Raw genomic sequence first — 72,089 nt, forward strand, 5'->3', positions numbered from 1 at the left:
ACTGAATTACTTTTTTATAGAAATCTTTTGGTTGCTAATTTTTGCATTTGCAGCAATAGTTAGCTGTATGCAATTATAAAGAATTTGGATCGCCAACCTGTACTAGCTGTGCCCTGCTACTTTCTAATTTACTCCTATTATCAATTTTTTTTTGTAGCTATGATACAGAATTTTTTTTTTTTTTTTTAAATTAGCTTTATTTAGTAAAGTATAAAAGAAAAATTACAAGTGTTGGAGACACAGCTCCATATGCAATACATAAAGAAAACCAAAAATGGCATCGTAAAATAAGGCTTTTGAGCTAATTTGTTTTAAATAAATCAACTAAACTTTGGAGTGGTACAACCAACAGCGACTCGAGCAAAACCTCCTCAGGTCTTTTATGTGTGACGTCTATAAACTGAGAGGTCTTCCATAGTGTCTCACACATATATTTATATGTAAATAGTACATAATTCTACAATACACTCTCTCCTCATGTCTAACTTCAAGAGCCCTAGATCCCTGTCAAAATGATCTCTTTTTGAGGTATGACTCCCATGTTGTCAGTATGTCTGAATATGTATCCATTCTGTCTTGCTTTTTTTGTTTTTTTTAAATGCCTAATTTGCAACAAAGTGGGTACTGGTAGACAGGGGATACTACCCTGCAGAAAATATATTTACAAAATATATATATTAAAAAAAAGCCTTTTATTTTAGTACTGGCAGTTTTTCTGCCAGTACTTAAGATGAGGTGACAACTGTGGGGTGGGGGATGGAAGAGAGCTGTTTGAGAGGGGTCAGGGAGGGATCAAGGGGTGGGATGTGTCAGGTGGGAGACTGATCTCTACACAAAAGCTAAAATTAACCCTACAAGCTACCTAATTAACCCCTTTACTGCTGAGCATAATACAAGTGTGGTGCGCAGCAGCATTTAGCGGCCTTCTAATTACCAAAAAGTAATGCCAAATCCATATATGTCTGCTATTTCTGAACAAAGGGGATACCAGAGAAGCATTTACAACCATGTGTGCCATGATTGCACAAGCTGTTTGTAAATAATTTCAGTGAGAAACCTAAAATTGTGAAAAAGTTAACAATTTTTTTTATTTGATCGCATTTGGCGGTGAAATGGTGGCATGAAATATACCAAAATGGGCCTAGATCAATACTTTAGGTTGTCTACTAAAAAAAATATATAGTTTTGATAGGTAAAAATAAAAAAGGCTCTATTTCTGTTTAAATGGAGTGATGGCAAAAATGCTAAAAATGCTCTGGTCTTTTGGGGAAGTTTTTGTCTGAATTGCCCAGTCCTTAAGGGGTTAAAAATGCTGTCACTTTATTGCCCATTTAAGCTTTCACGCTTGTGTTTACAACCGGCCTAAGATATACACACAGAATTCTAGGCTTCTCCACAGCAATCCAAATTGTCTTTCAAAGTCCCGTAAAAAGGTCAGTTCCGAGTATTGCTCTTTATCTCTTGTCACAAAACGTCTTAGGACATTCAGAAAGACTTACAGTTTAGGAGACAAATATTCTGTAATCCATTTAACAAAATCCAGTATACGCTTCAAAACAACCGCTAATAGCGTGAGGAAGCCACCAATCAACAAGCGCTATCCAGGGTCTGAACCAAAAATGGTTCGGCTCCTAAGCTTTCATTCCTGCTTTTTCAAATAAAGATACCAAGAGAACGAAGACAATTTGATAATAGGAGTAAATTCGCAATTTGCTTAAAATTGCATGCTCTATCTGAATTATGAAAGGAAAAAATTGGGGTTAGTATCCCTTTCTAAGAGGTATCTAAGTAAGTATCTATTTGATTGATTCATTGAGTTCTTGTTTCTTTGTGAAAAATATTGACCTAAAATTCTTCTAAATGAGTAGTATTGGTTAAAAACACTTATGCAATATAAAGTGTTTGTTAAGGTCCAAGAAATCTAAACTAAAAGCAATGGCTGCACAGCTGTCTTTCTTGGAGCTACTCACTGCGCTACAGTCCGTCACACTAAATCATCCGTTAAATTACAGTTGACAGGATACGGTCAGAATTTGTTTGCCTTCCAGTTCTGGTAGAAAGCATCTTTTGATACGCTTTAAAATGTAATTGGCTGCTACTGTAATCAAAGCAGTACTTTTTGGGCTGAGTGGTCAGTTGGAAAATGCTTTTTTGTTTGGTCTATTAAGCTTTGGATTCATAGATTCCACAAATTACCGGAAGGGAAACATTTTGTATGTAGAGATGCTTCAACAAAAAATGACTTGCTCATATTAGTGGTTATAATGATAATAATTGAATTTTTTATTTAGCACTAATTGCTTCACCCAAGGGGACTCAAAGGCTAATTTATTGATGTCCGAAAAGTGGTAGGGTCAGTCTAGATGCCGAGGTTCATACAGTTATTGCATTTAGCTACTAAACTGACCATGACAGCCTTTTTAGGTTCATAGCATATATCAGCAATTAAGTACCACATTGCAAATGAGCTATGCACAAAATAATTGTTTTAAAATCATTTAACATTGTAAATGTTTTTTTACAGGGTTTTGCAAAGCAGTTCAGGAATACAACCTTTGAAAACCCTGGTGGAAGCTATGTTCATAGTCTTCTTTGTTGTGTCCAATTAAGGGAAGACATAAATGAGCATGTACTCTGATTTAACCAATCAGTATGCTGTTGCAGAGTTTAATTTCAGCATACTAAAGTATGATGGAGACAATCGATTCTTTCTAGAGGTTGCGAAACAATCACATATTTCAGAAGTATTTTACAACCAGAGCATGCAAAATAAATATATTCTTGAATGCTTTTTTTTTCAATGGGGTATTATATTTTAAACTAAAAGTGAAGATCAATTTGGATGAATTAGTGCCCGTTTTTTTTATAAACCTATTAAAAACAAGGGCACTTTAATTCATCAAAATTGACATTTCAGTCCTTTTCTTCAAAAACGTACCTTTCAATCCTGAAAGCCGCTCCTAGCGATTCCCCCGGCCGTCGGAAGCCTCTTCTTACGTCAGAAATGACAAATCCTGCTTCCTCCAATCACGGCTTTCACCCCGGAGGGATCATGGCTTGATGCAATGCTGTGATTGGAGGAAGCCGGATTCGCCATTTTGGACCCGCAAAGAGGATTAAAAGGTACGTTTTTGAAGAAAAGGAGTGAAATGTCAATTTTGATGAATTAAAGTGCCCTTGTTTTTATTAGGTTTATTAAAAACTGGACATCAATTCATCCAAATTGACCTTCACTTTAATGTCTCTTTAACTATTTCATCATTGTGACACTATAGGATGATGTACCCCAACCTTATGTCTCTGCACCCTAAACCTGTAGACTGTGAGCTCTCCGGAGCAGGGCCCTGTTCCTCCTGTACTAGATTTGTTTAGTTTTGTTATGTTTTGTATTTTATCAAAAATCTTTGTCATTGTATACCCCTATCATTGTACCCAGCGCTACGGAATTTTGCGGCGCTATACAAATAAATGACAGTAATAATAATAATGTATTATTTTATAGAAATAATTAAGCCGTAATAACAATCTGCTCAGCTGTCACGCAGTACGGGGTATTTTTTAATCACCATTTCTGTTAAAAATACATGGTACTGAAAACAATGTGATACTGTATACACGAACCCCATGAAAATTGGCCAATCAGCAACATTTTTTTAAATCTTGTTTATAGTTTTACAAGTTATGCACAGTGTATTATTTGGAGTACGGCGGGTTTTTGTGCACAAGCGCTAATCTAGTGTGTGCTAACATCTGCATGTTGCTTAGCGCAGGAGTGTTAATTCCCTCGCATAAAAGACTTTTATGGGGCACGCAGTAAAATTCATGTTGGATAACACTCAAGCACTAAACAAATGGTGCACAAAAATCTGCTTAAGTAGTGGAGTTCGTCATTTAGTTTTATTGATACGATTTCAAAGAAACTTAAAGGGATATGAAACCCAATTTTTTAATTTAGGATTCAGACAAAGCATAGATTTTTTTTTAAAGCTTTCAATCTACTTCTGTTATCAAATTTGCTTTGATTTCAAAGACTTCTTTGTTGAAGAGGATGCCTAGGAAGGAAACGCTTGTGTCTGGCGTGCTGTAAGTCAGCAAACACTGCTGCCCTCTAGTGCTCTTGCAAATGTTTAAAAAAAAAACAAATTTTTCCAAATAGTGCTGCAGACACGTGCATGCTCCTAAACCTACCTACCTATATGATTTTCAAGAAAGGATACCAATAGAACAAAGTAAATCATAGAATTATATTGTAAACTTTGTTATATTTTTTAATTTTATTTTTATTCTATCTTAAGCATGAAAGAAAAAATTGGGGTTTCATGTCCCCTTAAAGGGACATTGTACACTAGATTTTTCTTTGCATAAATGTTTTGTAGATGGTCCATTTATTTAGCCCATCTGGGGGTGTTTTTTTAAAAATGTATAGTTTTGCTTATTTTCAGACTCCTAACCAAGCCCACATTTTTTTAGATGTATACTAATGTATACAGACTTTAGACTGCTTCTGTTTGTATAATGGGTCTTCTCATATGCAGGGGAGTGGGGAGGAGTGGAGGTTCTGCTCTCAGCCCCTTTCAGTGGGTGTCCCAGGCTAATCTCATCAACAGTGCTAGAATGGGAGCTTCTAAGTAAGTTTTTTAACGGTTTTATACTGGATTTTTATATCAGTATCTGTGCATATTCTTCTTTATAGTAGTGTCTATTACATGCAGTTAAATGAAAATCGGTGTATACTGCCCCTTTAAGCATAGAATTCACAAGGCACTGGCTGTTGGTATTCCAAGGGTTTCAAGAGGCTTGATTGGGATTTTTCCCCTACACCTCTGCCCAGCATGCAGAATTTAAGACTTTATTGCCCTTGTGAAGTATTTTGTCTCACCATTTCAAAGCTATCAAGGTTGTCTCCTTTTTACTTTTCTCTTCAACTGTTTTTAAGTTATCTTATTGCGTATCTTAGAGTTTATTCTGTAAGTTTTTTTTTGTATCCTTCACAGTGTAACACGTTCTATATACAGACAAGTACAATAAGCTGTTGCTTTCATAATGGAGTAACTTGCTGCTGTGATGAGTGTTGAGCACAAATTTATATGAATTCCACAATTTTAGCATTGTGATGTTGCTGCAAGTATTTTTTCCACAAGATATGAGTTTCACAAAAAGGGTTTATTGAATCTAGGTCACTGTGTATTTAAAACAAGGAAACACAAATCACTAGGCAGGTGCAGCTTGTGCTAGAGATGCATTTAAAGAGTTTTGCTGTGTTTATTTGATCATATGCTTTATTTTCTATATGTAAGTTTTCTTGTTTTGATGTGGATGTTTATATTTTTATAATGCAGCTTTAATCATTACCATTGGAGTGTGGAATCTTTTTTTTTTTTTTTTAATATATTTTTATTGAGGTTATAAACATATAAACACGAGCAAGGTTACAATGCAATTATGGACATAAGCATATATCTATACAATTGACAGACTATCCGTAGAGTCCATAATATACACAGAAATATTAACATATAGAGTATTTGTTACAAATTAAACATAGAAATGGTGAACAATGTCAGCTTTACACCTTGAGTACCATATAGCATAAAGATACATATAATGTCTCTAGGTATAAGTGCGACTAGTTGAAAAATATTAACCTATATGAATACTAACCAACCTCCTTTTTATATTTAGAATGGACTATTTCCCAATGTAGAAACTGGTCACTCTTGGATCAAAAAGAATAGAGATACAAGAGCTTGGGAATGGTATTATCAGAAACACTGGATTCGAGGATATACTGTATGTAGCAAACACTAATAGTCTGTCATATTATCAACAGGAAGCAGTAAATGTTGTAATAACATTGGATCACGAAACCAACAGACATGCAAAATCAGAGTGAAGTTCCATAGGATATATTTTCCTCTGCTTACAAAGTAAGCCTAAAGGTGTAGAGAATTTAGAGAATTAGGGTAGGGGTATAACTATATGCCTTGAAAATTGGGATTTCTGAAAAATAGAGATATAATGAGAGGACATATAGGGGGAAGGGAGGGATGCTCAGTACCAATGTTGAAGATGTCAGAGGGAGGGGAGAGGGGAAATGAGGAAGAGGGGATGGGATGGGGGGCGAAGTCAATAGAGACAATTTTTAGAGTGGGAAGAGCCTAGAATAAATATAGCATTGGACCAAGGACTATGTGCAAAGTTATAAATTTACAACCCCATGCTTTACTCAGTAGGGCGTATCACCCCTCTAGAATTATGGCACCACTAAACTAATATGGGTATGGGATATACGTTGTTTCTCCCCTCGGGGTTACTGTCACCACTGGACGAAGACGGAGAAGGGATGTTGGATATGACCCACTCTAGTTCCTAGAGTGGAAAAGGGGAGATACCTTCCCCATCTTTCCTGTGTTATTGAGGAGCAGATTGTTATTACGGCTTAATTATTTCTATAAAATAATACATTATTATTATTATTGTCATTTATTTGTATAGCGCCGCAAAATTCCGTAGCGCTGGGTACAATGATAGGGGTATACAATGACAAAGATTTTTGATAAAATACAAAACATAACAAAACTAAACAAATCAAGTACAGGAGGAAGAGGGCGCTGCTCTGGAGAGCTCACAGTCTACAGGTTTAGGGTGCAGAGACATAAGGTTGGGGTACATCATCCTATAGTGTCACAATGATGAAATAGTTAAAGAGACATTAAAGTGAAGGTCAATTTGGATGAATTAGTGCCCGTTTATTGATATCAATGTGTATATCTGGTTGCATGTTAGGTATGGGATTGACAAGCAGATAAAGCAAATATCCCGAGATATAGATGACCTGAAAATATATTATGTTACTACACCTGTTTCCATACTGATAGATTTAGTTTAGCATGACCCTTGTTAGCAAAAGGGGGAATATAGATAAAGCTATACTGTGCTGAGGGGGAAGAAAACTACACTCCTTCTTTTCTCATAACTATATCCCATCCACTTGGCATGGGCCCTATACCCAGCAGTTGGGCATCTAATCTGCCAGCAGATAGCTATCATTTAAGAAGAGGAAATATAGTGAATTCCATGAGTTTTAGGCTTTGTTATATATACATGTTAGTAACACACAGATAAAGCCCAGCTAATTGGGTTGCACAGATAGGGAGGTACAATTACTGTGGTAACTTATTAGGGGCAAAAAGACTACAATAGCAAACATCGCCTCACACTCCTCTACATCTCTTTAACTAGGGCCTTATAGGTAAGGTGGTGGTCACTCTCATTGTAAATATCAGAGGCAAGAGAAGCAATCTTGATTTAGACACATTCAATAAACGTTTTTGACTTGCACATATCATACCAGGAGTAGTAAAAGGAACCTGCATAAACAGCAAGCACTGCCACTTTAAACTTTGCTAAAGTTTTGAAGGTTAATACATATAATAACACAGCCTTTTACATAAAACTGCCAGACCATAATAATTTGGAGTTTGAGCCTATATATAGGTAGAATACGCTAGATTATAATGAAGATGGATAGAACTAGTTTAACCAGTGCATACAGCGGTACTTAGTCTTCTAAGCATGATTTTGAGCCTGCAGTCCAACAATGGGATACCTAGATGCATAGAAGGGGAAGCAGGGTAAATCATACATTTAATGATATACATAACAGACAAGTGAGGGAAAAACTAACTATAGCTATCAAAAAACCTTGAATTTAATTATGGGAGTATTAAAAGTCCAGTCTAGTCCGTGGTGCAAGTTTGAGCTTCCAATTGTTAACGGGCAGTATGATATGTACTACCCGATTCCGGATTTCCAATAGTTAATGGAGTTGTGTAAGGCGGTAAAATCCATTAGTAAAGCTATCTTGTGCGGAAGCCGGCACTTTACAATCATGTGGAACATACATGTTCACCCAGAAGGGTAAATAAACTTAAATTTTGAGACAACCCATATACGGACCTCAAGACTTTCACTCCATGCTGCCGTCATATTGTCTTTAGTTACCACCAATATGGTGGATGCATGGCCAAAACTAAGGATCACTCTGGTCTCCGCTGCAAGTGTAGATCTCCCCGGCTCGGAACTGGAAGTGAACCGGGTACGTGACATATCCGCACTGGGGTCAAGTGTCTTCAGCTCCAACTCTATGCAGCTATTAGCCAGATAGTCTCCAGTCTGAAGATAGCTCTCGCTGTGTAGGGCTGAGACTAGTATCACATCATCCGCCATGCTGTCAGCTGGGTTCCCGTTTTGGGTTACAGTCAGAATGTAGTTAGCAGGCTCGCCATTATTTCCACGTGTGGGGACTTTTAGCTCTAGGGTACCGGTGGCCAGATCGGCCAGTTCAGGCACTTCGTCTGTGTCCGCACACCTGTCCTTATGCTCTTCATGTCGCCATGGGCAGCAAGGGGTCATATCAGATGCGGAGTGGCTCATAGGGCAATCGGTAACTGGTGTCTGATTTTGCAGGAGAACCTCCCGCACTTGTTGTCTAAAATAGCCAATCTGATCTGCAATCAGCTGCAGGAGGTCACGTTCCCAGTTATCAAACAGCTGGTCAGTCCGTGCGGCATGCAAGCTGCTCGAACTGTTCATGGGTGCCATGACATGTGGCGCAGGCATTGGGCAGAAGATAGCAGCACACCCCTAATTCAATCACTTTGGCCCCCTCAGTGTTCTTGAGGTTAGGATGGGTCACTTCATATAAAGTTAAAGTTCGTATTTAGAGGATATCAACCGTTATTAGATATAGGAGCCAGGAGCTCCTGCAAAACACGTCTGGTCACATCAACGGCTAACTCCGCCCCCCGAGTGTGGAATCTTTGCTGCAGTCTATGAGGCCGAATTATCAAGTGTCTGTCGGACCTGATCCGACAGTGCGGATCAGGTCCAACAGACATCGATGAATGCGGAGAGAAATACGCTCTCTGTATTCAGCATTGCACCAGCAGCTCACAAGAGCTGCTGGTGCAATGCCGCCCCCCTGCAGATTCGCTGCCAATTGGCCGCCAGCAGGGAGGTGTCAAACAACCCGATTGTACTCGATCATGTTGAATTCCGGCGATTCCTGTCCGCCTCATCAGAGCAGGCGGACAGGGTTATGAAGCAGCGGTCTTTAGACCGCTGCTCCATAACTTGTGTTTCTGGCAAGTCTGAAGACTTGCCAGAAACATGGGCCCTCAAACTCGGAGCTCGATAAATGGGGCTCATTATCTTGCTGAGCTGTTGGCCGCGAATGTGCAGGGGGCGACATTGCACAAGCATTTCACAAAAAATGCTTGTGCAATGCTGTCCACTACAGTGGATCATGTCCGCCCGACAATTGATAAATCCCCCCCCCCTATATGTTATCAGGCATTTATGTGTTTATAACCTACCAGTGACAAAGGATTTAACCCTGTTGCAGTTCTGTATGCGAGTAGAGAAAACTAATCAATCACAAGGACGTCTTTAGCTCAATTATATATAAGCACTGCAGTATTCCAACAAAATACCAGCTGCAATGTCATCTCGTATCATCTGTAGGTGGAAATGAGGAGGATGAAATAAAAGTACAGAACTTAAAATAACCTCTGCAGAGAAGCAAAGTGATGAGCTGAAAATATTCACACCATCTCCTCGAGAATAGAGGGTAAAGTGTGGTGGCTGTGAAATAGCTGTTATTTATTTCTATAAATGTTTTGCCTGTTGCTGATTTTTCTTTTTTTTTTGGCTTAACGAGAACTGTAAATATGATAATTAATTTAAAGGTACATGAAACCCAACATTTTTCTTTCATGATTCAGATTTGTTTCATTCTTTTGACATCCTTTGTTGAAGGAGCAGCAATGCACTACTGGGAGCTAGCTGAACACCTCATGTGAGCCAATTACAAGAGGCATATATATGCAGCCACCAATCAGCAGCTAGATCCCAGTAGTACATTGCTGCTCCTGAAACTATGTAGGTATTTATTTCAACAAAGGATACCAAGAAAACAAAGCAAGTTAGATAATAGAAGTAATCTGGAAAGCTGCTTAAAATTGCATGATTTGTCTGAATCGAAGGGACACTAACGGCTAGATTTGGAGTTTGGCGGTAAAAGGGCTGTTAACGCTCCGCGGGTTTTTTTCTGGCCGCACCATAAATTTAACTCTGGTATCGAGAGTTCAAACAAATGCTGCGTTAGGCTCCAAAAAAGGAGCGTAGGGCATTTTTACCGCAAATACAACTCTCGATACCAGAGTTGCTTACGGACGCGGCCGGCCTCAAAAACGTGCTCGTGCACGATTCTCCCATAGGAAACAATGGGGCTGTTTGAGCTGAAAAAAAACCTAACACCTGCAAAAAAGCAGCGTTCAGCTCCTAACGCAGCCCCATTGTTTGCTATGGGGAAACACTTCCTACGTCTGCACCTAACACTCTAACATGTACCCCGAGTCTAAACACCCCTAACCTTACACTTATTAACTCCTAATCTGCCGCCCCCGCTATCGCTGACCCCTGCATTACACTTTTAACCCCTAATCTGCCGCTCCGTAAACCGCCGCCACCTACGTTATCCCTATGTACCCCTAATCTGCTGCCCTAACATCGCCGACCCCTATGTTATATTTATTAACCCCTAATCTGCCCCCCACAACGTCGCCGACACCTACCTACACTTATTAACCCCTAATCTGCCGACCGGACCTGAGCGCTACTATAATAAAGTTATTAACCCCTAATCCGCCTCACTAACCCTATCATAAATAGTATTAACCCCTAATCTGCCCTCCCTAACATCGCCGACACCTACCTTCAATTATTAACCCCTAATCTGCCGACCGGAGCTCACCGCTATTCTAATAAATGTATTAACCCCTAAAGCTAAGTCTAACCCTAACACTAACACCCCCCTAAGTTAAATATAATTTTTATCTAACGAAATAAATTAACTCTTATTAAATAAATGATTCCTATTTAAAGCTAAATACTTACCTGTAAAATAAATCCTAATATAGCTACAATATAAATTACATTTATATTATAGCTATTTTAGGATTAATATTTATTTTACAGGTAACTTTGTATTTATTTTAACCAGGTACAATAGCTATTAAATAGTTAAGAACTATTTAATAGTTACCTAGTTAAAATAATTACAAATTTACCTGTAAAATAAATCCTAACCTAAGTTATAATTAAACCTAACACTACCCTATCAATAAAATAATTAAATAAACTACCTACAATTACCTACAATTAACCTAACAACTAATAAAATAACAAAGACCCCCAAAATAAAAAATTCCCTACCCTATTCTAAATTTAAAAAGTTACAAGCTCTTTTACCTTACCAGCCCTGAACAGGGCCCTTTGCGGGGCATGCCCCAAGAAGTTCAGCTCTTTTGCCTGTAAAAGAAAACATACAATACCCCCCCCCCCAACATTACAACCCACCACCCACATACCCCTAATCTAACCCAAACCCCCCTTAAATAAACCTAACACTAAGCCCCTGATGATCTTCCTACCTTGTCTTCACCATGCCAGGTTCACCGATCCGTCCTGGCTCCAAGATCTTCATCCAACCCAAGCGAGGGCTAGACATCCACTGAAGAAGTCCAGAAGAGGGTCCAAAGTCTTCCTCCTATCCGGCAAGAAGAGGACATCCGGACCGGCAAACATCTTCTCCAAGCGGCATCTTCTATGTTCTTCCATCCGATGACGACCGGCTCCATCTTGAAGACCTCCAGCGCGGATCCATCCTCTTCTTCCGACGACTAGACGACGAATGACGGTTCCTTTAAGGGACGTCATCCAAGATGGCGTCCCTCGAATTCCGATTGGCTGATAGGATTCTATCAGCCAATCGGAATTAAGGTAGGAATTTTCTGATTGGCTGATGGAATCAGCCAATCAGAATCAAGTTCAATCCGATTGGCTGATCCAATCAGCCAATCAGATTGAGCTTGCATTGTATTGGCTGATCGGAACAGCCAATAGAATGCGAGCTCAATCTGATTGGCTGATTGGATCAGCCAATCGGATTGAACTTGATTCTGATTGGCTGATTCCATCAGCCAATCAGAAAATTCCTACCTTAATTCCGATTGGCTGATAGAATCCTATCAGCCAATCGGAATTCGAGGGACGCCATCTTGGATGACGTCCCTTAAAGGAACCGTCATTCGTCGTCTAGTCGTCGGAAGAAGAGGATGGATCCGCGCTGGAGGTCTTCAAGATGGAGCCGGTCGTCATCGGATGGAAGAACATAGAAGATGCCGCTTGGAGAAGATGTTTGCCGGTCCGGATGTCCTCTTCTTGCCGGATAGGAGGAAGACTTTGGACCCTCTTCTGGACTTCTTCAGTGGATGTCTAGCCCCCGCTTGGGTTGGATGAAGATCTTGGAGCCAGGACGGATCGGTGAACCTGGCATGGTGAAGACAAGGTAGGAAGATCTTCAGGGGCTTAGTGTTAGGTTTCTTTAAGGGGGGTTTGGGTTAGATTAGGGGTATGTGGGTGGTGGGTTGTAATGTTGGGGGGGGGGGTATTGTATGTTTTCTTTTACAGGCAAAAGAGCTGAACTTCTTGGGGCATGCCCCGCAAAGGGCCCTGTTCAGGGCTGGTAAGGTAAAAGAGCTTGTAACTTTTTAAATTTAGAATAGGGTAGGGAATTTTTTATTTTGGGGGTCTTTGTTATTTTATTAGGGGGCTTAGAGTAGGTGTAATTAGTTTAAAATTGTTGTAATATTTTTCTTATGTTTGTAAATATTTTTTTATTTTCTGTAACTTAGTTCTTTTTTATTTTTTGTACTTTAGATAGTTTATTTAATTGTATTTATTTGTAGCAATTGTGTTTAATTAATTTATTGATAGTGTAGTGTTAGGTTAATTGTAGGTAATTGTAGGTAGTTTATTTAATTATTTTATTGATAGGGTAGTGTTAGGTTTAATTATATCTTAGGTTAGGATTTATTTTACAGGTAAATTTGTAATTATTTTAACTAGGTAACTATTAAATAGTTCTTAACTATTTAATAGCTATTGTACCTGGTTAAAATAAATACAAAGTTACCTGTAAAATAAATATTAATCCTAAAATAGCTATAATATAAATGTAATTTATATTGTAGCTATATTAGGATTTATTTTACAGGTAAGTATTTAGCTTTAAATAGGAATCATTTATTTAATAAGAGTTAATTTATTTCGTTAGATAAAAATTATATTTAACTTAGGGGGGTGTTAGTGTTAGGGTTAGACTTAGCTTTAGGGGTTAATACATTTATTAGAATAGCGGTGAGCTCCGGTCGGCAGATTAGGGGTTAATAAGTGTAGGTAGGTGTCGGCGACGTTGTGGGGGGCAGATTAGGGGTTAATAAATATAACATAGGGGTCGGCGATGTTAGGGGCAGAAGATTAGGGGTACATAGGGATAACGTAGGTGGCGGCGATTTGCGGTCGGAAGATTAGGGGTTAATTATTTTAAGTAGCTTGCGGCGACGTTGTGTGGGGCAAGTTAGGGGTTAATAAATATAATATAGGGGTCGGCGGGGTTAGGGGCAGCAGATTAGGGGTACATAAGTATAACGTAGGTGGCGGTCGGCAGATTAGGGGTTAAAAATTTTAATCGAGTGGCGGCGATGTGGGGGGACCTCGGTTTAGGGGTACATAGGTAGTTTATGGGTGTTAGTGTACTTTAGGGTACAGTAGTTAAGAGCTTTATAAACCGGCGTTAGCCAGAAAGCTCTTAACTCCTGCTATTTTCAGGCGGCTGGAATCTTGTCGTTAGAGCTCTAACGCTCACTGCAGAAACGACTCTAAATACCAGCGTTAGAAAGATCCCATTGAAAAGATAGGCTACGCAAATGGCGTAGGGGGATCTGCGGTATGGAAAAGTCGCGGCTGCAAAGTGAGCGTTAGACCCTTTAATCACTGACTCCAAATACCAGCGGGCGGCCAAAACCAGCGTTAGGAGCCTCTAACGCTGGTTTTGACGGCTACCGCCGAACTCTAAATCTAGGCCTAATTGTGTAATAAAAAATAATCTTTTAAAACAAACTTTAAATAATCTTTCAGATAATTGATTTAAAGGGACACTATCCTAATGTAAAGAAAAATATTTTAATGTGACTTTGATTTTTCTTTCTCTTTATGCATCATATAGATTGTATTTATAGTTCACAGACATCCCTGGTATTAAAGGGAAATTAAACACTTTGAGATGGTAATATAAAATGATAAATCATGTTTATAAAAACATTATTTATTTTGTCCCCTTTTCCTGTAATTCCATTCTGAAATTGTGAGCTTTTCAGTTCCTGTTAGAAATGGAAGTGCTGAACACTGTGATATTCCACACAGCCATTGGCTGAACACTCTAGTGACTTATTTATAACTGTCTCTAATTGGCCACAGCAGATAAAGTAACCTAAGTTACAACATGGCAGCTCCCATTGTTTTATAAACACTAAAACTTTACACTTATTTTATCGATATTTAAACAGCTAATGAAACTTTAAAAATACATCTGCATGTTATTCTCAGACTAATCCTTTCTTTGAATGCTTCATTCTTTCTAGCATTTATTTAGGGCTAGATTACTAGTGGAGTGCTAAATTATTGCAGTAGCAATTAGCTTGAGGTAGCAATTAGCGCTTATAAAATTAAGCAGAGATTAGGCCCCTAATGCCCCCAAAATACAGTCTAGTGTATTTTATTAAAAAATAAATAAATAGCAGCATCAGAATGAGGCTCCTCTTGGAACCTATGGAAGCGCGCTTTCGTAAGTGCAATGCTTCCTAGTAATGCGAACGCAAGCTCGCCTTCGGATTGCGATCAACTTGTAACATTTGCGTGCTCTGGTATTACTCAGTGGAACTAATATCGATTGTGCGCAAGCGATATTTAGCGCTCCACTTGTAATCTAGCCCCTAGTGTTTAATGCCCCTTTAAAGGATTTATCAACAAATGTTCCTGTCCTTTATAAAACAACTTTTTTTTCCTTGTTGCTTGAGTTGCATTCAACTAATAAAGAGATATATATGCATTTACCATATTAGTCAGTGCACGGCCTACCCTTAGTTGTTCACTAATTTACATTTCCTTTTTACATATTGGAATAAGCAGGTTTGACTTAATATCTTTTAAGAAAAATATATTTTTAACACGGTCGCAATGTTATAAGTTCTCACTGTTATACTTATAATATTGCGACCGCACTGTAATAAACATGTTCTATATTAATAATATATTTATTACAGTGTGGCCGCAATATTAATAATATGTTTATTACAGTGTGGAAGCAATATTAATAATATGTTTATTACAGTGTGGAAGCAATATTACAAGTATAACACGTTCAGAACAGTGAGAACTAATATCCGCAATAAAGAAATAAAACTAGAAAGTCGCGTCTTCTGTCTCCTATGGAATATTAATATCACAAACACAAAATCTTTTTCCTAAAAAAAAGAAAAAACATGCCAAAAGCAAATTTTTTTAAAAAACAACTATAATTTAAAGGGACACTAAAGTCAAAATTAAACTTTCATGATTCAGATAGAGCACGTAGTTTTAAGAAACTTTCCAATTTACTTCTATTATCAAATTTTGCATATTATTTTTATATACACACTTTATGAGGCACCTGCTACTACTGAGCATGTGCGCAAATTCACAGGGTATACGTAAATCAGACTGTGATTGGCTGATGGCTGTCACATGATACAGTGGGCCGGCAAATGGGGAAAAAAATGCTATTGCATTGTCTTTTCATTAGGCACTTGTTAATTATGCAATTCTACTGTATTTAGTAGCCATTTAAATACATATTATAGCATTATACAATAAAATACATATAAATAACACATTGCATATGTATGTATAATATACCCACATTCCCACAGCTCATATAGGTTTAATAGTAAGTTGTTTTCTTTCTTTATTAACAATGGAGATCACAAAATTGCGAATATATAGGCTTTCCATGGGAGTTTCATGGGGTAACTTTATTTTAATGGAAAACATTACTGTGAGTTTCTAACATTCAAAACACTGTCTTCCATCTTGGATGCACCATTTCAGCCGTATCAGTTTCCATTATGAGAAATCTAGTGAAATCTAATGAATGTGCAGTGAAACTTAATTTACAAAGGCATTATTTGAAATGTTACGACACATAAACCGTTTTTGTTTTAGCGAAAGCACAGTCTATGTTGCGTAAACATACTTTAAATACAGCCCCCCCCCCTCGTTATTGCAGATAACTGGCGATGTTGGCAGACATTTTGCTGAAGCTGCAATCACTATTATTTCCTATGGGAGACACATCGCCACTCATCAGAACAGAGAGGTTCAGCCCACTTTCTTGGAATATATTGCAAGACCTACATATTGCGAGACTGGTGAGGCCAAAAAGGCAATTTATTGTGGGTCTTACAATATTTTAATCATCAGGGCCTTTATCCCTCTTATATAAAAAACAGTAGTATGTATAGTATATTCTCCCACTTCTGCTAGTATAATACAATATATTGTAACAGGCTTAAAAATGTAATTATGTACCAGTAAAGTATTAAAGGAGCACGAAACACAACATTTTGCTTCTATGATTCAGATAGAGCATGTCATTTTAAACAACTTTTAAATTTACTTATATTATCTAGTATGTTTCATTCTTAGTATCCTTTGTTGAAAAAGCATACCTAGGTAGGCTTAGGAGCAACAAAGCACTACTGGGAGCTAACTGCTGATTGGTGGGTGCATATATATATATATATGCCTCTTGTCATTGGCTCATACAATGTGTTCAGCTAGCTCCCAGTAGTGCACTGCTGCTCTTTCAACAAAGGATACTAAGGAATGAAGCTTATTTAATAATGATTTTGAATTTCATGTCCCTTTAAGGAGCCCAAGAGCTCTTCTACAGAATACTTATGGCTTCAGCCTTCTATAGCTAAAAGGTAAAGCAGGATATCTACGTGCTACTTCTGTATAGGAGTAAGCAACAAAAATAGGGAGTAAAATAGGGAGTCGTTAAAAAATCCCAAGAGAAATAGTATCACAAAAATAAAATATCTAATACTGTTACACAAAAAGAAAAAACACTGCTCAAAATCCTAAAAAATCTATTTTAATAAAAAAAAATCTATGTACACAACTTTAAACTATATATTTGCATATATACATACACTTATACTGTACTGAACTAAAATGAATTAGTTGCAAGTTAATTAAAAATGATAAATTATAATAACTCAGTCCTAGTCAGTCCAGGGTCTGTGTTTATATTGGATAGGATTAAGCTCTTTTATGGATAATTTTTCCTAAGAGTGGACTTTTCCCTGGGGTATCTGTAAAATAAACAAACAAGAGAAACCCACATGTTCAGGATCTAGAAGAAATTATCCAAAGCCCCTTTTGTATTTCACTTACTGAGCTTGACTTAAAGCGTTGTATAAAATCTCTGTGACTGTCCTCCGTTTGAGACCCTCAGTTCATCCTCTGGAAACATCCGTTAGTCACACAGAAACACCTGGAATGATGTGATAGATCGGAAGAGAAGTATGTTGTTTCCAAATAAATACATATAATTAAAAGTGCAATTGATATAACAAAGAAATGTATATCCTTATATCATCAACACATTTCAACCATGTCCCCTGGCCTTTGTCAATATAATTTAAAATCCAGCTTGCTAATATTTAAATTCTTTAGCAGCCAATCAAATTATATTAGCTGAACTTTGTCCAGTCAGATATCATTAATATGTCACAGCAAGAGGCATACCTGAAAGAGAACTTAGCCATACTCAAAAGGGAACTTTACAAGGCAGCCAATCTGTTTCTAGCTTCCAAATAAAGTAACCAATCAAAGCCACATTCAACTTTCACAAAGCTTGCTGACATTTAAATTATTAGGCGGCCAATCCAGTTATTGTTTAAACTTCCTGTCCAATTAGATGACAATAGTATGTCACAGCAAGAGGCGTGCCTTAAAGAGAACTTCGCCATACTTGCTTATCAAAAGGGAACTCCAAAAGGCAGCCAATCAGTGCCAAATAGTTCCTCCCCAAAACTGTCATATATTTATTGTTCAGAAGTCCGCAATATATAGTGACCGGAATTTTTTTTTCATACCACTAATAAAATTTTAAAAATTAATAAAAGTTGAAATAAAAGCGTTATTTAAACCTCTCATCTATGGAATTGTTGAATTCTAAAAAGCTCAAGCTTTGTGTTATTATAACTATAAAAAAAGAAGTTCAATATTACAAATGAGAGATTCTACCATAGAGATGATACAATATCCATGGAGGGTTAATACAAAACACAATATACATTCATTAAAAACATGACGGTATGCCAATATATTTATAAAGTATTATAAATGTATAAAAAATATCGAGATAATGGCAGACTCTATGGGGGAGATTTAATAAGCAGTGGAAGCTGCTTTCTTTGCGCAATGTTTACCACTCGCCGGAAACAGAAGTTAAGAAGCAGCGGTTGTAAAAAGGTGGCGGACTTCAATCATCCCGATCTGATGCAATCGGGATGATTGACACCCCCTGCTAGCAGCCAATTGGCTGCGAATGTCCAGGGGACGGCATTTCACAAGAATTTCACCAGAAATGCTTGTGCAATGTTAAATGCCGACAGTGTATGCTGTCAGCATTTAGCGAGGTTGAGCGGACATGATTTGCTACAGCGAATCATGTCCGCTCGACCCATAATAAATCTACCCCTATGATTCTACAATGCCCACAGACACAAAACATTAGAAGGCTAAAACCTCATAGAAAAGGAGGATAGAAAAGGGAAATCCTCTTCATACCCATACAACCAAACCATTTATTTCTGAACTAGAAGACATTTGAAAATTATTTAAAAATTGTTAAAAAATTGGTTCACTCCATTGCCCGATACTAAAGTTACCCTTAAATCTTAGTAAACTAATTTCCCTTAAAAATGTTATTATAGCTTGGCAAAAAATTTGTCGAATATTAAAAATCTCGCCATTTTTTTCGGAATTTCTCCCTATAGTAGGTAATCTGGAATTTACTCCGGGTATAAATCAGGGAGTGTTTAGCTTATGGGCTGAAGCTGGTCTGACTTATGTTTATCAGTTATTTGATGATAATCAGTTATTACCCTCAGAATTATTATTCCAAAGGTTTAATTTACATTGTTCGAATCTATTTGCTTATTTTCAATTACGGCATTATATATTTACGCAAAAATGGAATACTGAATTTTTAGGGGATTGGTTGGATATTAAAAATATTATCCGGCAATTTTCTCTGGGTCAGTCTTCGATATCATTGATCTACGATATTCTTCTGGCTAGACAGGGTGAATTATGCGTAGATAAACTATATAACTTTTGGAAGAAATATTTGCCTGAATTAGAGGAGAACAGGATTGAGCGAAGCTTTACAGAGTTAGAAAAATTACAAGTCTCCATATCATGGAAAGAAGCGCACCTAAAATTAGTCAACAATTATTATCTTTCCCCAGATAAAATGGCCAGATTCTATCCTTCTCAGAATTATGCCTGCCCAAGGTGTTCTATGGATAGGGCGGATATTCTCCATATGTTCTGGTCTTGTCCAAAGATCCAACAATATTGGCAAAAGATAAGATTCTGGTATAGTAAAATCTATAGAGATATGGCACCATTCACTGCTGATGAGGTAGTTTTTCTAACTAATGATGAGTTACGCCCTAAAAGGGTGATAAAGATATTTAACACAATTATTATAATTGCGAGACAGTTAATCACTAAAGGCTGGAAAGATCATACAGCCCCTAGAGTCACAGGGTTCCTTAAAGAAATTCAGTTTCAAATTTTATTTGAATCCTTTCATACTAAATTTGTAGCTGAACGTAGGGTCAGGGCTTTCCTTCTGGATTGGTCTCCACTAATTTTTTCTTACCCATTACAGATTCAAAGACGTATTTTACAACCCTTCTTAAATACTATAGCCTTCTTAGAATTGGTTATATTAGAATTATTCCCGTCAACATGGATATCGGGTCCCCGGGAGATAACATTATGAAATAGTAATTTTGTAACAATAAGTAGAGAAAGAGAAGAGGTAGGACAAGTAAGAGAAGTAGGTGGTGGGCGGAGGGGGTGGGGGGGGGGGAGAGAGAGAGAAAGCGTATAGTATAGATTATTTTGATTTTTTATTATTTGTTTTGTTCCCCTTTTTTTTTCTTTTTTTTTCTTTTTTTTTTTTTTCTTTTTCTCCCGGTTCATTAGTGGTTTAAATATTTATAAAATTTCCAGCGATATAATTGGTCAGATTCTAAAAGTCAGGTATTAGTATTTACTTGTCTTGTTATGTTTGCTGAGTATCACATACTATTGTTATTCTTTATATTTCTGTCTATGTATATGTATGAAGGCCTTGCATGGCACAATGAAATACAACTTGACATGTATTTATTTCTTTTTTTTGTTGTTGCTGGAACTAATAAAGATATTAAAAAAAAAAAATTGGTTCACTTCCAGATCACCATTAATACCTGGGGAATGTAGTGTTCTTAACGCAAAAATAATTTCTGCTTCTTAAACAGTACTTGTGCTTCCATATTACCCCCTCTCCAATTCTTTTTCATTTACAAATAACTGTAAAGCTCAAAGATTTGGGGTCTTTTCCATGATAATTTTTAAAATGCTTTGCCACCCTATTATCATTGACACTGTGCCTTATCACATAAAGATGTTCTTGTATGTGATCACGTACGGTCTCATCATTTGGCCTACATATTGGAAGCCACACCCACAATATATTTGGTAGACAACATTATAATCAGTGCATCTGGTAACATCATACATTTTGTATCTTTTCACTGTTTCAAAAGATGTAAATGTGTTATTCTTTCTTGCAAATTTGCAAACAGTGCAAGTAATGCAGCGAAATGCCACTTATCCTTATACAATTTAAATCTACTAAAGAGGACTTTAACTTTTTCTTTGATTGTTTTTTGGACAATTTCATTTTAAGATATTTTGCCTTTTTATATATGAACTCTCAGCATCAGTTTGTTCCCTATAATATTGTCAGAATTTAAAATATGCCAGAGCCTGTTTATGATTCTTTCTAAAATCTTATAATCCTTATTATATTTTGTTATCAAAAGAATATCTAATTTCACATTAGGTTTAGAAGCTGTTCTATCTTTGTATTGTAACACATCTGTTCTTTCTTTTTCTGATGCTAAATTGATAGCCAGTGTCATTATCATATAGTCTTTCTAAAAAATTTTTCAAAATCTGTGATTATTGTTGAAAGTCTGATAATTCAGGGCAATTTCTCCTTAGGCATAGGAACTGACCTTTCAGAATATTTTCCTTCCAACGCCTAAGGTGACAGCTACTATTGTGGGTGTAGTTATTAGAATCCACTGATCGCATAAGAGAACATCGTTGTGCGATCAGGCATGGTATAGATGATAATGGGGTGGTGAAGCATTTTAAAAATTAGTATGGAGAAGACCCTAAATCTATGATCTTTACAGTTATTTGAAAACGAGTTGGAGAAGTGGTAATATGGAAGCAGAAATGATTTATGAATTAAGAATACTCCATCCCAAAGGTATTAATTCTGAACTGGAAGTGAACCATTTTGAACAATTGTTAAATCATTTTTAAAAGTCTTCTAGTTTAGGAATAAATGGTGTGGTCATATGCTTATGAAGAGGATTTCCCCTTTTCCTTTTTCTGTCCTGCTCCTTTTTTAATATTTTTATCCTTTCATTTGATATCTGCTTAAAGGGACAGTCAACACCAAATTTGTTTAAAAAGATAGATTATGCCTTTATTGTCCATTCCCCAGCTTTGCACAACCAACATTGTTATATTATTATACTTTATAACAATATAACATCTTTATTGAAGAGGTGAAAAACCCAAAAATGAATACAATTTTTGTAACAATTATCAAGAAAATTAGTGATGAAAATTTTAGTAAATTGACAGCCTATGATTTATATACTGAGTACACTAGCAGTGTTTTTTTTATTGAGAAGATGATTAATAATATTGATTTGATATATTTATTGTTTTTTTACAACAATAAAAAAATCTGTGATCAAGTACTATTGTAAGTATTGGATTTGTCGCTTTAAGAAAATGAATTTACTACCAATGACTATATAAGAAGGTTTGGTGCAATCAGAGTCATAAAGCTGGTGAACAGAGTTTGGGAGGAGCCAGAAAAGTGTACAGCTTTACCTATGACCACTTGTTTTTACTATTATGTGTTTTTGAATCCTATGTTTTTAAGGATTTTCTACTTTTTATTATAATCCTCTGGATCCTGGATTCCTTTTGAGTGCAGAGTCATCTGTGTTAGATATATAGATATTTAAATTTAAATCCAAAGTTTCTGTTCTTTAAAAAATAATCTCTTGTGGAGGTATCTTCCTTTCCACAAATAGAGCGGTGTACTTTATAGTTCTGAGTCAGTAAACAGCTGATACACAAGTAAGGCCTAGTTTCTATTGAGGTGGTAAAGTTTGGAAACTGGTGGTAACATAAAAGTTCTCCCTAGAGAATAGATGTTTTATCGCCAGTTTCCACAATTTACCACATCAATGGAAACTAGGCCTTTAATGGAGATAAATGTTTTTACCACCAGTTTCCATACTTTACCACCTCAATGGAAACTAGGCCTAAAGCCTGCCTTAGTCTAAAAGGATGATCTTCCTGGAGTCATTCTGAAGTAATTAATGACTCCAGACTAGTTATCAGAAACCATCTTGAAGTATGCCCACAGGCCGAAATATTTAAACGAGATGACTATAGAGTCATTCACAGGCGGCTCATGCTTGTGAAGTAATCAGTAAGGTAATCAGCTAGTTATCTCCCAGAATTTTTTACTTTAAGTTATGATTATGACTTTACAAGTCTGATGATGTCTAATGATGTGCATATGACTCCAGGATGGTCTCTAAAGTAATCCTGTTAGTCTTGGGTAGTTTCTATTGAGGTGGTAAAGTTTGGAAACTGGTGGTAACATAAAAATGTCCCATAGACTTTAATGGAGATGTATGTTTTTATCACCAGTTTCCACACGTTACCACCTCAATAGAAACTAGGCCCTAGTTGTGTATAAATACACACTATTCCATAGCTGTAATATCTATTTCATTACACAGCTTTCTATTTCTATTTAACAGCTTTTTACCTTAAAACAATTATCAATGACAATAGGTTAACATGTCTAACTGATATTTTTTTTATACGCATTGTAAAATATGTTTGAGTTCAATATTGCTTTTAAAGTAAAAAATATAAAATGTCAATTTACAAAGCAGTACTATACATGCAGAAAATATCATTAGCACAAAAAAAGGATAAAAGTTCAGCAAAATGTGAAATGATAAAACCAATGAATTATACATTCATTAGATCTTGCATAGAGTTTGAAAACCAAAAAAGTACAAATTATGCGTGTTTGGCATTTCAACATTTCTAAAAATTCACCTTGAATTACAGTGGGGATGCTGCTAATATATTGTGTGAAACGGCAGCTTTATTGTATGCAGTGCAGAAGCTCTACAAAATGACAGAACTGGGACTATCATTTGTATTTCAAAGACGCTCTCTATAATTTGTGAAAAAAATCTGCTATCTGACTTTATGTTTCCCTGAACACATTTCACCTGCATGTTGTGTTTTAATATTACATGAGGACTGACAGGATCTGGGCATTTTGCTTTTATCTTTCTTTTTTCACAGCCAAATTGTGACTATCTAAATGTGCTTTTAAAACAGATACTCTTGGAGATAACAGGGCATTTCCATTAAGTTAGATACATCTTTAAATAGTATTACCACCTGCAGTTTATTGTTTCATATGGTTCCGTCTCACAGTTTCTCCAAAAAAAGTCAAACTTGTTTGTTCTTGTATAAGAGGCACTGAACCCAGGGGTATATGGCCAGTTTATTGCAGATTTAAATAAAAAGCTCCTCTGTATAAAATATTTGCATTTATTTTCCCATCGCACTTCAACGGTCTTTCGCCACATTTCTCAAGAGTTTCTAGAAAGTTTGCAAAAAGGCGGTGAAAGACTGTTGAAACATGTTGGGAAAATAAATGCAAATATTTTATCCAGAGGAGCTGTTTATTTCAATCTGCAATTAACTGTCTGAATACTATGCAGGGGGTTGATTGTTTAATTCCATAACGTTTTTGAGTCACGTTTTTTCCATTAAGGGTTAAGCATACCTTACTTGTGGTGCAATCTTAGCTGACAAGATAAGACACATATATACTAAAATTGGGATAATGATAACATTTTAGAGCAGTTTTGGAAAAATTGTACGCTTTATTACTCTTAAAGGCGCAGTAAAGTGTTTTCAAGCCTGTTTGTGGTGATTACTAGCCTGTTTCAACATGTCTGACATTGAAGAAAGTCAATGTTCTATGTGTTTTGAAGCCATTGTGGAACCCCCACTTAAAATGTGCCCCTCATGTACTGAAAGGGCCTTACATTGCAAAGAACATATTTTAGGTGATAAAAGTATGTCTCAGAATGATTCTCAATCAGAAGAGAATCAGGTTATGCCTTCCAATTCTCCTAAAGTGTCACAACCTTTAATGCCCGCTCAAGCGATGCCTAGTACTTCTAGCGCGTCTAATTCTTTCACCCTGCAAGATATGGCTGTAGTTATGTCTACTACCCTTACAGAGGTATTATCTAAACTGCCAGGTTTACAGGGTACGCGCAGCAGGTCAGGTATTAGAGTAAATGCTGAGCCCTCTGATGCTTTATTGGCCATCTCCGATGTACCCTCACAGTGTTTGGATTTGGGGGTGGGGGAATTACTGTCTGAGGGAGAGCTTTCAGACTCAGGAAAGATGTTCCCTCAAACAGACTCAGATGTGATGGCCTTTAAGTTTAAGCTTGAACACCTCCGCTTGTTACTCCGGGAGGTTTTAATGGATAAGTATCTAGAGGTCCCTACTTACACTAATGTGTTTCCAGTCCCTCGAAGAATTTCGGACATTGTTACTAAGGAATGGGATAGACCAGACATTCCGTTCTCTCCCCCTCCTACTTTTAAGAAAATGTTTCCCATATCTGACACCATTCGGGATTCTTGGCAGACGGTCCCTAAGGTGGAGGGAGCTATTTCTACCCTGGCTAAGCGTACAACTATACCTATTGAGGACAGTTGTGCTTTCAAAGATCCTGTGGATAAAAAATTAGAGGGTCTTCTAAAGAAATTGTTTATTCATCAGGGTTTTCTTCTACAACCTATAGCGTGCATTGATCCAGTAACTACTGCAGCAGCTGTTTGGTTTGAGGCTCTAGAGGAGTCTCTTTAGGTTGAGACCCCATTAGATGATATTTTGGACAGAATTAAGGCTCTCAAGCTAGCTAATTCAATTAGCAGCAAAGAATGCAGGCTTTGCCATTCTAGCGTGTAGAGCGTTATGGCTTAAGTCCTGGTCTGCTGATGTGTCATCAAAATCCAAGCTTTTAGCTATTCCTTTTAAAGGTAAGACCCTATTCGGGCCTGAACTAAAGGAGATCATTTCCGACATTACTGGAGGTAAAGGTCATGCCCTTCCTCAGGACAAGACGGTTAAAATGAGTGCCAAACAGAATAATTTTCGTTCCTTTCGAAACTTTAAGGGTGGACCCTCTACTTCCTCCTCCGCCACAAAGCAGGAGGGGAATTTTGTACAATCCAAGTCAGTCTGGAGACCTAACCAGACCTGGAACAAAGGTAAACAGGCCAAGAAGCCCTCTGCTGCTACCAAGACAGCATGAAGGGGCAGCCCCCGATCCGGTATCGGATCTAGTAGGGGGAAGACTTTCTCTCTTCGCTCAGGCTTGGGCGAGAGACATTCAGGATCCCTGGGCATTAGAAATCGTGACCCAGGGGTATCGACTAGAATTCAAGGATTCTCTCCCAAGAGGGAGATTTCATCTTTCACGTTTGTCTGTAGACCAGACAAAAAGAGAGGCGTTCTTACGCTGTGTAGAAGACCCATATACTATGGGTGTAATCTGCCCAGTTCCAAAACAAGAACAGGGGCAGGGGTTTTACTCAAATCTGTTTGTGGTTCCCAAAAAGAGGGAACCTTCAGACCGATTTTAGATCTCAAATGCCTAAACAAATTTCTCAGAGTCCCATCGTTCAAGATGAAGACCATACGAACAATTTTACCAATTATCCAGGAGGGTCAACATATGACCACCGTGGACTTGAAGGATGCGTATCTTCACATTCCTATCCACAAAGATCATTACCAGTTTCTCAGGTTCGCCTTCCTGGACAAACACTACCAGTTTGTGGCCCTCCCTTTCGGGTTGGCCACAGCTCCCAGAATCTTCACAAAGGTGCTAGGGTCCCTTCTGGTGGTTCTAAGGCCGCAGGGCATAGCAGTGGTGCCCTATCTGGACGATATTTGATTCAGGCATCAACTTGCCATCTAGCCAAATCTCACACGGAAGTCATGTTGGCTTCTAAAAACTCACAGGTGGAAGGTGAACATACAAAAGAGTTCACTAGTTCCACTGACAAGGGTTCCATTCCTAGGAACTCTGATAGACTCGGTAGACATGAAAATTTTTCTGACGGAGGTCAGAAAGTCAAACTACTTGCCGAGCACTTCATTCCATTCCTCGGCCATCCAAGGCACAGTGTATGGAGGCCATTGGGTTAATGGTAGCGGCAATGGACATCGTTCCGTTTGCTCACTTACATATCAGACCACTGCAGCTGTGCATGCTCAGACAGTGGAATGGGGATTATGCGGATTTATCTCCTCAGATAAATCTGGATCTAGAGACCAGAGACTCTCTTCTTTGGTGGTTGTCACAGGATCATCTGTCCCAGGGAATGTGCTTCCGCAGGCCAGCATGGGTCATAGTGACGACGGACGCCAGCCTCTTGGGCTGGGGTGCAGTCTGGAATTTCCTATAGGCTCAGGGTGTTTTCGACTCAGGAGGAGTCCCTACTACCATTAAATATTCTGGAACTGAGAGCAATATTCAATGCGCTTCTAGCGTGGCCTCAGTTTGCCTTGGCCAAATGCATAAGATTCCAGTCGGACAATATCACGACTGTAGCATATATCAATCATCAAGGGGGAACAAAGAGTCCTCTAGCGATGACAGAGGTTTCCAAGATAATTCGATGGGCAGAGACGCACTCTTGCTATCTCTCAGCAATCTACATCCCAGGAGTAGAAAACTGGGAAGCGGATTTTCTAAGTTGTCAGACTTTTCATCCGGGGGAGTGGGAACTCCATCCGGAGGTGTTTGCGACATTGATTCATCAATGGGGCACACTGGAATTGGATCTGATGGCATCTCGTCAGAATGCCAAACTTCCTTGTTACGGATCCAAATCAAGGGATCCCCAAGCAGTACTGATAGATGCTCTAGCAGTACCTTGGTCGTTCAACCTGGCTTATGTGTTTCCTCCCTTTCCTCTTCTGCCTCGTCTGATTGCCAGAATCAAACAGGAGAGGGCTTCGGTAATCTTGATAGCGCCTGCATGGCCACGCAGGACTTGGTATGCAGATCTAGTGGAAATGTCATCTCTGCCACCGTGGAAACTGCCACTGAGACAGGACCTTTTCATTCAAGGTCCGTTCCAACATCCAAATCTAAATTCTCTGCAGCTGACTGCCTGGAGATTGAACGCTTGATTTTATCTAAGCGGGGATTCTCTGAGTCGGTTATTGATACCTTGATTCAGGCTTGGAAGCCTGTCACTAGGAAAATTTACCATAAGATATGGTGTAAATATCTTTATTGGTGCGAATCCAAGGGCTACCCATGGAGTAGGGTTAGGATTCCTAGGATTTTGTCCTTTCTCCAAGAAGGATTGGAGAAGGGATTATCGGCTAGTTCCTTAAAGGGACAATTTTCTGCTTTGTCAATTTTACTACACAAGCGTCTGGCGGATGTCCCAGACGTTCAGTCCTTTTGTCAGGCTTTAGTCAGAATAAAGCCTGTGTTTAAACCTGTTGCTCCGCCATGGAGTTTGAATTTAGTTCTAAATGTTCTTCAAGGGGTTTCGTTTGAACCTATGCATTCCATAGATATTAAACTTTTATCTTGGAATGTTTTGTTTTTAGTTGCTATCTCTTCTGCTCGAAGAGTTTCTGAGCATTCTGCATTACAATGCGACTCGCCTTATCTTATATTCCATTCCGATAAGGTGGTTTTGCAAACTAAACCTGGATTCCTTCCTAAGGTTGTTTCAAATAAGAATATTAATCAGGAAATTGTTGTTCCTTCTCTATGTCCTAATCCTTCTTCTAAGAAGGAGCGTCTGTTACATAATCTGGACGTGGTTCGTGCCTTGAAGTTTTACTTACAATCGACCAAGGATTTCCGTCAAACATCTTCTCTATTTGTTGTTTATTCTGGAAAGCGTAGGGGTCAAAAAGCTACGGCTACCTCTCTTTCTTTTTGGCTGAAAGCATCATCCGTTTGGCATACGAGACTGCTGGACAGCAGCCTCCTGAAAAGATTACAGCTCATTCTACTAGGGCGGTGGCTTCCACATGGGCTTTTAAAAATGATGCTTCTGTTGAACAGATTTGTAAGGCTGCGACTTGGTCCTCCCTTCATACTTTTTCCAAATTTTACAAATTTGATACTTTTGCTTCTTCTGAGGCTGTTTTTGGGAGAAAAGTTCTTCAAGCAGTGGTGCCTTCTGTTTAGGTATCTGTCTTGTCCCTCCCATTCATCCGTGTCCTGTAGCTTTGGTATTGTATCCCACAAGTAAGGATGAATCCGTGGACTCGTCGTATCTAGTAGAAGAAAAGGAAATTTATGTTTACCTGATAAATTGATTTCTTCTACGATACGACGAGTCCACGGCCCTCCCTGTCATATTAGGCAGATTTTTTTTTTTTTATATATTCAAAACTTCAGTCACCTCTGCACCTTTTAGCTTTTCTTTTCTCTTCCTATACCTTCGGTCGAATGACTGGGGGGTGGAGAGAAGGGAGGAGCTATATATACAGCTCTGCTGTGGTGCTCTTTGCCACTTCCTGTTAACAGGAGGATAATATCCCACAAGTAAGGATGAATCCGTGGACTCGTCGTATCGTAGAAGAAATCAATTTATCAGGTAAGCATAAATTTCCTTTTTACTATTTAATTATTCTGAATTGTAAAAATTTCTGTCCTTGGTGTTACGTAAGGCATTTAGATAACAAAACATTTTCTATAACCATGTAATTTTATTGTCTTCTAAAATATTTAGAACATTATCTAGTAAGACCTTAGAAGAACAGTAAAAGTCCTTTGGAAGTCAAAATTTAAACTGTCGTGTCACAGAGCATACAATAATAAAAAATATATCAACTTTTACTTATGTTTCCAAATTTACTTACTTCCCTTGACATCCTTTATTAAGTCATTTTTGTGAGTAAATGTATTTTGATATTAGCACCTAATGCCAATCAGTTGTTTTTTGACAATGGTTATAATTTCTGGTTGTAGTAGTCCATGACATTAAAAGAACAGCTCCACTTAGGAAAGATAGACAACAGTTCATGATTACTTTAAGAAATAAAGGTTTGTTAATCTGGAGAAGAAAAAATAAACAGAGCAAAACAAGAATTACTTCTTCAGCACAAGATACATTTTTTTAGAGTTAAAGGTCTCCAGAAATGGATAGTTAACATAATTTCACATTAAAGACCAAATACATGAATTACTGTGTTCACTCAGCAGATAGATCTCAACAGCAATTGAATCCAGCCTTCATAGTATAATGCAAAGAAAGAAACTACAATTAAATCACTGCTGATGGTGACAAACAAAAAGACTTGCTTGGGTAAGGAACATAGACAGTGGACAACAGATCAGTGAAGATCTGTCCTTTGGTCTTCTGAATCAATATATGAGATTTTCTTAGTTCAAACAGCTGTATCTGTGAGAAGCAGAGAAGATGAATGGATGATGCCTGCATATGAGGTTCCCATAGAGGAGGAAGTGTGATTGTGCGTTGCTGATGACACCATTGGCAATTTAGTTTGAATTCAAGGCTCACTTAACCAGCATGGTTAATACAGCATCCCATCTGGTTTGATTTGGTGGGCCATCGTTTGTTTTTAAACAGGGCAGTGATCCAACTCCCTTCAGGCTGTGTAAGAGCTATTTGAGTCATGTATTTCTGCATTAGATGACCTGGCCTCCACAGCCACATAAACCTAAAAAAGATAGTTTATGATGAGTTGGACCAGAGAGTAAAATAAAAGCAATACAAGTGCCCAGCATATATAAGAACTCCTTCAAGACTGTTGCAAACGCATCCCAGTTGGCTGTCTTATAAAACTGGTTGAGAGAAGTGTCCAAAGCTATCAAGGCAAAGATGGCTACTCTAATAAATATTTTTTACATTTTTAGTTACTGCTCAATTCCATTTATTTTATTTCATAGTTTTGATGATACAGTTTAAGACCAGCAAAAACAGGAAAGTACTCTCCAAATACAGAGGAAATATGTACTTTATTAGCTTAAAAAAGCAATGTTTTGTGGTGTCTGTCCCTTTATCAATGCTTGTTTGAGTACTTTTAATTACCTTAATATTACATACATAGAAAGCTTTTTGCTTGTGTTGGGTAGCGTTTGTATTACAAGTTGAAAGAAAACTGTTTTCACTTGTACACTAACCCGACACACTTAAAATGTCAAACTTTGAATATTATATATGTTAATGTATCCCCCCATAGAAGTCAATAGAGCAAAGTGAGAGACAAAAAAACGAACGCCCTACTCACGAGCAAACCCGATAGCATATTCTCATGTGCTCTGAATACATATATACAGATATAAATACATATTTACACACATATAAACATATATATATATATATATATATATATATATATATATATATATGTATATATATATATATATATATATATATATATATATATATACACACACATTCATAAACATACAGTGGGTATTCAAAGTATCACCCCCTTGAAAATAATCCGATATTGTTGCTTTGCAGCCTAAAAAATAAAGATAGACACAGTTTTTGTTTATCCAGTTGTAATTACCTAGTGCAACTTATAACATCCAAGTGGAAGATATAACACCAACATGTCAGTCAAAAATAAAGACAATTCAAAAACAGAATCACTGAGTTGGAAAAATGATCACACCTTGTGTCAGTATGTTGTTGAACCACCATTTGCCTTAAATACAGCCTTTAGTCTGTTGGGATTTGTCTCTACTAACTTTGCACATCTAGACAATATTTGGCCAGTCTTCTTTGCAGAACTGCTCCAGTTCCGTTATATTTGATAGTGACCGTTTGTGGACTGCAGTCTTCAAGTCCTGCCACAGATATTCAATGGGCTCTGACTAGGCCATTCAAGGACATTCACCTTTTTCTCCTTCAACCACTGTGTGGTCATTTTTGCTGTGTGCTTTGGATCATTGTCATGTTGGAAGGTAAACTTTCTTCCCATTGACAACGTCCTGGCAGAGGGCAGCAGATTTTCCTCAAGAATTTGACTGTATTTTGCCCCATCTAATATTCCTTCTATCCTGACCAGTGCTCCAGTGCCTGCTGCAGAGAAACACCCCCATGACAGGATATTACCACCTGTCCACCTCCATGCTTTACTGTAGGTATGGTGTTATTTGGATGGTGAGCTGTATTGAATTTCCTCCAGACATATCATTTGGTGTTGAGGCCAAATAATTAAATTTTTGTCTCATCTGACCATAACACCTTTTTCCATGTCTCAGAATCTCCTAGGTGTGTTATGACAAAGCTCAGTCGGGACTGCAGGTGGCCTTTCTTGAGGAGTGGCTTTTTTTTTCCAACCCTCCCATACAAGCCACATTAGTGGAGAATTTGTGATATTGTTGTCACATGCACACAATGACCGCTCTTTGTCATACATTCCTGCAACTGCTTCAGAGTTGCTCTGGGCCTCTTGGTAGCCTCTCTGACCCGTTTCCTCCTAGCTCTTTCATCCAGTTTGGATTGACGTCCTTATCCAAATACCTTCCACTTCTTAATAATAGATTTCACTGCTTCTAGGCATTGATAAAGCCTTTGATATTTTCTTGTATCCATCTCCTGACTTGTGCCGGTCCACAACATTATCCTGGAGATCTTTTGACATTGCCTTGCCACCCATAGTTGATTGTTTGCTTCAGTTGCACTACCAGGAACTGAGATGCTCCAGGAAAGCTCTTTTCATGCTGAGCTAATCAATATGCCCACAGCTGATCACAGTTGAAGGTAAAATGGCTTTGAGTGTGCCGTTGAGAAGGGGATTAGCTACACCTGATTAAGGTAACAAGTAATTTTAGGAGGGGGTGATCCTTTTTCCAACTCAGTGATTCTGTTTTTGAATAGTCTTTTTTTGGTGTTATATCTTTCACTTGTGTAATGCTCGTGGGATATTCCACTATCAGACCAAACTTGGCCAGTAGTCTTCTTATCCCGGTGTCAAGCTGAAATGATAGGAAATATCCCAGAGCAGAGAAAGTTTGCAAAATGAGGTAAGCAGTACTCACAGTAGGCAGGGTAGTCTTTAGCGGAATGGCAGTTCAAGGATAAACCAATAGGAATACCGAAAACAGGCAGGAATCAGGAACAAAGGAAAACCAGTAATATAACAGTTCAGGGATAAACCAATAGAGTGGTCAGGCTGGCAGAGTTCGGTAACAGCATAGCAATCCAATAGTTCAAGGTTTAAGCTGGCAGAGTGGTCAGACAGGCAGAGTTCAGCAACAGTATGGCAATCCAGTACTTTAGGGGTTAAGCAAGCAGAGTATTCAGACAGGCAGAGTTCAGTAACATTGTGGCAATCCAGTACTTTAGGGGTTAAGCAAGCAGAGTAGTCAGACAGGCAGAGTTCAGTAACCTTATGGCAATCCAGTACTTTAGGGGTTAAGCAAGCAGAGTAGTCAGACAGGCAGAGTTCAGTGATGTTATGGCAATCCAGTACTTTAGGGTTTAAGCAAGCAGAGTAGTCAGACAGGCAGAGTTCAGTAACGTTATGGCAATCCAGTTCTTTAAGGGTTAAGCAAGCAGAGTAGTCAGACAGGCAGAATTTAGTAACGTTATAACAATCCAGCACATACAGAGAATAGCACCCAGGAGCACACACAGTAACACCTATACTTGGGCAGTGATAGGTAGAAAGTGAGCAACTTACATAGGCGCAGGATTCGCGCCACAGGAGATCCTGACCGGCTCCAGAGTGAAAGAGACGTTTCGGCGATGACATCACCGCCGCACGCACACAGGAGCCGACTTCTTCCCTGGCAACAGCCAGAGCGGCGTGACAACTTGGATGTTATAAGTTGCACTGAGTAATTACAAGTAGATAAACAAAAACTGTGTCTGTCTTTATTTCAGGCTGCAAAGCAACAAAATGTGATTATTTTCAAGGGGGGTGAATCTTTTCAATACCCACTGTGTTTAGACAATTATATTTATATACGTATCTCTATGTTAAAGCCCTTTGCCTGCATTTTTTAAATCATTTTTATTATATATAGTGTTATGAGTGTAACTGTACTTTTTAATGTATTTTTGTGACACTTTATTTTGCAAAACAGTTAACCAGAGCTTTGAGGACGCGCTATCCCTACGATTTTTAACTTCAATTGCGCTAAAGTGATCACATTTACTTTCAACTTGTAATACTAGTGAAAAAAACAATGCATGGAAACACCCGCAATTATACCCTTTTCGCTTGTGCATAGCTGTTAGTCCTCTTGTAATCTGGCCCTATATATGTTAACGATATTGATCTCATAGATCTTGGATTCGAACACCATTTATTTGTACATAAGAGATATTAATTTTTAACATATGTATATGATTTTGATGGGTTTATATATATATATATATATATATATATATATATATATATATATATATATATATATATATATGTGCTTGTAGGATGTGGCCACACCTGCTATTTTTAACCTAAAAAGGTGTATTAAAATGTATTTTGTTTATAATTTATCTATTTCTAGCTTATATTTCAAAGTAATTGAGACTATTAATATGTGTTTCCCCCAGGTCCAATGTATGAGCACAGCTCTGTTTTTTTATTATTTAGGACAGCTGGCACTGTGGATTATTGGGGGTACTCAGCAATGAATCGGGGTAAACAGAACCACAACTGTTCTGGAGCTCAGGTTAAAGCAAAAAATAAAATTCCAGGAAACATTAGAAAACCACTAGATTGTTAACCAATTGTCCCAGAGCGATGAGTTATAATTGCTAGCATGTCAGATTGCATTAGTGATACACGTTGCATTGCTTTACTGGATCACAAGCAAAAGGAGATTATTCATTGAAGTGGAATGAAAGTGATTGCTTGCTGTTCTGTGAAATGTTAACATAAGGCAGAAATAAAACACATGTATTTTTTATTATCATGACTGAATATCCTGCTCCTTTAAGAGACATAGAGGACCCATCTCATCTTAAAAGGGTCATATTGTAAATAATACAAAAGTTATTGTTTCTCTTCGCGTGAGAAATAAATTAGCAAATGTTAGATTAAATGGATATGAAATGAAACCAGAAAATTTGTCAGCAGAGACAGTACCATGGGCTTTCCAAGGTGGTAATAAGAGGAGGTAAATTGCTCCACCACTCCAGTTAGGGTTCATGTCCAAGACCCTGAAAGGGACATTGTTGCAAAAAACATTGCGCTTCTCAATACATAATGAGCAGAATTCATAGAAGCTTGTGAGGCTGCCAAGGGGCTTATTGTAGAGGGAAGATCATGTGATCATGCACATCGGATGAGAGGCGCTAGCAATGAGAAAACACAATAATTACAGCCCCCACTTAGGAAATATGTTTGTAAAATGTTTTATGTAAATCCTTGTGGTTGTAAAATATGTTTTATCACTGTATAAAACAAAAGGTGTCTCCAGGGTCTGGCCAATGGCATTCCAGGATATTCTGGAGGTGTGGTTATTCACCTACACTTCGTCCCAGCATTTGTAATCCATAAAGACTCTATTGTCCCGTGATGTATTTCTACTTGAAGTCTCGCTATGTCAGAGCTGATGAGGTTGTTTCATTTTTATAGAATGTTTTATTTTTAAAATGATTTTAATTTGTTTGTTCTGTAACATTTTGATGGCATTTTTTTAATGACGGTGTCCTTAACAATTCTATGCACAGAGAAGTGATTGTTTACTATGCAACTCTATTAAATCACCAGAATTGTATAATCCAGAAATGCATAATAAAAAAATAATACAATAGCACATACTCTGAATTTCAAATTATCAGTAGATTTTGTTTCTGAGAAATTTCAAAGATTGTTTATATTTCCCTACCCATTGTATCATGTGACAGCCATCAGCCAATTAGACTCATATACACTGTGAATTCTTGCACATGCCCAGTAGGAGCTGGTGTCTCATAAAGTGAGCATATAAAAAGATTGTGCACACATTGAAAATATAAAAAAATTGGAAAGTTCTAAATTGCATACTTTAGTGTCCTTTTAAATATAATGGAGCTTAAAGGGACACTGATCCCAAATTTTTTATTTCATGATTCAGATAGAGCATGACATTTTAACCAACTTTCTAATTTACTCCTATTATCAGTTTTTCTTCGTTCTCTTGCTATCTTTATTTTAAAAGCAGGAATGTAAATACTAGCAGCCAGCCCATGTTAGGTTCAGCACCATGGATAGCGCTTGCTTATTGGAGGCTTACATTTACCCACCAATAAACAAGCATAACCCAGGTTCTCAACCAAAAATGGGCCGGCTCCTATGCATCACATTCCTGCTTTTTAAATAAAGATAGCAAGAGAACGAAGGAAAATTGATAATAGGAGTAAATTAGAAAGTTGAATCATGAAAGAAAAAAAATTGGGTTAAGTGTCCCTTAAAATTACAACTTGTGGTTTTGATAAAGGTTAAAACTCTTCATCAGTTGTGCAATTTTCAAGTTGTGGTGAGATATTGGTTTCACTAATGACTTTTATTGAATCTATGCCAGTAACTCAACTAAAATTTTCAGCATTTCCAGTCACAGAGGTTGCCCACAAAATTGTCAGAGAAATTTGTTCATGAAATCTGAAGTTACAAGTACCTGAAAAGCAAAGTTAACATCTAACAGTCTGGCAAATTTAAACAAGCGCAGCGATTATTTATCTGTATATAAAGACCACAGCACACACATGCACACACACATACACACAAATGCACATGCACACACATACACACAAATGCACGTGCACACAGATATATAAGAAATCCATTGAATGTAATGTTTCATTTGCACTTGATAGCACATTTTTTAAGTTAAAATTAAAGCTTCCACATTGATCTGCAAATGCCATAAATTCAAGGATAACACAAAAAAAAATATGTAGTCACATCTAGGATGAATTAATGACATTTTTCATTGCGGAATACTAACCACCCTAAGATGAAAATTGTCACACGTTCCAGTGTTCTTTAAATCTGAGACCTGCTGAGAATTTACATTTAGAAGGCAAGACTGGGTTATTCTGAAATCTTAATTAAAATGTAACACTTTAATTAGAGCTGCAATTTATCAAAGGCAGCTAGTTGTTTAAAAAAAACCATAATTTATCAAGGAATATAATATAATAGAAAAAATACACTGTACTTAAATAGAGGTAGCAAAGTAAAAATCTGATCAAGCATATAGCTTTCTAAGTTACTTCTATTATCAAATTTACTTTGTTCTCTTTCTCTTATCCTTTATTGAAGAGTAAATCTAGGTAGGCTGATAGGAGCTTAGGATTTAGCGTTCAAAGGCAGCGTTGTATAAAACTATGCAAAACTGTGCTATAAATATTGTTGCAAACAATGCTGGCACATGGCTAAAGACACACACACACTACCAGGCTCTAATTGCAGCGTGTATCTCATGGATGGAACCACCCCACTGATAGGCATGAATGATGGGATCACAGACACCCTGTCCCTGCAACCGCTAGCGCGGGGTGGCCTCCATTACGCTGTTTCTGCAATGCCTCACTCCTGAGGGATACAGAAATAGCGCAGTCACGCCAACAGGTCCGAGACAGTTGTGTTAACAGCCCAGGACACAGCCGCTGTACAGGGTAAGGAAAATTAAACTCCAAAACATTCTATTATGCATATGAAAAGGGAACAATTATAAATGCCAAATGTATATTATTTCAGGAAAAAAAGCTTATATTAAAGCTGTTTGAATTGATATTGAAATTAACAGGTGCAGGTCTGATCACGACTTATTCCTACAGAATATTACTTACTGACTGATTAGGATATTACTGGGGATGAGCAAGTAACTGTTGCATTTCTAAAATAGCACATTCTGGTAAAGAGAGCCAGTAAGTAACAAATATGTATTCAGCCAGCAAGAAATAAATCTGCAGTAATTTCCAATAAACACCAACCAGTAAACATTCAGGGTTATACACCGGTATACAGGGAGCACAAGTTTATTTGTAGCAGTTTTCAGTAAGTACCCAGGCCGGGGGGATGATCTCATTATCATACACATTCGTCTACCCCCCCCCCCCCCCCATGAGGAGCTGCTGGAAGTTGTAGAGTAACAGTTGACAGTGGACCAGGCAAGAGTAAGGCTTCTTTGCAATTTTGGGAACAGAGATTATTACAAAGTATCTGTGGAAGGCTACAGAGGATCCCCAAAAAAGGAAAGTATGGGTGTTTAACAAATGATGAATATCCTATTAGGTGTGGCAAAGGAAATTTATCTCATAATGTATTCTCAATAATAAGAATGAGCTAGCAATTATACTGTAGGGACATCACTTTATTTGATATAATATATAATAATATGTAAGACACATTGATATATTTTTTCATGATGAGGAACATTTTAATTTACTTAAATACTTTATTGGTGAACAGTCGTTTATTTGCCGTACATAATTGCAGCATAAAGTAATTGCTATGCCACAATTAATTACAACTATAGTTGGTCAGAATGTAATTTTGTTTAGACTCCAGCTTATGAGCTACATAATGACATTGTTATGATCATATAAATATTTTCAAGCAGCTAAACAATCTATACGAGATATGCTATTGCCTCCAGATTAAATGGAAACTAGCTGTTTTTTTTAATTTCTTTCATGATTCAGGTAGAAAATACTATTTTAAACAACATTCCAATTTACTTCTATTATCTAATTTCCTTCCGTCTTTAGCTATCCTTTGTTGAAGAAATAGCAATGCATATGGGTGAACCAATCACACAAGGCGTCTATGTGCAGCCACCAATCAGCAGCTACTGAGCCTTAATAGATATGCTTTTAAACAGGATATGGAGAGAATGAAGCAAATTAGATAATAGACGTAAATTGGAAAGTTGTTTAAAATTGCGTGCTCTTTCTAAATCATGAAAGAAAACATTTGGGTTTCATGTCCCTTTAAAGCTTCATCCTTTGTCACTTACACTAAGGATTCTGGAACTCTGTTTACAAAATCATGGGGAAACTTGATATTATTCTTCTGTTAGTACTAAAAAACATATTGGTGTCAGTTCCAGTCTTTCTGACTCTGTTTTTCAGTGTTTTTTTGGCTCCGATCTGCGTTTTTCAAGTGCTGAGTGATCACAATCCAAGCAGTAACACCGTTTTTGTATTGGGAAAATTTCCAATCAGATCGGGTCAGATAGCGGGAGAATCATGCATACATTGCATAAACAGCAATGGCTTTAAAGGGAAAGTCTAGCCAAAATTAAACTTTCATGATTCAGATAGGGCATGTAATTTTAAACAACTTTCCAATTTACTTTTATCCTTAAATTTGCTTTGTTCTCTTGGTATTCTTAGTTAAAAGCTAAATCTAGATAGGCTCATAATCTAATAAGCCTTTGAAGGCTTCCTCTTATCTGAATTCATTTGACAGTTTTTCACAGCTAGAGGGCGTTAATTAGTGTGTGCCATAAAGATAGCATTGTGCTTACAACCGTGGAGTTACCTAGTCAGCACTTATTGGCTAAAATGCAAGTCTGTCAAAAGAACTGGAAAAAGGGGGCAGTTTGCAGAGGCTTAGATACAAGGTAATCACAGAGGTAAAAGGTATATTAATATAACCGTGTTTGTTTTGCAAAACTGGGGAATGGGTAATAAAGTGATTATCTTTTTAAACAATAGAAATTCTGGAGTAGACTGTCCCTTTAAACCTATAATTACCACTATTGTATTGGGTAGAACAGACATTTACATATGTATTTAATAGACAGATAAGTGATATCTTGTACTGCATGAAATTATAGAAAACAGAAATCACAGCTGCCACATCTTGTAAAGGCCTTTAGCAATTCCGTTCTTAGAATGTTTCAGCTAGATTACGAGTTCTGCGTTAGCCTTAAAAAGCAGCGTTGAGAGGTCCCAACGCTGCTTTTTAACCTCCGCTGGTATTACGAGTATGACCGGTACAGGTGTACCGCTCACTTTTCTTCCGCGACTCGAGCTTACCGCAAATCCCCTTACGTCAATTGTGTATCCTATCTTTTCAATGGGATTTGCTTAACGCTAGTATTACGAGTCTTGGAAGAAGTGAGCGGTAGACCCTCTCCTGTCTACCGCATTTAAAATCAGTAGTTAAGAGTTTTATGGGCTAACGCTGGAATGTAAAACTCTTAACTAAAGTGCTACAAAGTACACTAACACCCATAAACTACCTATAAACCCCTAAACCGAGGCCCCCCCCCACATCGCAAACACTATAATAATTTTTTTAACCCCTAATCTGCCGACCGGACATCGCCGCCACTTTAATAAATGTATTAACCCCTAAACCTCCGCACTCCCTCCTCGCAAACACTTGTTACATTTTATTAACCCCTAATCTGCCGTCCCTAACATCGCCGACACCTACCTCCTAATACCAGCGTTGTTTTAAGTGAGCGCTGAAAAATAAAGGCTCGTTAGCACCGCAGGGCTTTACCGACAAAACTCATAATCTAGCCGTTTGTTTTTATTTCATACTTTCCTTTTCATGATTATAAGTTACAGTAATTTAATCTTCATAAATGGTATTTTTATCTGCAACTGCATATTTGTTATCAGGATTAAACCATTTGCCATTTTGTCCTATCCCAGGCCAGTTGCATGGGTTCTACATTAAATATCCTATCTATAATTCAACTTATGGACCTAAAGCTGCTATAGTACATTTGGGCACTCAGTATTTGCCTAAATACCAAGGATATTTCTGTGTTTATCTGTTGATGGCAGTTAAATTATCAATTTCTATGGTATGTGATCACACTAGGGCATCATTTTATTGCTGCAGGGGGGCTTCTTTTTATTGCTGGGAGCATATTGCAGTGGGGCTGGGGGCATCATTTATTGCAGTGGGGCTGAGGCATCATTTTATTGCAGGGGGGCTGGGGCTTCATTTATTGCTGGGGGCATTATTTATTGCAGTGGGGCTTGGGGCATCATCTTTTTGTTGGGGGCATCATTTTATTTCAGGGGAGCTGGGGCATCATTTTATTGCAGGGGCTGGGGGCATCATTTTATTGCAGGGGAGCTGGGGCATCATTTTATTGTTGGGGCATCATTTTTTTTGCTGGGGCATCATTTTATTACAGGGGAACTGGGCATCATTTTATTGATGGGGGCATCATTTATTGCAGTGTGGCTGGGGGCATAATTTATTGCAGTGGGACTGGGGGCATCATTTATTGCAGTGGGGCTGGGGCATCATTTTATTGCAGGGGGGCTGGGGTCTTCATTTTATTTCTGGGGGCATTATTTATTGCAGGGGGTCTGGGGGCATCATATTTTTGTTGAGGGCATCATTTTATTACAGCGGATCTGGGACATAATTGTATTGCTGGGGGCATAATTTTTTTGCAGGGGAGCTAGGGGCATACATTTTTGCAGGGGGCATCATTTTATTACAGGGGGACTGGGCATCATTTTATTGCAATGGGGCTTCTCTTCATTTTATTGCTGGGGGGCTTCATTTTATTGCTAGGGACATCATTTATTTCAGTGGGGCTGGGGTCTTCATTTTTTTTTTTTTTTTAATTTTAACATTTTTATTGATAAGAAATTTGCAGTACAATAGCAGTCAGACAACACTGCATCATAAGATACATGCATCAAATATAAATGGTACATTGCAGAATTATGAAATAAAATTGACAATTCCCCCAAAGATATAAGGGGGCCTCTTTTGGACCTCCTAGACTAGATTGATGAAATAGTGGGGGAAGTTTGGGGAAAGGGAATAAAGTAACAAATCGGGCCACTCTTGGACCCAAAATATTTTATGTAGTAGTATCAAAACGGCTTACATAAGAGATACAGGGCAAGGGGTAATATTATGTTAGAGAAGCTTCTTGGTGGCAGAAAAGTATATAGAACCACAATATTGTCACACACTCTTTCCATAGTAAATAACATATCTAAGATGGTCATTAAGTTATACACATATAGTGATCAAAGGAGACCGCTTATGGATCCCAAATATCTAACCTCATTTTTTATTTGGATAACTATTTGAACCCAACCTAACTAGAATATATATAGGGGTACAAGCTAACAGAGGACCTGATAATATAAACAATGCTTGACACTACCTAGGGGGTTGTGAGCTGCATATATTTTGATTTGTAACATAAATTAATATAGCACAGCAATTAACCACAATTACAGATGAATAGACCAAGAGCTTGGAGAAAGAGATCTAGAGGCCACTAGTAGTCCAAGTGTTACTGAGTGGGACTATTTTATGAGGACTATGTATGGTAAATTGTAAAAATGCATAGAATAAAGGGATAACTAAACTATTAAATTGTAATGTAACAACTACTAGATATCAAACAGTGTTCCTATATAATAAACTATAAGGATCTCTCATACTTCCGCTAGAATATATATATGGGGCGAGACAGCATAAGAGGGCTCAGTGATACTGACAAAACGTAACGTCACAAGGCAATGAGTTTAAGATCCTCAGATGTACTACATCAACAAACACATTAGAATAGGCAAACAATTTGTGGCCGAGAAACAACTAATCAGTGCATAGTTAAAGTACAAGAACATACCAATGTGTTAACTTAATGTCTGTTTTATGAACCAGAGACTGAAGATTTAAATGTTATCCTTTATATAATATCTAGCGAATCATTACGCTATTTCTCTAAAAGTGAGAGGGGTGAATAGCATATTACATGTGGGGATAAATTATCTTATTATTTCCCCCTTGAGGCTCTTTTGTAGGGCTTGAAAGAAACTGCGTACCTATTCCCTCCATGACTTACCCCAGATAGGTCCTGCGTCAGTACAAAGTTTTGAGTTAGATAATAAATTAGTCACCCACATATATATAGCAGAATAGAAATAAAAGCTGGTATAGCTTAGTATTTAAAAACAGGGGGGCCTGGAATGGTACAAATTTCTCACATGGCTAGACATAGAACCTTAAAGCAGGAATAGCTATCAAATATAAAAAGGGAATTTAAGAAGATACAGCTGTAAACAATATGGTAAGCATAGTAAGCTATCTGGCAGATTCTCCTAGCTAGTGGAGCAATGGGGGCGGTAAATGACAAAAATAAGGATCCACAAATCAGTAGTAGTATTAACACTTGCACTATCTAGTTAATGGTATGTGCTTGAAACGGCCACTATCTTTAACTCACTTGCTGACAAGTAACATATACAGAAAATAAAAAAAATAAAAATAAAACAACAACAGATTGTCCCACAGTATACTAGAGAACTCTCATATGGCATATCTTGATAGAGTCCTACTGTGATGCCATACTAGACTCAGGAGAACATCCTTTGAAGGAAAAACGTAGCGTTCATATGGAGAAGTCCCACAGAGTTATAGGTGATCATAAAATCACTAAAGTAAGTCAGCACCTAGCCTATACCCACCGGGTCCAGAGTTGATAAAACAAATATTGCAATGTGACCCGGAGTTAAGAGCCAACATACCAACACCGTGCCAATGATGATCAGTCCGTCTGTGTGCAGACCCGCTCGTGTTATGTTATGTCCTGCAGCAGCGTGTCTCATCTCATCATGATGAACAGTCTTTGAGGGGGTAAGCAGCTCCCCTCTTGCGTGAGAGACACTAACTGAAGGGGGGGTACCGTGAACTGCCGGTCTAAGAAGTTGAGGAGATCGCCGGGAAGCCTGTTCGGAGGGCCGGTCAGCTGTCACGCATGGAAAACTCAGGTCAGAATGTATCCCCCTCATGTCGCGGTACCTTGCCTTGTTACGTGTCTGGTTGGCTCCGGGCCTGCAGGTATTAGCCGGTATGGGTTGATCTGCGGAGGGTAGGCCCACACCTCTCAGAGTACCTCTCTGGCCTATCTCAGATCCATGCCCGATGTTTCTCACCGCTCCAGAAATAGGCACCTCAGATGTCCAGGGAATCCCATCCTTGGAGTCCACTGGTTCTGCAATTGTCGGAGCTGTAGGTTTAGGGTAAGTTAAATCCTCTTTTGTTAAGTGCGCTTTCAAGGGTAGCATAGGCAGCCGAGTGACCCCATCATCTATCCAAAGTTGCGGTCGAGTGCTGAAGCTATTAGTAATTAGGTGAGACAGCCTCTGAAAGTGCTCTTCAAAGATATGGCAAATTGTATCCTCGAGAATTTGCCAGTCGGATGCCATAGTTCTACCGACAATGAAGTTAAGGGTGCCAGAAGATAGCTTGACAAACTTGCTTTGGGAGGGGAAGAAAAGGGACAGCGTATAACGCTGCTATACCCGGCTTACCGGGGGGGTTAGGTGGAGGTCTGGCCCGCTTCTAGGCCGCCACTGCGTACCTCACCGTTCCGGTACCTCAGGACAGAAGTTGGCGTCGCAATCTAGATCAAAAGATTCAGCAGGAGCTACAGTTTTAATATATAGTAATTAAGATCATAGATGGTGCCGTAGTCAGGCGATATGCAGCAGATATATTAGCCAGACTCTTCAGCCTCTAAAATAAGCAGCCATCATGGCCGCCGCCCGGAAGCATCCCCCCTGGGGTCTTCATTTTATTGCTGGGGGCATCATTTATTGCATGGGGTCTGGGGGCATCATATTTTTGTTGAGGGCATCATTTTATTGCAGGGGAGCTGGGACATAATTGTATTGCTGGGGGAATAATTTTTTGCAGGAGGGCTAGGGGCATAATTTTATTGCCGGGGGCATTATTTGATTACAGGGGGACTGGGCATCATTTTATTGCAAGGGGGCTTCATTTTATTGCTGGGGGCTTCATTTTATTGCTGGGGACATTATTTATCGCAGTGGAGCTGGGGGCATCATTTATTGAAGTGGAGTTGGGGCATCATTTATTGTAGTGGAGCTGGGGACATCATTTATTGCAGTGGAGCTGGGGGCATCATTTATTGCAGGGGGGCTTCATTTTATTGCGGGGGGCTTGGGGCAACATATTTTTGTTGGGGGCATCATCTTATTGCAGGGGAGCTGGGGCATCATTTTATTGCAATGGGGATGGGGCATCATTTTATTGCTGGGGCATCATTTTATTGCAGTGGGGATGAGGCATCATTTTATTGTAGCAGGACTGGGCATAATTTTATTGCAGGGGGGATGGGGGCTTAATTTTATTGCTGGGAGCATCATTGCAGTGGGGCTGGGGGAATCATTTATTGCCGGGGGGCTGGGGCATAATTTTTTTGCAGGGGGGGGCGGGGGCTGCAGAGGGAGTGGGCTTCATTTTATTTCTGGGGGCTTAATTTTATTGCAGGGGGCTGGGGGCAATTGAAGGGGTCTGGGGCATCATTTTATTGCAGGGGGTTGATTTTATTGCTGGGGGGCTGGGGACATGATTTTATTGCTGGGGGCATCATATTTTTGTTGGGGGCACAATTTTATTGCAGGGGTACTGGGCATCATTTTATTGCAGGGTGGCTTCATTTTATTGCTGGGGGCATCATTTATTGCAGTGCGGCTGGGGGCATCATTTATTGCAGACTGTGGGGCTTTGGCATCATTTTATTACAGTGGGGCTGGGGGCTTTATTTTATTGCAGGGGGGCTGGGGGCTTTATTTTATTGCTGGGGGCATTATTTATTTTATTGTGCGTGGGCTATGTGTGTGTGGTGTGTGGGCTGTGTGTGTGGTGTGTGGGCTGTGTGTGTGGTCTGTGTGTGTGTGTGTACACCTCTGTATGTGACTGAGTGTGTGGATGTATGTGTATATAAGTATCTCTGTGTGGTACAGTGTATTGCCCCATTTCTTTTAAGTATTTTTTTGTTCTGGGTAGAGGCCCCGCGCTGTCAATCTGCCTAGGGACCTGCATTTGCTAGGGCCAGCCCTGGCGTCTCTGTAATGTTCTTGTTATCATAAGAAAACACATAAAAATAAGGCCCAGACCCAGTTCAACTCAACTGTTCCTAATTGTCAGCATAATTCTTCATTATATACATAAACAGTTGTTCCAATAGTACAAATGGTATATTGCAATATATATAGGCTGACCATATAGCCGCTTTAAGAAGGAACACATATGAAAAATACATATGTGAGGGTTCTCATACAAAACCATTTCTTTAAACAGCCCTGAAAACAGCCCTGACATATGTGTCCCTTTTTAAAGCGGCAATATGGTCAGCCTAAATATATACAATGTTATAGTGCTCCACATTAGTGGATTTATGTTTTATTATATATATATATATATAATGTTGTGCATTACCTTAAATGATTTTTCTTCAGTTTTTTTTTTCATTTTAAAAGCTGGGGGCGGAGATTAGGCGGGTTGGGGGCAGGAGAAAGGGGGCCCCATTTTGTCATCCTGCCTTGGGCCCCACAATGGCTAGGGCCGGCCCTGTACCTACTTCCTTTTATGGGCTAAATTACAAGTGGAGCGCTAAATTTGCCCGTTTACGAACACGCCATGAATAACCAGCCATTGCAATTGGCTGGTTATTGCTACCGCAAGCTTGCGGTAGCAATTCGCACTCAGAAAACTAACCAGAGATTGGATCTCTGGTTAATTTTCTAAAAGTGCCCTAAATGCCCTCAAATAGAGGGCATTGTAGTTTTTTATATATATAAAAATGTACCTTTTTTGTTTTAATAAAAAACAACTACACTAGGCAGTTTTGGGGCTTTAAAGTTGGCGGTGGGGGGTGTTAGAAAAAAACTGCACTGAAAAGCTGCTTATATATATATTTATTTATGTGTTTATATGTGTATATACACATATTAACACATAAATATATGTATATAAGCATATACGTATATATTTAAAAATACTGCAATCACTGCGCTACTTACCCCCTTTGCTGCACTTAAGTTCTGATGCCATCTCTGACGGGGCTCCCATTGGAGCCTATGGAAGCGAGCTATCTTGAGTGTAATGGTGCCTAGCAATGCGAACGCGAGCTCACATTCGCATTGCGCTTTACTTGTAATACCAGCGCACATTAGCGTGCGCTTGTATTACTCAGTGGAGTGCTAATACCGCTTACGCGCAAGTGATATTTAGTGCTCCATTTGTAATCTAGCCCTATATATTTATTCTGAGCGAGCAGGTATTTGTATTAATATCATCATCATCATTAGATTTTCCAATGCTACAATCAGGAACAAATAAATAACAAGATGTCACATGTAGTTCTTATTCAAATACATCCATACCTTATGTTTGTAAAAAAAAATAAAAAAAAAAAAAATATTTATCCCTGCATTTGTAGATCATTAGTATCCATAGATTAATAGCACTGTCATTTATAAAAAAAAAGAAAATACCTGTGTTTTTTTTGTACTTTTAGAAATGGAAGTAACACTTAAACATCACTATGGAGAATATAATACAAAAATAAATATTGATACACTTGTCCCTTGTATGTGTGATAGTTTTAAAGATGTAAAGAGTCATTTAAAAAAAAAAGAATATTTCTCCAATGTGTTGAAGAATATTTCTCCAGTGCTCTTTTTTTTCCTCTCAGCAATGAAAAGGTTAAATTATCTGGCTTGCTTTTCGTCTCCATGGGCTTAAAAAAACAAAACAAAGTTCCTTTTTTCCAATGTACCAAAAATACTTGTTTTAGCTTTGTGTTAGGAGATAAATTTCCTGTCAATCTCACTGATTTATTTTTTTTATTTCCTACAAACAAAAATAAATAAATAAAAAAAGATATTCTTTTCTGTACTTGAAATTGAAAAAAAAATATGTTCAGCACCATTTTAGCAGGAGTTTATGTAACACATCAATCTCTCACAGCTACTGGGAATTTAGAAAGCAGAGGATGTGATTTATTTATCTTTTAATATTTTTTTTTTTAACCTAAATGTATCATATGAAGAGTAAGCTGACAGATAGGTTCCAGAGGCTTTTTTCTCCTGAAACCAAATGTGCTAATTACAGTAATACGTACAAGACCTATTTTAAGAAAGAAAAGATAACACTATATATTAACTTTTTTGCTACCGGGAATTTTAGAGAAAAACTTACCCAAAGTACCAGAGAATGTTTAGCATTTTTGCTCTCACTCCGTTTAAACAGAAATAGAGCCTTGTTTTGATTTACCTATGAAAACTATATATATTTTTAAAGTAGACAAAGGTATTGATCTAGGTCTATTTAGGCCTATTTAGGTGTTTTTGATGCCACTATTTGGCCACCAAATACGATCATATAAAAAAAAAAAAACATTGGGTTTCTCACTGAAATTGTTAACACTCAACTACGGCAGTCATAAGATCTCCCACCTCCTGATCACTACCTGATCTGCAGTCATAAGACCTCCTACCTCCTGCTCCCTACCTGATCCCTCTCAAACAGCTCTACCCCATATGGTGTAAAGGGTTAAAGTCAGAAGTGGGATTGTATTCCCCATGCAATATGTTTAATTTAACTTTGACTAAAAGGACATTCTATAGAAAAAAGGAAATGCCCCTTTATATCAGAGCATTTTTTTTCTAAACACATTGTTTTATTTATACAATGTGAATAACCCTTGAAAAATGGTCAGACTTGTGCTCCTAATAAAGATATAGCCAGAAAGCCAATCAAGAGCAGTTATTCATGCATTTACCCCTATTTATGTCCATAATATATCCTTATCTGGAGCAGAATGTGTTAAAACCTCTTGAAGAATGGAGATGATAGCCAAAAGCTAAATCACTTGAAAGTGATGCATCATATATGTAAAACGCTGACTTGAAAATATCACAAGAACATCTCTATGTCAAAATTTCCTCAGTAGCCACATTATAGTAAATGAACTTTATCCAATCAGGATGCTTGTCCTAAGATTTGCAAAGGAGCATGCATTTGGCATGTGCAGTCACAGCCACAGCCACAGCCACTTTATTTCCTTTCTCAAGTTTACTATGAAATCTCCTCAGATTATGGTCAAATCTTATGAGATTACAATAAAGCAAAGTGTGAACTCAAACTCAGCAATGATGTTTCTAATTGAATGCTGTTTTTTTCACCATGCAGATAACAATAAAGTGTAGCTAAAGGATAACTGCTCAGAGAACACTTACTCTGGTGAGCTGAAGAGAGATGTTTATGTGATACCTTCTACTCATCTTTTTTACAGATTTCACTGACATTTTGTGAACACGCACGCAATATTCTATGTTCGGATTTTTGCACTAGTCGGGTTACCGCTAGAGCGAAAATAGTTTATTTTCAACTTGTAATATGAGCGCAACCCGACGAACGCAAAAATCTTAATTCTTGAGCATTAATTTGCACTTCACTCGTAATCTAACCCTAAATCTGAATTTCAAAGCCATACACAGAGTTCTTTGGAACAATTACGAAATGTAATTTTTAAGACAAATCTTTAAAAATGTATAAACATACATAGGTTTATGTTTTTTGTCAATACAATTATAAAGCTTAACAACTGCTATGTTTTTACAGGTGGAGAAACTTGCCAAATGTTTGGACCCACATGATCTTGGCAGGATAAATTTTAAAGATTTCTGCCATGGAGTGCTGGCAATTAAAGGTAAGGCATATCCAAATATTTTATCTCTCTCTCTCTCTCTCTGACAGCTCTTTAGCCACCAACCACCAGCTGTAATTTATCTTTGTACATTTCTTTCTCTTTAAAACCAGGGTTGTTCTTTCACAACTTTCAAAGTATTTAAAAATACTTTCTCTCCTGTAGAACTCACTGATGTATCTCCATTTTTAACGTTAGTAAGACTGACTCAAAAATACAAGAAATAAGTTATGTTATAAACTAGAAGCAAATAAGAATTGCAATGTGATTGATTTATATTTACTTCAATAGTAGCGTTTTTAAAAATACTGGGTGACTGGCATGAATGTGAATGTTTAAAGAGACAGTCAACTCCAAAATGTTTAGTGCTTAAAAAGATAGAAAATCCCTTTATTTCCCATTCCCAGTTTTGCAAAACCAACACAGGTATATTAATACACTTTTTACTTCTGTGATTACCTTGTAGCTAAGCCTTTTTTTGACAGCCCCCGGATCACATGACTACTTATTTATTATCTATTGACTTGCATTTTAGCCAATTAGTGCAGTGTCATGCACAACTCCGTGCGTGAGCACAATGTTATCTATATGGCTCACATGAACTAGCAGTATCCTGTTGTGAAAAGCAAATACAAAAGCATGTGATAAGAGGCTGTCTGTAGTGCCTTAGAAACAGGCAGAAATTAAGAGATTTAAATGTTATAAAGTGTATTAATATAACAATTTTGGTTGTGTAAAGCTGGGGAATGGGTAGTAAAGTTATTATCTATCTATTTAAACATTAACAATTTTGATGTTGACTGTCCCTTTAACTATGCAAAACAACTTTGCAATATATTATGATTATTTGTTTTACCCCCATCCCTGTTATTAAAGTCTGAAAATTGCGTGTTTTACAGTTCTAAGAATTGTAAACAATATCTAACCTTATCTGCCCCTAATTGACCTTAGCAGTGTTAATTAGATTAGAAACAGCAGAACAACTACCAAAATGTGTTTAGTCTAGTAAGATTTGCACCTCCAACTTAGTAAAGTGGTGGTGGTGAGGGGTCTGGCTATTAAAAAAACAGTTGCAGCAAACAAGATTTTAGTGCCACATGCACTCAGTATACTTTACTAATTTATTGCAAGACTGCATAAAACTCTTGTTTAGTGCCCTTTTGAACCTTGCAGGTCACTGTTAGAAGATGTTTTCCATTGTATTCTATTAATTTTAATAGCTCATAGCTTGCTGGTATATCCTGGTTCAGTTCTTTTTTAAATAAATTCCATGGGGACTGAACAGCTCACATTCCCAGGAATTTTTAGAAACTGTAGACCCCTTTTTTATTTCCAAAAACTGGGATCCTGGTGACATTTAGTGGCAAGTTCCTTGCAACCTACTCTTTACTGATGTGCAGTATCCATAAACCACCACTAGTGGCTACCTGTGAGCCTAGTTTAACACCTTGATGATAAGCAGTCTCCCAAGGGAGTTTTTCAAGAACGTGTAAGGAACAGAAATTAGGTAAAAGTATGTGTAAGCTGTCAGAAGTGGAATGTTTAATTACTTCAGAATGTATGTATGTGATTACAAGAATCAAAATAACAATTGGTAATTTCTTACTACTCTCTATATGTTCATGGGTGTTGTATCCCTCAAATGCAATCTCAAACTGTGCAGGTATTTCCCTCAGCTAAAAAGGATGCAGTCTTATTAATCTGTTACATGACCTTTAGAAGCAGCTTTGTTAACTATTTTGTTACCTGCAAAACTGAGTAATAAAGGAATATACACATCACTTAAAGGGACATTTTAATGCAAGAAATTGAAAATTCGACCAATGGCAAAGCCATGCATGTCTGCTGTTTCTAAACAAAGGCGACCCCAGAGAAGCTTTTACAACCAATTGTCATATGACTGCAGTAGTCATGTGTAAATAATTTCAGTGAGAAACCAAAAGTTTGCAAAAAGTTAACTGTGACGAGACCAATCTCGCCACTGTGCATTGGAGGGCCTGTTATGGAACATTCTTTGGGCTGGAGGTACATGGGCTTAAGGATACCCAGAGACTGCATGGAAATGTGGAATTGTATATGCTGGACACCCCATGTACTTTCATAACTCTGTCTTATGTCCATGTCACCCTGTATCCATAAATACAGGATGGGTACAGGGTGTGAGTGCCCCTTGTGGGAGCAATTGTGACTCTATAAACCAAGTGGGCATAAATACAGGATGGGTACAGGGTGTGAGTGCCCCTTGTGGGAGCAATTGTGACTCTATAAACCAAGTGGGCATAAAGGACTTAATAGTTAATAAGAGCTGTTATTATATTCTGTAATAAGATGTATTTTATTTTGTTTCTAATCTGATTGTGTCTCAGGAGTCTGTCTGGGTAAACTGATTGTGTTCCTGTGTGATATGTTAACTAGACTGCCCAACATCAGATTGTCTGATTAAACTTTCTTCCCCAGTTAATTAACTATCGCCTAGATTTAGAGTTCTGCGTTAGCCGTCAAAACCAGCATTAGGGGGTCCAAACGCTGGTTTTGGCCTACCGCTGGTATTTAGAGTCTTGTAGGTAAGGGTCTAACACTCACTTTCCAGCCGCGACTTTTCCATACCGCAGATCCCCTTACGTCAATTGCGTATCCTATCTTTTCAATGGGATCTTTCTAACGCTGGTATTTAGAGTCTTGGCTGAAGTGAGCGTTAGAACTCTAACGACAAGACTCCAGCCGCAGAAAAAAGTCAGGAGTTAAGAGCTTTATGGGCTAACGCCGGTTCATAAAGCTCCTAACTACTGTGCTCTAAAGTACACTAACACCCATAAACTACCTATGTACCCCTAAACCGAGGCCCCCCCACATCGCCGCCACTCTATTAACATTTTTTAACCCCTAATCTGCCGACCGCACACCGCCACCACCTACATTATCCCTATGAACCCCTAATCTGCTGCCCCTAACATCGCCGACCCCTATATTATATTTATTAACCCCTAATCTGCCCCCCCCCACGTCTCCGCTACCTACCTACACTTATTAACCCCTAATCTGCCGACCGGACCTCACCGCTACTATAATAAATGTATTAACCCCTAAACCGCCTCATTCCCGCCTCAGAAACCGTATAATAAATAGTATTAACCCCTAATCTGCCCTCCCTAACATCGCTGACACCTAACTTCAAGTATTAACCCCTAATCTGCCGACCGGACCTCGTCGCTACTATAATAAATGTATTAACCCTAAAGTTAAGTCTAACCCTAACACCCCCCTAAGTTAAATATAATTTTTATCTAACAAAATAAATTAACTCTTATTAAATAAATTAATCCTATTTAAAGCTAAATACTTACCTGTAAAATAAACCCTAATATAGCTACAATATAAATAATAATTATATTGTAGCTATTTTAGGATTTATATTTATTTTACAGGCAACTTTGTATTTATTTTAACTAGGTACTATAGCTATTAAATAGTTAATAACTATTTAATAGCTACCTAGTTAAAATAATAACAAAATTACCTGTAAAATAAATCCTAACCTAAGTTACAATTAAACCTAACACTACACTATAATAAATTAATTAAATAAACTACCTACAATTACCTACAATTAAATCAACTAAACTAAATTACAAAAAACAACAACACTAAATTACAAAAAAAAACCCCCACTAAATTACAAACAATAAAAAAAGATTACAAGAATTTTAAACTAATTACACCTACTCTAAGCCCCCTAAAAAAATAACAAAGCCCCCAAAATAAAAAAATGCCCTACCCTAATCTAAAATAAAAAGTTTACAGCTCTTTTACCTTACCAGCCCTTAAAAGGGCATTTTGCGGGGCATGCCCCAAAGAAAACAGCTCTTTTGCCTGTAAAAAAACATACAATACCCCCCCAACATTACAACCCACCACCCACATACCCCTAATCTAACCCTCCCAAACCCCCCTTAAAAAACCTAACACTAAGCCCCTGAAGATCTTCCTACCTTGTCTTCACCACGCCGGGTATCACCGATCCGTCCAGAAGAGGCTCCGAAGTCTTCAGCCTATCCGCCAAGAAGAGGTCCAGAAGAGGCTCCGAAGTCTTCATCCTATCCGCCAAGAAGAGGTCCAGAAGAGGCTCCGAAGTCTTCATCCTATCCGCCAAGAAGAGGAGATCCGGACCGGCAAACATCTTCATCCAAGCGGCATCTTCTATCTTCATCCATCCGACGAGGAGCGGCTCCATCTTCAAGACCTCCGGCGCGGATCCATCCTCTTCTAACGACGTCCTAAGTCCGAATGAAGGTTCCTTTAAATGACGTCATCCAAGATGGCGTCCCTCGAATTCTGATTGGCTGATAGGATTCTATCAGCCAATCGGAATTAAGGTAGGAAAAATCTGATTGGCTGATTGAATCAGCCAATCAGATTCAAGTTCAATCGGATTGGCTGATCCAATCAGCCAATCAGATTGAGCTCGCATTCTGTTGGCTGTTCCGATCGTTTTTTTTTTCAGCTCAAACTGCCCCATTGTTTCCTATGGGGAAATCGTGCACGAGCACGTTTTTGAAGCTGGCCGCCTCCGTAAGCAACGCTGGTATTGAGAGTTGCAGTGGCGGTAAATATGCTCTACGCTCCCTTTTTGGAGCCTAACGCTGCCCTTCAGAAAACTCTAAATACCAGCGTTGTTTAAAAGGTGCGGGGGAAAAAAACCACGCGTAGCTAACGCACCCCTTCTAACGCAAAACTCTAAATCTAGGCGTTGAAATGTTAATCTGTTTTACCTGTGAATAGACAATTGTTTTCTTGTGTTTGATTGTTTAATTGTTTATGCAAAGTATCTTTATTGTATCCTGTAAAAGGGCGTTTTCCTCTAGCCATGGAGATAGTTGGATTTCTTCCCAATTATCTCCAGGATAGGGAGGAGGGCTTCACTGGTACCAATGGGAGCGTTTATGCCTGAGCCACTGCGATTAGCTAATGTACTATACTTGTTCACCAGGTGGGAGACCTGCTTAAATACCGGGCATGTAGCCCTCAATAAAGAGATTCCTGTTCACTGCTTGACCCCCAACACGGTGCCTTGTCACGTCTTTGGGGGGGGATTTACTGTATGCTGTTAGAGACTGATTGCCAGGAGTATAAGCCGCTTGGGTGCTTTCCCTGTTCGTCTGCTAGCAGCTATTTGGGAGGTTCCAGTTCGGGAGATTGATGTTCTGCAGTAGCTGTGCGCAAAGAGGTCCGTTACATTAACAATTTCTTTATATATGATCGTATTTGGCAGCCAAATAATTGCATCAAATATAGCAAAATGTGTCTAGATCAATACCTTATATTTATATATATATATATTTATAGTTTTCATAAGTAAATAATAATAAAAAAAACAGTAACAAATGCTCTCTTTCTGTTTAAACGGAGCGATGGAAAAAATGCTAAAAATTCTTTGGGCAAGTTTTTCTCTGAAATTCCCAGCAGCGAAAGGGTTAATAGGTGTAGCTGTATGATGTGTCCAGTAGATGATATCTTGCACATTAAACCACTAGCAACCTGAAAAAACAATAATTACAACCACAACACTTATAAAAAAAAAATGCTTGCAAGACAGTTTATGTAAATGTATTTGTATATTATTTACGTCTCTCTTGTTATGGGAAAGTAATCTCGCTAATTTTGTATGAAAGGCGTCTCAGCTGACATGAACGAGGGGCTCACCGTAGGCGTTATGGGGTTGTGGTTGAGATTTTTCATCTATGCTTCTATGCTTCTTGCATCAGCGTCTTGAAGGACCACTAAACAGAGTCAAATTTCATGATAAATAAATGCATAATAAAAAGACAATGCGAAAGCACTTTCTTTGAATTTCAAATGAGTAGTAGATATTTTTCTGACAAATGCAACAGTTAGTTACGTTTTCTTCCTAATGCATCACTGCTGGTGGCAGCTATCAGCCAATCTCAAAATGCATAGATGTAAATCATGTGACTCTTGCACATGCCCAGTAGGAACAGATGCCTCACAACTGTGCATATTTAGTTAATGAAAGTGAATTGGAAAGTTGTTTAAAATTGCATTCTGTGCGTCTAGAGGTTCCGGTGGAGGAGGAGCTACACAGCTGCAGCTTAGCTCGTTTCTCCAGTCTCCTGGACATTGGCGGTGCTCTTTTCCTTGGAGCTGAGACGTTTTCTGCGGACCCTGGCCCTTCCCGCTCCCCGCACTCGCCATCTCTTGACAGCCTAGCGTGAAAGCCTGCAACATAAATCACCTCTTTGCCGCACCTGATTTCTTTGCCGGTCCTGTCGGCTGGGGCTCGTCCCTCTCCCTCCCCCACCGGTGCTGCGCGGGAGGGAGCTGGGCCCGGTCTGGAGCGTGGACCCGGTGTACAGCTTGTTCCTGTGCTGCTCGGCCGCCCGACGTGGTGCCGCCCACTCCCCCCCCCCCCCACCGGTGCTGCGTGGGGGGAGCTGAGCGCGGTCCTCGGCTGGAGAGCCGACACAGGAGTGTTTGATGCGGCTTCTGGGCCGGAACCGCCCGACAACGATCTGGTGGCTACCACGGAGGCTGACCGATGGCAGGATATCCTAGGAGGGGGTGAGTTTGCCAGTCACGCTGGCGATAAATTATTTGTGGGAACAGACTTCGACTGCAGCAAGGGGATAAAAGAACAGCCCTAGTAAATACTTTATTCTACCCTAACTCAGCTATTATTGAGATTAACAAGGGCCTGAGTGTGAAGGTGAGAGACACTCTCTAAACTTTCTAAGCTTATACGCTTACAAACTTTTGCTCCCTCCTTGCCCTTTAATTACTGAGGACATTGTACAAGCTCTCCATCCATGGTTCTGCAGCAAATCCCTTGTGAAATACTCCAGTCTGAGTAATGTCTTATTTAAAAACATGACTTTACAAAAACAAGACTCTGGGTCACTTTAACCCCTTAACGACCAACGACGTATGGGGTACGTCCTGCAAAAAAATGCAGTTAATGACCAAGGACATACCCCATACGTCGTTGGTCTTTGAAAGCAGTGGAAGCGATCCTGATAGCTTCCAGCTGCTTTCATGTTATTGCAGTGATGCCTCAATATTGAGGCATCCTGCAATAACTGTTTTTAGCCATCCGATGCAGAGAGAGCCACTCTGTGGCCCTCTCTACATCGGCTATCGATGGCCATTATCGTTGGTGGGTGGGAGCTCATCCTGGGAGGCGGGTGGGCAGTCATTGGTGGAGGAGGGGGAGGGATCTTGTGCGGGTGCGTGCGCGTGCACGGGCGCGCGCGTGCACGTGAGATCTGTTTCAGCATCAATATGCTGTAGATCTGGAGGGTGGGAGAGAGGACTGGGGAGGGTGGGATTTTAACATCAAGGCATCTGGGAGAGGGTGGGGGGTTGGATGTTGAGGGGGGGGCAGCTACACTACAGAAATAAAGAACATATTTAATAAAATAAAAAAATTTAAATGCATTATTATTTTTCAAACTGGGTACTGGCAGACAGCTGCCAGTACCAGTGACGTGCAGTGAGGTCAGAGGCAGGTGAGGCACTGGCTTGGATACGCCTTCATTCTTTAGATATCCTTTGTTGAAGAAATAGCAATGTACATGGGTGAGCCAATCATATGAGGTATTTATGTGCAGCCACCAATCAGTAGTTACTGAGCATATTTAGATATGAGTTTCAACAAAGGATATCAAGAGAATGAAGAAAATTAGATAGATGTAAATTGGAAAGTTATTTAAAATTGCATGCTCTTTCTAAATCAAACATCCCAAGTCTCCCTGAAGTTCAGGGAGTCTCCCTGATTGTAATAGCGGCTCCCTGATGCCAGCAAATGGAATGCAATCTCCCTGAAACTCCAAGTACCATGATCCAATGTGGCCCAAATCCGGAAAAGTGTTTCTTTAAGGAATGACTTTAGTTGCTGGGACATTATAGAACCCTTAAAGCATGCAACAGTACCCAAAAAGCCCCCACTGATTTTAATAAAATAAAACACAAATACTACCTTATTTACTGCTCGTAATTAAACTTCGTATTCTAAAATATTTATGCATTCAACAAGCGTACGATCACTGGAAAATAGGTTTGTTGTATGTGGTTGTGCAATAAAGCTACTTTTTTTTAATGTGACTTTAATGGGAAGCTACTTTAATGATAAGTCTCTATCTTATTTAGGGTTTCAAGGTGTCCAACATATAACTAGGGGGGGGGGGGGCACAGTAGCGGGAGAAGCCACCTCCCTGAAATGAGTTTTTGCCGTTTGGGATGTCTGCTAAATCATGAAAGAAAACATATGGGTTTCAGCCAGAGAAGTAGAGAACATACCATTAGGATAGCAACTTGCAAGTTTTGCTTAATAAATGTATTTTGTGTATGACCTGGTCAGTGTTGTAAGTTACATTTATTAAGCAAATAAGCACAAAATCACAAAATGGCTGCTCATTAAAATATATTTCTTATTTTAATATATTTAGTAATAGTAAGTTACAATTCTGACCTTGTCTAACACAAAATACATTTATTAAGCAAATAAGCACAGCACTAAATCATAAGATGGCTGCAATATGGCTGCTCATTAATATATTAAAATATATTTATTAAGCTGCCAGAGAAGTTGGGAAGTGGAACATAGATAGCATAGCCAGCAACTTGCAAGGATCAGGGAGGTTGGGGGCTAAGGGGGGTCCTACACAGCAGAAGAATTTTTTTTTTTTTTTTAAAAACCTAAAACCCCCCAAAAAACTTTTATTTTAGTACTGGCAGACTTTCTGCCAGTACTTAAGATGGCGGGGACAATTGTCGGGTGGGGGAGGGAAGGGAGCTGTTTGGGAGGGATCAGGGGGTGGGATGTGTCTAGTGGGAGGCTGATCTCTACACAAAAGCTAAAATTAACCCTGCAAGTTCCCTACAAGCTACCTAATTAACTCCTTCACTGCTAGACATAATATACGTGTGATGCGCAGCGGCATTTAGCGACCTTCTAACTACCAAAAAGCAACGCCAAAGCCATATATGTCTGCTATTTCTGAACAAAGGGGATCCCAGAGAAGCATTTACAACAATTTGTGCCATAATTGCACAAGCTGTTTATAAATAATTTCAGTGAGAAACCTAAAATTGTGAAATATTTAAAGTTTTTTTTTATTTGATCGCATTTGGCGGTGAAATGGTGGCATGAAATATACCAAAATGGGCCTAGATCAATACTTGGGGTTGTTTACTACACTACACTAAAGCTAAAATTAACCCTACAAGCTCCCTACATGCTCCCTAATTAACCCCTTCGCTGCTGCGCATAATACACGTGTGGTGCGCAGTGGCATTTAGCGGCCTTCGAATTACCAAAAAGCAACGTAAAAGCCATATATGTCTGCTATTTCTGAACAAAGGGGATCCCAGAGAAGCATTTAAAACCATTTGTGCAATAATTTCACAAGCTGTTTGTAAATAATTTCAGTGAGAAACCTAAAGTTTGTGAAAAAATTTGTGAAAAAGTGAACATTTTTTTTTATTTGATCGCATTTGGCGGTGAAATGGTGGCATGAAATATACCAAAATGGGCCTAGATCAATACTTTGGGATGTCTTCTAAAAATTAAAATATATACATGTCAAGGGATATTCAGGGATTCCTGAAAGATATCAGTGTCCCAATGTAACTAGCGCTAATTTTGAAAAAAAGTGGTTTGGAAATAGCAAAGTGCTACTTGTATTTATGGCCCTATAACTTGCAAAAAAAGCAAAGAACATGTAAACATTAGGTATTTCTAAACTCAGGACAAAATTTAGAAACTATTTAGCATGGGTGTTTTTTGGTGGTTGTAGATGTGCAACAGATTTTGGGGGTCAAAATTTGAAAAAATTGTTTTTTTTTCCATTTTTTCCTCTTATTTTATAATTTTTTTTATAGTAAATTATAAGATATGATGAAAATAATGGTATCTTTAGAAAGTCCATTTAATGTCGAGAAAAACGGTATATAATATGTGTGGGTACAGTAAATGAGTAAGAGGAAAATTACAGCTAAACACAAACACCGCAGAAATGTAAAAATAGCCCTGGTCCCAAACGGTCAGAAAATGGAAAAGTGCTCTGGTCACTAAGGGGTTAAAATACATTGAAGAGGCTGTTTTTTTTTTTTTTTTTTTTTTCTCTTTTTGTTGTTGTTGTTGTTGTGCCTTTTCTTTTTCTCATCTACATGTTCTTCTAACAGGTCTGCTATATTGATACATTGCTATACTGTCATACCTTTATATTTGCTATACAGTATTGTCATATTTTTTTCCCTGCTGCAAAAGGAAACTCTGTACATTGTTATCACTGTGCAATATTTACTGTATTTGAGTTTTGGTTAATCTAGCCCCTGTTTTTTTTAACAACTTAACTGATGATTTAAATCTTGCTAGTCAAAAAGGGTTTATATTTAAACTAACTCCCTGTGTGTGCAGTATTTGCATTGACTTATAAGATCCTGATTGCCTTAACCATTGTGAGACTAATGAGGTTTCTCTAGAGATTCTCTAATAATATTACTACTGCTCATCAGGGTAATCATCCTATATTGAGTATAGGCTGACTTAATTCATACACAGTATCTATCTATCGTTGTAAATTATTCTTTTTACTAGAGGCTGTATTTCAAGGAAGCACTGCATGTTTTGTATGTCTATTATATATACTGATTGACAGCTAAATTTCTGACTTTTTCCTGCTAAAGGTTAAAGAAAGCCAAACTTTCAGGGGTTTATACAGCAGAGAAGACTAGTTAAACTGGAAGCATATGGTATTTACCTTCCTTATAAAAATATTAAAGACCCTGAAAGGTAACTTGTAAGTCCTATAACTAAGTATACTTTGAAATCAATCTACCCCAGGCTCTGCCGGATAAATATCTGGCAAAGTATAAAACTATACGCATCCCTTGCTATAAGTACCGCTTGCGGCCCTATCGGTCTTCTGTGCAATAGGGAGGAAATAAGGATATAAATTCAAGGTCAAACTCCCTTTCTCCCTAAACCTATCCTACAGGAAGCGTCTGCTTGTTTAATCTTACTATAAAGTTCTCTGGGTCCTATCCGTGTCTAGTTTCTACATTGAAGTCAAGGGCTGTTCTGATCATATCCCCTTCCCTGCTGCCATCACCGCTTCGGCGGGGCGAGCGAGTCCTATTCACTTCACGTGGCTAAGGCCCCTAATCCTCCTTTTTTTTTTTTTTTTTTTTCCTTCTCCCCCCTCTCACTTCACTATTAAATATCGACGCCCCTCTCACTTGCACTTTTCCCTCACTTCCTCACTCCTTATCCCCACAATTCTCCCGTTAATTTAGCTGGCTAGTCAATGGGAGGACTCTCCCTTCAGCAAGTATTTTTCCTTGTTTTTTTGTCACTGGTGCACATGGACACATTTTTTCACACTCACTCAAAGACTCCCTCGCCAACGATGGCGGCAAGGCAAAGAGATAGAAGAGCTAAAAACACCACAGACGCCCTGCTTGAGCCTCAAATCCCGGTTATACTACCTCCACCATCTGACACTTTCAACATGCAAATTTTGGTCACTAAAATTTCAGAGGCCTTGACACCTAATTTTGACACACTTAAGATTGAGATCAAGCAAGATCTCACATTACTGTCACAAGAAGTTAGGCAATTTGCTAATAGAATCAGCGAAGTTGAACAAAGGGTTTCAGATCTGGAATATCTGACCACACTTCATAGCGCCAATCTTGAAACAGCCAACTTATCTATCGCTACAATGCAGGCCAAATTAGAAGACCTTGAGAATCGTGCCCGTAGGAACAATATACGGATAATTGGAATTCCTGAGGATGGGACCTACGAGAACTTAAATGTCTTTGTCTCAGAAACACTTCCGCAACTCCTTAAAATGCCACCTAACTATCCTAAAATCATAGTTGAAAGAGCGCACAGGTTAGGCAAACCTTGGACAGATAACAAAGGGAACCACAGGCCTAGACCTGTGATTTCAAAGCTTTTGTATTTCCAAGATAAAGTCACACTGTTACAATTCTTCCGTAAGAATCAACCCATACTGATAGGGGACCTTAAAATCCTCCTCTTCCAGGATTTCTCATTTGAGACAACCTCCAAGAGAAGAGTACTAGCCCCAATCTGTTCCAAATTAATTCAACAAGGCCACCAAGCCACCATTATCTACCCAGCAAAATTGAAAATTATAGATGGTGTAAACACCCGTGTTTTTAATTCTATCTTAGAGGTTGAACATTACTTAAAAGAATCCAATCTGTTAGACAGACAATCGCCAGGTCAAAAATAGGCCAGTATTATCTCTTTATGTTTATTTTCTGCAAATTCTCTTTTTCTTTTTTTTTATCAGGATGCTGTGATTGGGGGATCTTGGAACATTCTTCTTCTTCTACCTTGTCCCCTTTTTTTTTTTTTTTCTTTTTTTTGCTCCCTTCTCGCTTCCCCCTCTTCCTCCCCTCTTCCACCCTGTGGGACACCACTCTTGTTCGTTTAGATGGCAAACCTTAAAGTAGTGTCTTGGAATGTGGGTGGAATCTCCACCCCCATCAAAAGAAAATCCATTCTCACACACTTAAGAAAATTAAGTACTAACATAGCATTCATACAAGAGACTCACCTGACTCCAGAAGAGTCTCTAAAACTTAAGGCTTCATGGGTGAAAGAAATTTTTTTCTCCCCAGGTGTGGGAAGAAAAAGAGGGGTGGCCATTTTGATAGGGAAAAAAATAAATTCAGAGGTTATTTACAGTGAAGCAGATACGCAGGGCAGATTTGTGCTGATAAAGATAAAAATTGGCAAAGAGATTTATACCTTATGTAATGTTTACGCCCCCAATAAGCTTGATCCAGCTTTCTGGTCCAAAATACAGGCTAAGATTCTTTCTGTTCAAGAGGGTCATCTGGTTCTTGGTGGAGACTTTAATATGGCTCCTTACTGTCCATTGGACAGATTTAGACTTATGACAAAATCAACTAAGCAAAAAAGAGATAACTTACAAGCCAAACTATTGAAATCAATTATGCAAAATTTGGCAATTAAGGATATATGGAGACTTCAGAATCCCGATGCTAGGGACTTCACCTGCTTATCTAGGGCTCATAAGACGCTGTCCAGGATCGATCTTCTCCTCATTAACGATAACGTGTCTAGGTCAGAGGTGAAGACCAGTGACGTGCAGTGAGGTCAGAGGCAGGTGAGGCACTGGCTAGGATATGCCTTCATTCTTTAGATATCCTTTGTTGAAGAAATAGCAATGTGAATGTACATGGGTGAGCCAATCACATGAGGTATCTATTGTCCAGCCACCAATCAGCAGCTACTGAGCATATTTAGATATGATTTTCATTAAGGATATCAAGAGAATGAAGGAAATTAGATATTAGATTATAAATTGGACAGAGGGGTGGGAGAGACAGGGAGAGAGAGATAGTCAGAGAGACAGAGGGGGAGAGAGAGACAAAGAGACAGAGGGGAGAGAGAGAGACAAAGAGAGACAGACGGTAGAGAGACAGAGGGGAGAGAGAGAGAGAGAGAGAGACAGAGGAGAGAGAGAGAGAGACAGAGGGGAGAGAGAGAGACAGAGGGGAGAGAGAGAGACAGAGGGGGGAGAGAGAGAGAGAGAGAGAGACAGAGGGGAGAGAGAGAGAGAGAGACAGAGGGGAGAGAGAGAGAGAGAGACAGAGGGGAGAGAGAGAGAGAGACAGAGGGGAGAGAGAGAGAGACAGAGGGGAGAGAGAGAGAGAGACAGAGGGAGAGAGAGAGAGACAGAGGGGAGAGAGAGAGACAGAGGGGAGAGAGAGAGAGACAGAGGGGAGAGAGAGAGAGACAGAGGGGAGAGAGAGAGAGAGACAGAGGGGAGAGAGAGAGAGAGAGACAGAGGGGAGAGAGAGAGAGACAGAGGGGAGAGAGAGAGAGACAGAGGGGAGAGAGAGAGAGACAGATGGGAGAGAGAGAGAGAGGGGAGAGAGAGAGACAGAGAGGAGAGAGAGAGAGACAGATGGGAGAGAGAGAGAGACAGAGGGAGAGAGAGACAGAGGGGAGAGAGAGAGACAGAGGCGAGAGAGAGAGAGACAGAGGGGAGAGAGAGAGAGAGACAGAGGGGAGAGAGAGAGAGACAGAGAGAGACAGAGGGGAGAGAGAGAGAGAGAGACAGAGGGGAGAGAGAGAGACAGAGGGGAGAGAGAGAGAGACAGAGGGGAGAGAGAGAGAGACAGATGGGAGAGAGAGAGAGAGAGAGGGGAGAGAGAGACAGAGGGGAGAGAGAGACAGAGGGGAGAGAGAGAGAGACAGAGAAGAGAGAGAGACAGAGGGGAGAGAGAGAGAGACAGGGGGGAGAGAGAGAGAGACAGAGGGGAGAGAGAGAGAGACAGAGGGGAGAGAGAGAGAGACAGAGGGGAGAGAGAGAGAGACAGAGGGGAGAGAGAGAGAGAGAGACAGAGGGGAGAGAGAGAGAGAGAGAGAGACAGAGGGGAGAGAGAGAGAGAGACAGAGGGGAGAGAGAGAGAGACAGAGGGGAGAGAGAGAGAGACAGAGGGGAGAGAGAGACAGAGGGGAGAGAGAGAGAGAGAGACAGAGGGGAAAGAGAGAGAGAGGGGAGAGAGTGAGAGAGAGGGGAGAGAGTGAGACAGAGGGGAGAGAGATACTGCATTGTGCACAAGATGGCTGCTTCTTCTGTAAAATAAATTTTGTAAGCAGAGAAGATGTCAGACTCAGACACTCAGTACAGTAGTAGGTGTAGGCAGCAACACTGACCGGGTCAGACTCAAAATTTAACATCAGAGAGGGGGAGGCCACTATTCTCTGCCTTATAATCCCGGTCAGTGTTGCTGCCTACTACTGAGTGTCTGAGTCTGACATCTTCTAGTCTGCTTACAAAATTTATTTTACAGAATGATTAGCAGCCATCTTGTGCACACTGCACAATATATATTTAATATATTATGTGCATTGTGCACAAGATGGCTGCTCATCATTCTGTAAAATAAATTTTGTAAGCAGACTAGAAGATGTCAGACTCAGACACTCAGTAGTAGGCAGCAACACTGACCGGGACCATCAGGCACAAAGTTTATTTAACATCAGAGGGGGCAGACGGCCACTACTCTGCCTAACTGCCTTAGTGGCGTGCCCACTGTCTACTGCCTACAAAATCACAAGATGCCGGCTGCTCATTTACATTTTACATTTTAGTAAGCAGAGGAGAAGATGATATCACATCAGAGTCTCATTACATGCCCGGTCACTCACTCATCAGTCATCACACAGTCCCCCTCTGCTCTGATGTTAAGTGTCTGAGACTCACACAGACACTTAACATCAGAGCAGAGTGGTGGGGGGGAGGGGGGCGGCCGCGGCCACTACTTGTCTCTCAGTCTCCACTCTCTGCCTTATTATATTTACTGCAGTGCTCACATCACAGTCACACACGATAGCTTGTCATTCTGACTTACTTGTGTGACTGTGTTGGTGACTCGGCGTCGGCGTCGGCGACGGCTCCTCAGTGACCAGTCAGGGCAGGCAGGACCAGGGGGCAGCAGCAGCTGCGATTAGCTCAGGCTCCACTCGCTGACAGTTAGTCCCAAACAGTTAGCAATGAGTGGCACTGACTGTTGTTCCCGCGCCGTCACACTGCTCCTCGTTGCGCATGCGCAATACACACCATACAGCAGGGCCAGGGAGTCAACCAGTGTTGATTGGCTGAGCCGGTCTCCCAGGGAAAATACGAGGCCTCATCAGAGGTGCCTCTTTCACAGTTTTTTCAGCTGTGCTGCTGCTGCAAATCACCACCGGGTGGTGCTGCAGAGCGGCTAGTAATACAAATACATGTAAAGTATTGCGCAATAGAGAAACACCAGAATCCAGTGCCTCTCTATTGCACAATATTATAGAGCTAGAAATGTAAAAAAAAAAAAAAACATTTAACTTTATTTAACGTTTATTTTTTTTTCATTTGTCCCAAATGGCAGGTGCGGCAGTGCCTCACTTGCCTCCTATGAGTGCACGTCACTGGAGAAGACAGGTATCCTTCCCATCTTCCTCTCAGACCATGGTCCAATCTTTGTAGAGTTCCAACTGACCCAGCTTAAAAATAGAGCAATACGCTTTATCTTTCCCTCATTTCTCGCATCAGACTTGAAATTCAAGAATTGGCTTAAAATCAAGTTTGCTGAATATGCTCATCATAATCAATATCATATAGATTCACCTCTGGTTTTCTGGGAGGCCGCGAAGGCTGTTCTTAGGGGGGAAATAATAGCCTACAGTGCTATGAGACTGAGGAAAATAAGATTAAGAGAAAAGGAAATCACTAATTCAATAATTAACTCTTATAACTCCTACCTTTTGGAAAATTCTCCAAGAAACTGGGCAAAATACATCAGAGCTAAGAATGCCGGGGACACCTTCACGGTCTTCCAGGAAACACAGAGAGACTTAAAACTTCAAGCTAGACTATACAGATTTGGGAACAAATCTGGTAAACTTCTCGCCAATCTGGTTAAAAAAGAGAAAAAATCATCTTTTATTGAGTTTGTACAACAGGATGGCGCCTCTTTAGAAAAACCTGAAGAGATTGCACAAGCATTTCTCAGCTATTATGGACAACTGTAAAAAACAGAAACAAAGGCGCCACATGTGTAGATCAATGGATACCAAGATGTAAATCTGGACAAGACACAGGATACTCACAAACGTGAAGGCACTCTCTTGTGCCTGTTAGAGGCAGGCTGGTATTCTAAACAGCAAACCAGCTGGCTGTGTAAACGAATCCCCGTCGTGATGTCCTGGAAAGATGGATGTCCTGCAAGGCAGTCCTTGCCTGGATAGTGTCCTAGAGGTTGGAACAGGGAGAAAGGCTAGACAGCCTCTGGGTTACTTAGAAGAGATTGATGCACACACCAGACTTAGTGAATCATAAAACTAGCATTTATTATACAAAATAAAATAGCCAGTAATGTAGCACATTACAGCTGGTGTGTTAAAATCAAATCTCTTATGGTATATAGAGAAATAAAGCGACGCGTTTCTCGGGAGTGACCCCGTTTCCTCAGGCTTGTATGCTCTATCTATGTCTTAATCACCCTTAAATAGGCCTAAGTAACCACATGTTCACAATAAACACTCCCCTTCCTTCCTTTAATTAAACCAATCAGAACCTTCCTTTCCCCCCACTCCCACTTGTTGCAGTGATTAGTAATTATTTGCTAGATAAATTTCTCATTAACAATATACTGTTTATTCCCTCTTATTCTTGTTATATATACACAGGTGATCGTGAGATTTATTAACAAACTTGTTTTTGCGATCGTGTAGAAAGTTACAACCGGGATTATATAAACAGATGATGTGATGTATGTCTGACCCACCAATGATAACGAAGAACTATGGGGCTTGTCTTAAAATCTGAATCCGATTGGTGGGAGTCTATTTAATCATAAACTACATTTCCCATGATTCCTTTAAACTCATTTTGTGTGATCATATAGAGAGTTACAACCGGGATTATATAAAACCACCATTTAATCATAAACTACATTTCCCATGTTTCCTGTGAACTCATTTTGTGTGATCTTATAGAGAGTTGCAACCGGAATTATATAAACAAATCATGTGATGTATGTCTAAACCACCAATAGTAATGAAGAACTATGGGGCTTGTCTAAAAGTCTGAATCCGGTTGGTTGGAGTCTATTTGTTGATGAACAACATTTCCCATGATTCCTGTGAATTCCTTTTGTGGGTGTGAACCGCACCGGTTTTGTATCCACCGCCATCAGCATCACAGATAGTGATTTTCATTGCTCAATACAGGTACACACCCATAAATCTGATAGGTTGGTATGGCGTAAACAAACTAACGTCAAGTTAACCAACCCTGTTCAATATACGATCCATGGTGGACTCTATATTAAGCCCAAATAAGTTTAAATGTCCAATGACTATGGCTATATACGTGATAACGAATATGTATATAAAAAAGATGTGCAATAAAAATAATGTGTACGGAACACCAGTGTAATTAAACTATATTTAAGATACTAGAAACCAGGGACTCATTCCTAAATGTCCCTCTTCGCTTGTGTGGTGAAGTGACAATATCTCTATGTTAGGTAATATGCGCTGGTGTGCCAAGCATATTGCATATATTAAAGTGACTAGATCTATGTGTATTTTTAAATACCCTATAAATAACCGAGGTGGTGATCTCTGGACGTGAAGGCAATATTTTAATAAAATTAGTTAAATATAATATATGTGAGTGCATATCGTTATAACGATATTTATGGTGAAAGTCAGCGAGATTCATTTATTAGACATATTGTGTGATTGTTTTGTGCTGCTAGTGGATATATATAAAACTAAGTGCATGCGTGTTAGTGGATGTCTATAAAGCTATATGCTAATGGGTGTCTATAAAGCTAGGTGCATGCGTGTTAAAAATAAAAATAATAATGTATATGGTAAACACTAAGATCAGTTAACGGTGTTGATGTTAGTTAGAAGTGGCATAAAATGTAGTAATGATTGGTGACTCCATGAAGATGGAGCTAATGGCGTACCATGAATACAAAGGGATTGTATATGATGCCTCATAATGAGAAATGTATCTAGCAAATAATTACTAATCACTGCAACAAGTGGGAGTGGGGGGAAAGGAAGGTTCTGATTGGTTTAATTAAAGGAAGGAAGGGGAGTGTTTATTGTGAACATGTGGTTACTTAGGCCTATTTAAGGGTGATTAAGACATAGATAGAGCATACAAGCCTGAGGAAACGGGGTCACTCCCGAGAAACGCGTCGCTTTATTTCTCTATATACCATAAGAGATTTGATTTTAACACACCAGCTGTAATGTGCTACATTACTGGCTATTTTATTTTGTATAATAAATGCTAGTTTTATGATTCACTAAGTCTGGTGTGTGCATCAATCTCTTCTAAGTAACCCAGAGGCTGTCTAGCCTTTCTCCCTGTTCCAACCTCTAGGACACTATCCAGGCAAGGACTGCCTTGCAGGACATCCATCTTTCCAGGACATCACGACGGGGATTCGTTTACACAGCCAGCTGGTTTGCTGTTTAGAATACCAGCCTGCCTCTAACAGGCACAAGAGAGTGCCTTCACGTTTGTGAGTATCCTGTGTCTTGTCCAGATTTACATCTTGGTATCCATTGATCTACACATGTGGCGCCTTTGTTTCTGTTTTTTACAGTTGTCCATATAAGAAAATTACATCACTTGTGAAGTGAAGACTGAGAGCTGCCTTCTTCATTTTTCCCTTGTTCAGACGGACTTTATTTGGGACTTTTTATTTGCACCATTTATTGGACTTCTTCCAGTATAACGTGTGTATTTTTACATATATACATTTGTATTTTTATTTTTATTGTCTGATCTACATATCATATTAATTTTCCAACCTAGTTTATATATGATTTTAACAATTTATATATGATTTTAACACTAGGACCACCCATACCACTTGCATAGTAAGCGCCTCCTATAGGTTATCTGTGACACCCAGTCACAGAGTTTCCAGTTTGTAGTACTTATTTCTCAGCTATTATCAGGATCTTTATTCCTATAGAAGCTTGGATCTTCTACAGGAAAGGCAATTTTGGAATGAAATTTCCCATCCTAAAATCTCAGCTGACCTGCTTGAAACGCTTAATGCCCCAATACTAGAGACTGAGATTACAAAGGTCATTTCAGATCTCCCTTCCGACAAATCACCAGGCCCAGATTGCATGCCGAATGAGTTCTTTAAAATTCTGAACACTGAGATAACGCCCTACCTCAACAATTTATACAATAGCATGTATTCTAAGGGAGAGCCAGTTGCTACTTCCTTCTCTGCCTCTAATACGATTTTAATCTTGAAAGACGGGAAGGATCCCTCACTAAAGGAAACTTATAGACCGATAGCCCTCTTAAATGTGGACTACAAAATTCTCTGTTCCATTCTCGCCAGGCGCTTACAGCTATCATTGGCCAATATTATCCATCCAGATCAGGCTGGATTTTTATTTAAAAGAAATTCCTCTGCAAAAATCAGAGAGTCCCTGGTCACAACTGAATATTTTAAGGTGATGTCGGGGAGCCGGGGGGAGGAGGGCTCACCTGACCTAGCCATTGTTTCAATAGATGCAGAAAAAGCTTTCGATTCAATCCACTTTGATCATCTTCTCACTTCATTAAATAAGTTTGGGTTTAAGGGAGAGTTCCCGAGATTTATTACCAATTTATATAAAGAACCATATACTAGACTGATTGTGAATAATATTATCTCCCCACAGATAACTCTTGGAAGAGGGACTCGACAGGGTTGCCCTCTCTCCCCCCTGCTCTTCGACATCTCTATAGAGCCCCTGGCGATCATGGTCAGACATCATCTCCCAGGAATCAAAATAGGTAATCAGATTATAAAAATAGCTCTCTATGCGGACGATGTTTTATTATATCTATCTGACATTCAAACCAGTATACCAAAATTCTTGGACATCACTGCTAGGTTTGGATCCTTTTCAGGCTACAAGATTAATCAAGCAAAATCAGAATTACTATGGCTCAGAAAAAATAATAATTCTCCCGCTAATATTCCCTTCAGCTTGGCAACAAACTCTTTTAAATATTTAGGAATTTTTATCTCTTCTAACCCTTCAGAGTTGTATGATCTCAACATCACTCCAATCTTAAAAAGCATAAGGGAGAAACTGAAGAATTGGCAGGGCCTTCCAATATCCATCTCTGGTCGGATAGCTCTATTTAAAATGGTATTATTACCAAAACTTCTCTATGTACTTCAGAACACCCCATTAATTATATTGGAAAGGGATATTCGCTTACTCAACAGTGCACTCAGCAAATTTATCTGGCAAGAGAAGAGACCAAGGATTTCTTTAAAGAAACTATCTCTCTCGAAAGAGTATGGAGGCCCTGCCTTGCCCAATATTCGCTTTTATAATTATGCCTTCCTTGTGCGAATAGTCGCTGATTGGATTTTTCGAAGTAACTATGTAACAAATAGTCTACTAGAGGAAACTATATCCTATCCATACATTCCTTCAGCATTAATTCACTGTCAACCTAAAGAATTACCAAGAGAAATTAAATTGTTTAAAACTTTCATGAGTCCACTGAAGGCCTGGTGGAAAGTGGGGGAACTCTTATCTTTAAACTGCAAAGTCTCGCAATTTTTACCACTCCTGGGTAACCCGCAATTCCCGGCAGGGCTAAGCTCACCACTCTTTAAGATCTGGCATAATCAGGGGCTGGACAGGGTCATACACCTGATTGATAAAGAGAGAAAATGTGTTAAATCTTTTGAAGAATTAAAAAAATAATTTAAAATCAATAACAAGGATTTTTTTGCATATCTACAAAGCAGACATTTCGTCACAGGGCTTATGAAAGAAACAGGTTGGACTTGGTCCTTGGACAAACTGGAAAGCTGGTTAAAACTCTTTGAAAATGGTCAGAGGTCGATCTCACTATGCTATCAACTAATTAATTCCAGTAAAGGGAACTTGGAGCTAGAGAAGATTACTCTACTATGGAACCAGATGATCCCTCACTCTAATATTGACACTGAATCTGTCCAATTATCAATCCAGAAAGTGGCTCAGGCCACCTTGTCAGCTACCTGGCTAGAGTCACATATCAGATTAATACACAACTCTTATTTTACCCCCAAAAAAGGTAGTAAAATCCGCAATCATGGCTTCAATCACTGCCCAAAATGTTCATTGCCGGCAGCAGATTTAATGCACATGGTCTGGGAATGCCCTAAAATAAGATATTTCTGGCGGAAGCTAGAGTTCTGGCTTACTAAAACACTTAAAATCTCTTCACCACCTATAACACAGTCACAAATTATATTTGGGCTACCGAATCATAATCCACATCAAATAAATGACAAGTTAATTCTTCTGTCCATACTGGCATCTAGATATCTTATTTTTAAAAATTGGAAGCTAATGACACCACCATCTATCCCAGAGATTAAAAACTGTTTAAAGAAACAATGTTTGTTAGAACAAAGAGACACTAATTTAGATAACGAAGAGGATATCAGACAATTTTTTAATAAATGGTCAGTATTTATCAAATCTCTGCCGGATATGGAGATAAATGATCTAATTTTCCCGTTTAGAAATTCTGAATTGATACTTCTAGGAGCCTGGTAATAACTTTAGTAGAGAGCACTGACCCATTAGGCTGCTCAGGCGTACACTCCACGAGGCCTTGTTAAATATAGTCCCCTGGGTGGACGAGGGGAGTGAATTGGGCGAGAAGGGGAATTTCTCTTGTGGGGTCTTTTTTTTTTTTCTTCTTCTCTTTTTTTCTTTGTCGGGTTGTTTTGTGGGGGTTGGGTGGGGTTTATAGTTAGAATTAAAAATCAGCTAAGAACTTGAACGAAAATAACTAGAAGAACTAGGGCTTAATCTAAGCTAATATTATTTCTTTTTTTTAAGACATTGAATCTAATTTATATCATTAAGACAGTCACGATTGATTGTAGATTATTTTTTGTTAAATGTTTAAATCGCGTCTTGCATGGCGTAAACAAAATGTTGGAAGTTATTATGTTGAATAATAAAAATAAAAAAAAATAAAAAAAAATTGCATTCTGTGCATATTTAGTTAATGAAAGTGAATTGAAAAGTTGTTTAAAATTGCAATCTGTATCTGAATCATAAAAATGTATTTTTGACTTGGCTGTCACCTTGATAGTTAAACACTGTTACATCATCATTATTATTATTATTATTGTTTATTTATAAAACACTGACATATTACGCAGCAGTTGTGGAGTATAATTATCTGAAGACATTTACATAAATCATAAAGGGGAAATAAAAATTTGGGTTCGCGAACAGCGAACGCGAGCTTCCCCAAAAGTTTGCGAACCGGCGAACCGGGCGAACCCCCATTGACTTCAATGGGCAGGCAAATTTTTAAACCCACAGGGACTCTTTCTGGCCACAATAGTGATGGAAAAGTTGTTTCAAGGGGACTAACACCTGGACTGTGGCATGCCGGAGGGAGATCCATGGCAAAACTCCCATGGAAAATTATATAGTTGATGCAGAGTCTGGTTTTAAGCCATAAAGGGCATAAATCACCTAACATTCCTAAATTGTTTGGAATAACGTGCTTTAAAACATCAGGT

The sequence above is a fragment of the Bombina bombina genome, chromosome 1 (assembly GCF_027579735.1).
Source record: "Bombina bombina isolate aBomBom1 chromosome 1, aBomBom1.pri, whole genome shotgun sequence".
Taxonomy (NCBI): Eukaryota; Metazoa; Chordata; class Amphibia; order Anura; family Bombinatoridae; genus Bombina; species Bombina bombina.